We start from the raw sequence: 71446 nt of genomic DNA, 5'->3' as shown, positions 1-71446 counted from the left end.
TTGCACATTCCTGCAATTTTACTAGGGCTTGATTCTTTAAGTTGCTAAATAACTTCAGCTCTCCACAATATCTGTAGAAGTCAACAATACTCAGAACTCTTCAGAGTTAAGACTAGAAAGTTGAATATTTGGACCTGTTGTGTCCTGGTGGTCTTTCTTAAGCCTGCAACTGCTATTTTGAAAGACGAAATTAGAAAATAAAATAAGCAATTACGGCCCCAGTTGTACAAAGTGCTTAAGTATGTGTTTTTAAGCATACAACTATGAAAATTAAACATTTGATTGAGTGCTCCTGTGTACTGGAGCTATGCAGTACAATGGTGTATAGTGCTACAACTTGGAGTTAAAGTGGCATTTGATTGTATATTGCACTTCAGTTTATTGATTTGACATTATCCCCTATTGTATTTGAGTTGTCTTTTGCTAGGTAGTAAGTGGGCTCTAGTACAATAAATAAATGCAACATAGTCACATAGTTCAAGGTGAGTGGAGTTAGCAGTCCTTTAAGTCAACTTCGTCATGTCCCCAGTGTATTGGGTATGTGCCCTTCAGCTGTGCTGGGAGTCTTTTAGAAGCCAGAGTTACTCCAGGGGTCAAATTCTTAAACTGAATTTTCCCATTGACTTTTAATGATATTCATGAATGAATGTGACATCAATGAGCTGTAAGGAACATTTCCAAATATGGAAACAACTAAACCAGACCCTAATATAGGCATTGAGCAGTTTGAAAAATTAAATATCAAAAGCAGATAAAGAGCAAAAGAAGTCAGGATTTGTATAGCATAGAGCACAAACAGTGATATGGAGACTGATTGAAATCTGAGGGGATGGTAAACAAGAGCATCTGTCCTTTCAAAGACCATGTTTGTTAATAAAGAAATAACAAGCATGTTAATTGGCTGCTTTGCATCTAACTGTATAAATAAGACTGGAAAATGCCAGCCAAAGCTACTACAGACAGGAGAGTCAAACACTGAATTGTTTGGCATAAAAGTGAGAGCTTCCACAGCTGGTTCCTTACTTGAGAAAACTGTGACACGGGAAGTGACTTAACTTACTAATTATTGCCTTATTCTTCATGTTTTTACTTCTGTTTCCCTGATTTCTTGCTTCTCTGTGGGGAAGGGCTTTCCCTTCTGATTTTGCTGTGTTCCTCTAAGCAACAGAAACACACAACAGAAAACCATCTGGAAACCAGACTCAGTGCCAGCCCTATTCAGAATAAAAAAGCTGACTTTTGATGCCTGATTTGGAGTACCACATGCTCTGCTCTACATGTCTCACAGCCAAACTGGAAATCTGTCACCATGCCCAGTTTCCAAAAAATGGAGGCTCTTAAAATACAAAGTCCTGCTAGATCAGTTGATAGTTCCCCATCTTTTGCACACCTGTCAGGGTGAGCCGCTCAACCTGAAAACTCTTGGTAACTGTGACCATCTTATCCTGCTTTGTGCATTGCCGGCAACAAGCTAAACATTACTCACCAAGGAAAGCGTAACGACATACTGGGCTGCACTTGTTAGACGATGTATGGAAGACTGTCCAGTTTTGCTCCTGCCTTACCAAAAGGATGTTGATAAACTGGAGCAGGAGACCACCAAGTTGGTCAGGGAAGGAACACTTGCCCTGTGAGGAGAGGCTGAGGGACCGGGGCTTGTTCAGCTTGGAGAAGACTTTGGGGGGGACCTAAGAGCAGCCTTCCCATACCTACAAGGTGTTACTGAGAAGATGAAGCCAGGCTCTTTACAGAGTTTTACAGGAGGAGAACAAGAGACTATGGTCATGAACTAGAAGAGGGCAGATTCGGACTTGAGGTAAAGAAAAGCCTTTTCTTCATGAGGACAGTCGAGCCCTGGCACAGGTTGCCCAGAGAGGTTGTGGCGTCTCCATCCTTGGAGATATTCAAAAGCTGACTGGACAAATCCCTGAGTAGTGTGGTCTGAATTAATTATTGACCCTGCTTTGAGTAGAAGGTTGGAGTAGATGACCTCCTGAGGTCAATTCCAACCTGAATTATTCTATGATTTTATATCATCGAGTTTTCAGCCTGGTTTTATCCTCTACTTCTGGCTCTGTCCCAGACACCCTCTCCTGGCTGCATAGCCTGTCCCACTCTCAGAGGCGTACAAGTAATGCAGGATATCACTGCTGTTCTCCAAGTGAGCCTTGACGTGAGGAAAAGTGTGCTGGTTTTGAGATGTTGACAAACTCCTATTTTGACAAAACCCTGCCTTGTCTTCATAAGGGAGTTGCTTAGCCAGGACTTGTAGGCAACTGTCCCAGCAGGAAAATGTTTGTTTTCCTTTCATGCTGCCACTTACTTTATTTAGAATGATGTTCTGTTGTCTTTAGCATTGCTGCTCATCTGGAAGCTAGTATTTAACTTCTAAAAATGATGGCTAGCAAGAAGCCATAGCAATAATTAGCAGGAAGGCAGAACTGCATTCCAACAAACACTTAGCTGAGGTAGTTTAGTATAACAAAAACAAAGTTTTATTTCTGCTTCAGCAAATGAAGAAATAATACTGTCTAGTGTTCTAGCCTTAAGTAAGTTCAAATAATTTGTATTCAGGGTCCAAAATAAAGTGGAGCAATTTCTGGGAGCAGGAGCAGGAAATGAGACAAAGACAGTGGATACTTGTTCATTTAGACAAAAAGACAGAAAAAAAAAAATTAAGCCCCATACAGCAAAACAGTAGTCATTGGCAAGAGACTGAGTGACTTCCTGCATCAGGGAAGTGTAAAACATGTTTCACACCTAGTCATCACCTTGACTGATTCTGTACTGGAATTCAAACCTATGCCAGTCTGTCCCTGTGGCCTTGTAAATCTGCTTGGTGAGGAAGACGGTTCTGACCAATGCTGGAAGTGTAAGTTACTGATTTCCACCTGACTGCCTCATCCATTTACTCCCATCTGAACAGAAGAACTTTGCTTTGTTGACTTGTTTTCACTGTGAAAGAGGTGATTGCTCCTTTTTTTCAGGAGATAGACATTTTAGAATATCCCTAAATTTATTTGTGTTTGATATTCTGAAGCAAGCATCAGCAGACTGTGGCTTCTGAGAAGCTGCCAGAGTCTGCTTCCCCCCAGACTTTTCTTCATGTCTCATACACCCCAGCTGTTCGTAAAGTATTCAGCAAAGTCAAGTAGGATTCCTTGCTTTGATTTAATTAGGTTTTTTAGTTGTCCCAGAAGCAGTGACCCTAATTCATTTTCATATGCAGAACTCTTTTTTAGAAAACTAAACAGAATAAAGTTGAACTAGTTTGTACCCTTCCTAATTATGTTAGTTGCTCCCTTCCCTTCCTCAGCTGACTTTGAGAAGAACTCAGAAAGCTCGTGCTTTTCTTCAGCAGCAGAGTCAGAATCCATACAGAATGTGCAGATACAAAGACATCATCTAAAATGTGCATATGAATAGTCTGAAATAATGACTTAATAATAAATGTGAAATAAAGTTAGGAAAATTGCAGAGTTTATTTTCTTTCCTAAAATTCAAGGGACTCAAAGGCCAGATTTCTAATGTGGATTAGTGACATGTAAAGTTTCTGAAATTGTGATAAAGTAAAGTATATAACAAGGACACTTTCTTTTTGGGCCATTGTTGAATGTTTGGTATTGCATCTTTTCCCCCAAAATGTTACTTTTGGAGCTGAAATTTGCTCGATTGGCTGACAATAAGGAGAGCAAAGAGTCTCTCCCAGAAAACACAGGGCTTCGGGTTGTCAGCGAGGCAGGATCATCAGTTTGTCTGTCAAAAGTCAGACATCCACTTTTGCCGCCTTCATTTCATCCAGTTATGCTGCCTTGATCATCACTGTTTTCTTAGCAGTTGCTGAGAGTTCACCAACTTCAAATTCAGTGATTAACTTGGGATGTGCCTGAGAACTTCTCTCCAAAAAAGCAATGCGAACAAGCCTTTGCAGAACTTGGGTAAACAGGCTTTCTGTTTGGTGAGAGGAACAAAACAAGGGGCCTTTTCTGATGTATGATGAAGTACGTGTTGGCATCAGTTCAGATTTCACTATGTGATGATCCAGCTCTTGAACTCAGTGCAGCTTGGCAGTGCTAGGGGATTGAGGTAGTAGTAGGAGACACACAGGTGATGTAGAAATGATAAACACAGGAACTGATGCTCAGAGTTTCCAAAATAATTACATAATTGTCTTGTATTTATTTTGGACATTAGTGGTCCGTTTTTCTCAAGTACCATGTGTCTAATAGCTTATACTGACCTTTACTTTTTTCAGGACTCTAACTCCAGTATTCCTGACAAACTAATATATGCCATGCATTTAAACTTCACCAAAGGCTGGCAAGAGGCATAACTTTTTTCCTGAGTGTTAGTTGTATTAAAACTGTCTAAAAACTCTTTACAGAGTAAATAATCACTGTTTGAGTTTGGTACATGCAAATAATACATATAATTGACAACTGACTCTTCAACTTCCTTTTAATCCTGTTCCTTTCTTTGTAGGTGTGGTAACTCCTCACTGTCAAGGACAAATTCAAATAACCATTCCCCTAGGGAGATAAGAAAAGTCAAACTATTAGTTGGGGTGAGTCAACATAGCACGTAGCGACAGAGGCAATTACAACTGTCCTATCATCAGATTAGCAGGTCTGAGTTGTGATTGATCTCATTTACTTTCAGTTACAAGAAGTATGTAAATGTCCTAAGATGTTTTGCAACTGTTGTCTCCAAGAGAACAGCGTTTTGTTGGGGTCCTCTTTAGTGCTTTCTTTATCAGTATTTTGCTAATGTAATATTGGCATTGCAAGGAAAATATTCTTTCAGAGAAATACTCAGCAGTTCCTTGCAGCATGGTCAATGTTTTTAGTGTCAAGTCTTACTTAAATAAACATACAGTGTTTTGGATTGATTTTGTTTTGGTTTTGCTCATGTTTAGTTTAACCCCTTTCTAACAGCTCAGTGCTGTGGCCACTTTTTATCCAGCCAGTTGGGTGCTAATTAAAGAAGAGGACAGGTAAGAATTCATGGTTTATGGGGACAAAATGAGCAGTCATTACAGTACTCAGCTGGAAATGTGGAAGTTGTGAATGCTGGACTGACTCCAAGGCCTCTTTCTTCTTGTATAAGAAATAGTCACTGCATAAATTACAGAAGCAGTCTTTAGGTTTCAAGCATATTTTTCCTCCGTGTTTCAAGTGGTGGCCTGACTAATGCCAGTCCTGACCCCCAACTTCTGTGACATACTTTTTGTCCCCCTCAAAGAAAGCATTGTATTAGAGGTTAAAGTGTAAAGACTAGGGCAAAACTTATGTTGACATCAAAAGAGCAGAATTTCAGTTACAATACTTCTGCACAGTGGAAAGTGCTATTGCTCAACTTAATCTCTTCCCTACGGATCAAAGTATTCATGTAGGAGACAGAAGCTGAAGGCAGTTTTTCTTCAAATCACTAGGTATTCTCCTCTGGGCATGTTTTCAAAAGGAGGAATGAACCTGCCTGGTGATTTGAAGGAGTCGTTGCAGAGGTGATGATTTCTTTGTTAGCAGAAGTGATGCCGGTGCTTCCTGGCAACCCAGAGCAAGGCAAAGTCTGTGATGGGTAGGATCCCTAGGCATGCCTTTCTCCCAGGTATTACCTGTTGGTTAGTTCCAGGTGGCTCTCCTTTCATGTATGAAATTTGTAGGTTGAAGCAGTTTTCTGAAGCATCCAACTTGGTAGAGGAAACTTTGGCATCTAGTTCTGCAATTTGGCTTCTTTCTACTTTACAGGTCTGGTATCTCAAGCAAAGGTTTCGTGGCACCTGTCTTATACAGACACATGCTCTTGGCTGAAGAACGAATCAAAATCCACTCCCAGATGCTATGAAGAATTGTGGTGTGTGGAACAAGAAAAAAGGCAAGATGAGGTCCAGGGACAGTAGTGGGCCTTCATCATGACAGTCCACAAAAAGCTTGACTTTGCATGTGGCTGCTCGCAGTAGGCTTGACTCCACCTTTATTCACTTTAGAGAAAAGTGGGTTTTTATCAGCTGTAGTATGACCCTGAACAGTTCCATATCCAGTGAAATTTAGAGAAGTTTCTTTTCATCCCTAGTCATCTTACCTTAATGGCTATGGCAACAGCATTTAGAGAGAAAAGAATTTGGATGACATATGTCCTCAGCCATCGGTGTAGGAGATGTGGAGGTATCCATACGTAATAATACAAAATAAATGCAAATTACAAATAACCTGAAATGCCTCTATATGCATCGTATAAACCTAAGAGCATTCTGGACATCAATCCAATAATATATCTCATGGTCTAATTTTCATTTCTTTAAAAACTTCATACAAGATAACTTGGTTGGTCTATAAAAGGACTTAACTGAGCTTCTCAAATGCACTAAACTCAAGTTGAGAAGACTTTCTTCATCTGTTAAAAAATGAATAAATAGAACTTCTTGCTGTAGAAAAAGTCAGCAAGTAAAGGTCTCAGCAATATTATTTGGAAACTAAATTTCTTGAAATGAGAAATGCAAAAGTGGTTTCTTCTTAATAAATTATGACATGCCAGAACAGACTTTCCACAACCCAAACATTATGTTGTTTGGGAGATTCTGAATGCTCTCAGTGCTGCAAGACCAACAAAGTTTATCTGAGTTTACAGCAAATAATCTGTCCTTACATATGTAATGGGCCAACTTTCATTAAAGCATCCTGCTGCATATTAGGAAGCTCTTAGATCATTAGTTTATCTGGCACCAAGCCACTTGCCAAACTTCTAAGTGTGAAAGTATGGTTGCCGAGTCACAGTTTTGGAAGCTGCAGTAACAGTTCAGAAAAATCTATCCTTTAGCTGGTAGAAACCCTGGAGCTGCAAAGATGTATAAGATATATGCTTTTGAACTTTAAAATAGAAAAGAGAGAACCCATCAACAGACCTTTTGTATGTGCACGTTGTTTTCTTCCTCTCCTCAGCACTTAGGTAACTACAAAGCAGCTACAATCAACACATAAAATGTCAGGTTTGAAAGGGCATATGTGCAAAGAAAGCATTTTGGGCTAAGGTTGTGGTTCAGAGCACTGACTGTACCAACAGTTTGTCCAGTAATATATCAGCTGAAGTAAAAGCACGGGTTTTGGTCTTCAGGTGAACAACAGATTTGGAACAAGACAGCATTTTAACTTGAGATAACATTCACAATTTTGTGTTTCCCTGCTGATACCAGGCATGATTTATTGAAGGGAGGGGGAATAGAAGGAAAGAAAATTGGTTGGAAAGGGGGCTAATGGAGCTCTAGCCATTGCATTACCCCAGCTGAGTTGTGTGTGTGCATCAGCATGGTGGCAACCACATACTTCCTTTCTGCTACCGCAGCACAGGTAGGTGTGACCCTGATGATAACATTGTCTGTCTCCCTTTATTCACGCTAGTCTCTTCAGATCCTGGTTCTTAATTAGAAACCCATTCTTGCTTTGCCGTGCCAACTATACTTGTAAAATAAATGAAGCATATCTTGTAACCAATGGCCAAGGACAGTTATATCGTTGAAGTTTCTTCTGGGTAGTGTTAATTAAGCAAAACCAATAAAATAGGCATAATTGACAAGCACAAGAAGAAAATTAATTTTACAGAGTGCTAAAAGCTTCAGGGAAGATTGCAGTTTTTCCTGTAAATTTATGCTCTCTTTATTGTATCAGCTACTGTTGCAGAAATGTTGAGGTGGAGGTTGAGAAGTGGTACAATTTATTTTGCAGTATTTTGAAATCCAGTAATCTCTCCATGATGAGCCCCTATCTACTTCAAAATGCTGATCTTTTTATTATTATTCTAATAACCTTCTGGAGCGGCGTTTTTTATAACTAGTACGTGTATAACAGGCAGGGGTTCTCTGAGCCCTTCGCAAAGTTTGCACTGGGTTTCATGAAGTATTATCACTTAATATGAAAGCACAGAGGGGAGAATGTTCCTCCAAGAGAGAATATGGGGAAGAAAAGGTTATACTTGGCAAGTGCTGAATTGTTGAATAGATCGGTGTAGACTTTAGTGTGGTTTCATACTGTACCCAAATAAATACATAAGTGATTTGAAGGCTAATTTGATATAACCATTTAAACAATTTTTTTCCTTTTTTCACTTCTTTTTATGTCTAGGTTAAACATTTGAAATAGAGATGACACCGTACAAAAAAGGAATATGTATCTAGGCACATTAATTTCTATTTCTGCTACCTGACTTTATGATCCCACTGACATCCACTGAAATGTCCCATTTTCACTTTAGTAACTAAGTAATTGGCTGATGTGAACAGTTTGTGGTAAGACCCCTATCTCAATTGCCCCGGTGTACATCCAGGGCAACATAATCCTGTGGGATTGCTCTAGATTTACAGCACTTGAGTTTTACTCAGCTTAGGTCCCCTGTGTTGGAAGAAACCTATCCAGTGGTAAATAAAACCCCACCTTCCCCCCAGTCCCCCACCTGTGGGTGACTGACCCTTGAAAAATGTCGGGTGGAGACTATCTTGACTTTGTACAAAACATTGAGTCATTTCCTCAACTGAGAAGTTAATTTTTCTTCAGTGTTCCTTTCCTTTTTTCCCCTGCTGATGTACTCGGCACACAAGAAGCTTTTTTTATTTGTATAGCTTCAAATTGTTTCAGCCTTTGTGATTTTTAAAAGCAGGGAGGCTTTTCCAGTGCCGATTTGCTTCTCTGGTAGTTGTGTGACGACAGGTTATTTTTGAGGAGACAGTGGAAGCCAGAGCTCCTGGCACCTTCCTGGATGTTCCTCTGTGTGATTGCCCACAGGTCGAGCAGTGGCTTTCTTCTGTAGCTCACACCCAGCCCCTCTTCAAGAAAGACCATGCTGTGGGGCTGAAGGCATGCCTGAACCATGAACTTTAAGGTACTTAGCATTTTGGGGGGCAGAATTGGGCAGATTGCCAAGAAACCATACTAGATGACCCTCTTCCCTGCAGACTGGTCGGTTCTCCATGCAAATCAGCTGACAGCTAATGCAAAATTAAGCAGTATGGTTATTTTCAGGTAGCTTTCTTGTCCGCTGTAAAACTCTGTATGTAGATGCTGAAATATTAACTCTGTTGTAGACATTTGCTGAAAATGCGGTGGGAAAGTAGTATTTATCTTACAACAGTGTGAAAGCAGTTTTTATGCCATAGTTACATACTATCACTTCGGATAGCAGAATGCCATTGAACAGACATGGCTTGCTTTCTTACACAGTGTCCAGGCAGCAGTTGCCACCTACGCCTGGGGTGAATGTAGCAGCACTGCTGGTGCAGAGAGATTTGCCCTCCTTTACAGGAGGATGGAGAATTCGTTTTATGACATGGTTGTTAAGGACTTATTTTTGTACCAGAAATGCCCTGAATGGAAAGTCCAGAAGTCTACCTGTAAGGCATGTGCTCCTGTATGTGAATTTGTAGTCTGTCTATTTATTTTAAATGTATTCAAGTTTTGTTTCCCTCTTGGCAACAGTTCAGCTTTCCCTTGGCGTTTTGCTGTAGTCAGCTGAAAGCCAGACATTGAGATCATGTTCTAGTTGTTTCTGGGTGTCTCTGGTATTCATCAACCCCTTTTTGCTGTCCTGTAAGTAGCTTTTTTCTTACATTCTCATTTGCTGTATTCTACCATTTGTGTTCTCTTCCTCTTTTAGGCTGTTTTTAAAATACTTTAACAGGGTTTCATAAGCATCTACCATTCCTAATGAACTTCAGTTAAAGAGCTGTCCTTGTCTCCATACTGCCTTGAACAAACTAAGCAAACAGAGAAGTTCCCCTTTGTTTGAATGTTCGTAGCCTTGCTGATGTTCTCCTGCTTGCTGGGCTTTACACACTGTGGAAGTCATTTTTGTCTTTCTGGGCTCTCCTTTGAAACACTAGCGTAATCATCTTGTTTGGTATAATAAATGTGGTTAGATTAAAAAACAAAAAGACTTTAGATTATATGTTCAAATTTTGTTCTTTGGCTGTGACTGTTGGTGCTTTAGGGAGTTCCCTGCTGAGAAGTACAGAAATGGGTTCAGTTTCTCTGTGGGTGCATCTCTTCCTTGTTCAGAGGGGAAGAGGGATTCATCAGGCGAAACTGTTCATGTGGCCCTTCAAACACGGATTGTCAAGTCAGTCCCAAAGAGATATCTGTATCACAGCCAGGTTTCTGGAGCTCTCTGTGACCAGGAGGAGTCTGAGACGGAGCACTGGACACGAACAGCTCTGAACTGAGCACAAATAGTTGCTTGTGCTTGGACCTGGCCTCCACACAGTCCTCACAAATTTGAGGGAGTCTTTACAGTTTAGGGAGGAGTGCTAAAACTTCTAAGACAGGAGCAAATCTTGCTCTTTCTTCCCTCCCCCCCATCAGAATAAATGAGCAGGGCTTTTGTGGAGGGATATCTGCAGAGATTTATTTCTGTCAGCTCTCTCCTAAACCTCTGTTTCATTGAACAAATCTGTAGTGGTTTGGTTGATGTTATAAGGTACAGAATGTGACCCATAGTTTCAAAATGAGTGTAGCATACAGCTACAGCTACAACAACATCAGCACAACCCCCCAAAGATCTGCACTTGTCAATTAGTATCATTTCCAGGTTTTTGTTTTGAAAAGCTCAACTCCATACTTCCACAAACAAAACTCCCGTGGAGTTTCATTAAGCAATGCAATTAGGTCTGTGTGTTTCTGGGAAAGATGCATCTTTGTAGAATGTGTCCTCCAAAACAGTCTTGGTGTTGGTTTCAGTCTGTCTAGAAACAGAAGTATCAGTTTGCAAAAAGATTCCCTGAGTGATAATGCCTATCTGTTTTTCTCCTTCTCTCCCTTTTTGTTCTTAATATGACAAAATGGGGAAAAAAATCCACTTCTGAGGAATTTGCATGGAAAAAAAAAAAAAGAAGAGATTAATTTACACTGCCGGGTGTCAGGCTGTAATATGATTATGCTGGCAAAGCTAAAAAAGGAAATATTCAGAGCTCATAGACATTTTAGAAGAGGTCATTAGCTTAGCAGATAGGAAAAATTTGTTTCTGAGCATTCAGCAGTTCCTGAACTCACACAACATGTTACACAGGTATGTATACACACTGGCCAAATGCTGTGGAGGCTGCAGAATCCTAAGAGGAGCTTGCAAGGGTGGTATTTCCAATTAAACATAAAATCCAAAGGCTACAAAATGTCAGCGCTGAACAGTCATCTTTAACCAACTAGAAGTGGGTTCTTTCGGGTGCCTCGTTTCTCGGCATCAGAGTGCCTTCAGCGAGTGAAATGGCAGATGTGATTAACTCCCCCTCTCCGGGCTGCATTGCTCATTCTTCTGTCTTTCCACAGGGAGGTTCATGTGTGGTGCTGCCTGGGGAAGAGCCTCTGCGGGGATGGTGTAGGCTGTTGCTGTAGTCCTCCTGTGGGGCAGGGTGGGAGAGGCTGGATGGGGAGGGGGGGACTGGCACTTTCTGCACGGAGTGAGAGTGTCCTGGGTGGGGATGTGTGCATTTGCTGCTGTAGAAGGGCAGAGAAAGACGAGGGAAGGCGTTTGCTGCCATGGGAGGGTAGGAAGAGGGGAGGCAGGGCTGGTGCTGCATCTTTCAGGGTAAGAGGGAGGAGTTGAGGTGGAGGATGCCCCATGTCCTACATGACTGTGTGGCTGCCAGGGTTTGACCATCTTGGTCCCAGTGCCAGATGAGAGCGCAAAGGAACCACGTGCCTGTGATAAAGCCGAGCAAGATCTGGGCTTTCCTGGCCTCCTAACGTTTCAGGAAATGTCCTGTACCACCAGGGCTGTACACAGGCTCTTTCCAGGGTGAGGAAACCCAGTGAGGTTGTGTTTCGGTGCTTGCGGGGATGAAACCAGCAAGTGAGAACTTCAGAGGTAACAAAGAGCCTAACGATTAAAGCACTCACCTAATCTGTAGGAACTCAAGCTGACTGTCCTCCCACCCTGTGCCAGCCCCTGACTACAGGCGAGCAACTGTTCGGCAGCAGTTGGCGGGCTCTCTCTTGCCTGGACCTAGTAAAAAAGTTTTGTTAAAGTTGATGTGATTCAGGAACGGCATGGTTCCAACAGACCCCTGTGCAGTGGAAGTGCAGATTCCTTTACAATGGAAAACATTTTCAGTAGGAAAATCCTATCCAATTCTGCTCCAAAGGAAAGCAAAGTAAAAACATTTCCTCAGACAGATCTTGCTTGTTGCTTTTGCTACTCCTTGTGGAAGAATGACTCTGGTCTGACATGTCAAAATTAAACCCACCTCTCACTCAGAATATAGCAGACTAAATGTTAAATTAAAAATAATAAAGACGAGGAAAAAGAAAGCTGATGATTGTTGAACTTTTAAAACTGAAAGATTCAGTATGTGGACCTCCCAACTAATGTTGTTTGTATGACAAATAGGAACAAGACTTGATGGCTTTCTTATATTTTGGTTTCCATCCCTCCACTTTTCCTTAAGTGTCAATGGCCCATGTAGATTAAGAAAGTTAAATAAAAGTTCTATGCCTGGTGGCATTCCAGCTAAAATAGCTTAAGGGTCCAGCCATACTTCATTCAAATAATTTATAAAAAGCACACTTTAACTTTCTACTCTGTCATCTTTTAAATGGTCCTATAGGTACTGGTTGTTTTCACAGTCTCGTTGTCATTTGGGATATAAATACACTTTTTTTGGTCCTTATTTGAAGCACTTTATCCAGGTGTTTCGATAGCAGGGCATGTTTACTGAAGGATTATTTACCAAAATGGAAAAGACTCTTTTAAAGCCATCTGCCTTAATTAGAGATAATTTTAATTGAATTAATTTAAAATACATTAATCCAACTGTGTGGAAACTATGTGACTGCCAGCCCACTACATGCCTTGGAAATGACTGGTGTTTGTATTTGGAGGTAGGGATTTGCTTTTAGGGCTTACTTTTTTGAGAGGCAATAATTTTCCTCAATTGCCGAGTAAGCTCAGGGAGACCATAAAATAATTTCCTTAGTATATTTTACTAGAATTTTGATCGAAATATATCTATTTTACCAAACTAGTCTATAACCATGAAGCTCTAAGATAGGAAGGCTGTTTTAATGTCCTAGGCTAAGGGCATTGGAGGGTAATAGAGATGATTCATACTTTCATAAAACAGAAGTATATTGAAAGGCTAAAGAAATTAAACCAAATGAATCCCAGGTGTAATTCTAGTGACTTGTTTAGGCTTATAACTAGTATGAATTTCACCTATTAGGCCTATTCTCATAGGAAAAAGAGATGCTCTGAAATAGCAGGAAAGTTAGGGAGGTTTATAAATTGCTGTGATCAATGGTATTCTTTCAGCAGAGACGTGGAGGAAACAAATGGAGTACTCTAAAAATAGGAAGGCAGGAGCAAGTGTAGGACTGCAGACAAACCCTTCACCTGAAGCGTAAAATTAATCCAAAATAAGTTGCAAGGAAAAAGTTCTTAGTGTGTACTGTGGCTAATCATACAGCCTATTTGTTTCCATCATTAGTCCTCAAGAGATTGTGGGTTCAGGGTTATTTTTTTCATTTATTTGAAATTCTATTTCATCGGTGCTATTCAGTGGGGCATGGTATAGCTGGCTCATTCCCAGAAAACTTAAGGACAAGATGCTTTCAAATATTTGTGCCACCATATTCCCTATTCTGTGGAAAATTTTGGTAAGTTTTTCCCCCAATCTCAAAATTTTCTGGCAGCGGAGTAAATCTGAGCCTTGCCTTGTTCTGATCGATTGTGCCTGTGCATGCATGTAAATACCCTGTGGTCTCTGACCGTTAAGGTGCAGTCACAGACTTTCTGGTGCAGACAAATAACCAGGGACTGTATCAGCAGGTGTCTGATCCACTGGAGACAACTCTTATCTCCAAATCTGAGTGGGACAAATCCGACCCAGTGATCTGCTCCTGAACGTTAAAGAGCGCACTCGTAGTGCTATCTCCTGTCTGTATTATCAAATTTCAATGGAAGCAACAGAAGCCTTGCAATTAGATAACGTTAAGTACATGCATAACTGCAGGATCAAAATGTAAACCTATACTATGAGGATATGTTTCAGCGAATTGTAATTGAATTTATTTTTTTATTTGTAAGTTAAAGTCTATTGTAAATATAATAGGGAAGTCTTGTGAATCAAGGTCATTATTTAACTTAAATTATAAGCCTAAAGGAAGACACATTTCTCAAATCTCAGACTATTTTCTTGGTGAGTCACCATGGGATGGGGCAGATTTTTCTACCTGTAATTTCATTAAAATCAGTAAACAGGACTACTACTGAGGTTGAACAGGTATACTCTAGAGGATATGACCAGGGTGGAATTGTATTAAAGTAAGCATGATGTACGTTGGAGAATGAAATGAAAATGAAAAATTATTCATTTAATATTGAAGAAATATTGTATCTGAAACAAAAGTATATGCTAAAGCACAAATGAAATATAAATGGAATATACAGAGCAGGGAACAGAGGGTCCAGATTTAAAATGCAATTTTAGAAGACAGTGCAGAAAAGTCATATAACATAACTTCAAAATGTAGCCGTATGTCTTATTGATTTTTCATCTTTGTGAATGTTAAAGTCACTGACATGTCGAGCACAGTAGTAGGAAACTTCAGTAACTCATTAAAGGGTGCTTCAGTGCACCAGGGTGACTTGCAGTTGAGGTTAGCTCCATTTTGTTTGTATTAGACTTCACATGCCAAATGGCTATTTTCTGCCCAGGCTCAAAGTCATCAGATTACTATGAAAAGCACAGTGATCTCTGTTGGTTCATCTTCCCCTAGGGCAAACTGAACCAAAATGATTTCGTAGAACTTTCCAGCACCTGTGGTGGCCTAAGGACATGGTCAAGACAAAGTTTTTAGGGAGAGAAAATACCTTCTATTAGTTAGAAGAATGTAATTGGAAAACCTTTTGGGTAGACCAGCTCTCCTTCAAGCTGAGATGGCTTTATAGAATTATCCTACAATAGTTCACTTATATTTGCAAAATCAAAGACCTTTTACTACCCTTGAACTGAGTTGTTAAACTAATATTTTATTAACTAACTAAACATTTATTCAGTTGAGCAAACACGATTTTCTTTCCAACATCCTATCCAGTGAAGAATGCCAAATGAAGTATTTTGGATTGGATTTCCAGAAGCATTCGTGGATGAGCCAGAAGAATAGGAAACCCAGATCATTTGTGGAGTAGAAGAAGCAACTGAAGCGAGAGATGGAATAAATAATTATGGGGGGAAATAGTTATGCAGAGCTTCATGATGAAAGCAAAGACTGCTGAGACCCCGAGAACCATGTTTGAGTGAAGTGTTGGGGTGATGTCTACAAGATATCTTAGCGTCTCTCAGACTGGTATTTGCTCTTTGTGAATAGGGTGGAAGAGATGCTTGCATCAACAAAAAACACTCGTGAAATAGCTGAAGTTGTCAACTGCTTTACCTTTCAGGTTGGTGCTTAAGGAAGCTAGTCAAATAGTAAAAACTTGGAGTGTTAGATTTACAAACTCACGACAAAGACAAGCAGGCTTTGTTGCAGCTTGCTGTCATAAAGAAAATAAAATTAATTTTAGTAGTGCATTAGTACTTGGATTGCTCAATAAAGAGTTGAGGGTTAAGCTGACTTTGCTTTAAATGCTATATCGAGACCTCTGTGAGTAAGTAGCAATTAATGACTAAGTTTCACTTCAGTTTTTGTTCTTTTGGTTTGGTTTGTGTTGCTTTTTGTTGGTTTTTTTTTTTTTTTAATTAGAACAGACTGCGATGAGTAATTCTTGGTCTGGAAATAGTGACTTCTCCTTGTGTGGGTTTGGCACTATGAAACCAGAATGCAGAAATGAAAAATTTAAATAGGACAGTTTTACTCCAACTTAAGGAGAAGAATGGTACTTGGATTTGGTTACACTTTAGCTTTTCCCAAGTGTTCATCAGAAATGAACCGTATCATTACAAGACAGAGAGTATCCTCTCCTGTCTTCAGGTGAAGAAGCACTAAGGGGTGTGACTGCAAAACTGGCTAAACACAAGTATTTCCACATCAGTAAGGTGCAGCTGAAGCTGACCAGGGAAGAAATCCATGCGTGGAGTGGGATGCTCTCCAGGTCTGATCCAAGTCATAAAAAATACAGCTTTTAGGTTTGAAGGAGGAAGAATCATACAAATAAGATATGATTAATCTGTTTTTAGATATAATTATGGAATGTTATCTGGCCATGACAAAGATAATAAAATCAAAAGTCAGCTTTCATTTGCATAACTAAAACAATAAAGTGCTTCTGAGAGCTTGTCCTTGCTTTTTAATGGAAATAGTCCCACGCTTTGAAGGCTTATAGACTTAGCAATGTGCCTGCTGCTGCTCACATGCACTTCCTGCTCACTGCCAGACTGTTACCACCTAACGGCTAGACGGAGAGAAACACTGGCTTGCGTCCTTTCTGAGTTTCATAATGGCAAGATAACCCTTTCACCAAACCCACTTCTGCCTCCCGGGGATCCTCTGGAGGTCTGAATATGAAATAAACAGGGACTTTTCTCCCTGGAAGGGAGCTGCTGGCAGGGCAAAAAAGAGGCACGTCTATGCAGAAGCTCACATTGCAGCTGCTTGTTCTTTTGAGGGCTCCAAACAACATCAGTCTGTAAGGGTTGTCACAAATACTTCATATTCAGTTAACAAGACGTTGCGGCACGTGTCATGTTAACAAAATAATTCATCCCGCTCCAAAAAAAAAAAAAAAAAATTCCTTGGTGTAGTAAACTGTCCATGTATTTCTTGTGCAGACACTTCAGGTTTCCTGCATGTGGGCATATTGGGGTAATTACACACATATTCTTTTAAGCAAAAAAAATGCCTGTTTTACTGCTACCTAGCTAGTTTGCTGCTAATCCATAGATTCTCTGTCATGCCCATCTCTATGCACATCCTCCAGCAGACCTGGTCTCCTGAAACGCTCCCCAAACTTTACTAAGCCTCTCTTCCTCCCTGCCTCTGTCCCACTTACCCTCCAAAGAAGCTTCTCGTTACTGATTTCGTTCCTCTTCCTCAGTAAGGGTCCAGAGCTCTCCTTTCTTCCTGTGTCCCTTTAGCTTGCCGTGTCATTTCTTTATCTCACATAGACCCTCAGTTAATCTCTCCTTCTCTCCATGTACAAGCACAGGTAGAGGCTCCCTATGCCTCTTACTTCTCTGTCATCCTTGTGCTCCTGACTTTCAGCCCTTTGTGCCCACATGTTGCTACCAGGCAACTCCTCCTCTTCTGTAAGTACTTCCACAAGGATCTCCGTTCCTGGGAACCTCCTGTATATACCGGTACCCTCCAATTCACTCTGAACTGGATGGAAGCGTTCCTCATTCATGTCAGTAAGATCTCAAGGAGACTTGGGCCTTCTCCCGTAAGAGAGTTTGGGTACATAGGTGTGTTGGTTATGTGCATAGGATTGTCCCATTCTCATATATCTGCTAAATTGTAAATTCATCTTCTCTCATTTGCATTTTATATTGCACTGTGCTAATTGCTTTGCTAAAGTGCATTGTGTAAGTGGACGCCAGTATGCCACAAGCTGTTTGCTGCTTCAGCCTTTCACAGTGGTTTTGTCAGAGTAGTTTTCTTCCACAGAGCTGGCAAGCAGAGAACCAAATCCCTCACTGCTTCTAATAAAGAATACAGTACTGACATACGCATATGCTGGCATACGTAGCTGTTGACTTGTCTGTGTTGCAGGAAGCGTTCATGGGATGCTGAGGCAGCAGGTATCAAAGTAGAGGGAAAAAGTCCTTTGATTCTTCCCTAAAGAATTCCCAGTTCAAAGGCTGAGGAACAAGGAGATCGGAGAGGCTGGAGGATACTCATTTCCTTGTGTGCCTTTGGCAATGCGAAAAATCATAAATACAAGTTAACTGCAATGTTGCAGTTGCAGGGCCTCTGCAAAATTAGCCTTAAAAATGATTTCTAAACAATTTCTAAATTACTCCTCAGGTATGTTCCCGTGGGTAGGCAAACTTCTTTTGGATTTCAGGCCAGATGCAAATCTTAAGAAAGGATTTGGAATGGTGGAGCTCTGTGGCTGAACTCAGAAAGTGATATGTGGGTATGTGGGACAGGCGATATTTATACATTTCGCAATAGGAAATGAAAACTCTGTGAGGATAAATGGCCAAAATATAAGAGGAAGAATTAGGTGGGTTGGTTTGTTTCCATTGAGCTTCATTTCTTATTCTGTAGTAGGGGATGCATTTGATTTCTTTCCAGCAGAGCAGATGCATTAGAGTTTCTTTCCTGTTGAATTGTGTTTCCCGTGAAGTCGACTAAAGCTTATGTCTATCATTGCTTTTGGTCACTCAGAGACATTTGGAAAGTGACTTGCTCGCTTGCTTGGTATTGACTGCCTTCAGCTAATGTCACTTCATTTATTACTTGCTGCAGATAACTTCTGATTCAGTTGTCAGTATCGTGACCCCTTCTCCTATCTTCCATTTTTTTTCTAAATGGAAAAATTGTACCGTTACTTAGAACTGCTATTAGTTTTGTAATGTGGTCTTCCATCCATCAGAGCACTGTGCATACTCAGGGTCAAACACAGCTCACAGTAAAGCTGTTCGACTCTGTACAGGTTTGTAGAGGGTGAACCGCACCATGGTATCTGCATTCTCCAGAAGCGTAAAAGCAGCATGACTAATAAGTTGCATGGCTTTTTTTCTCTTGTCTTTTCCATGAGTATAATATTGGCTTTATGGAAGTGATCCAAAAATTCAACTGAAAGTTTCAAAGTAGCAGTCTGAGGAAGAAAAAAGTCCATCCCATTTCATTTGTATGGAAAGTGATTTCATGCTGTACATACCTTGTAATGCTGGCATGGCATACTGGCTTACACCAGTCCTTTCAGCTGCAGTATCTATAGAAGTGCACACATATGCTTTTTAGGTACTGTATACAGGAGACAGCAAAAGTTAAGATATATGTTGCATTTGGAGCTGAAGATTGGTGGGGTTTGTGATGGTCCTTAATACTTAAGAAAATTAATTCCCTGTCTTCAACCATTCCTCATGAAAGCATGAACAACATGATCAGGATCTTGGACCTTTATTCAATGCTTCTGAGAGCAATGGAGGAATAGTGTAATCTTGGTATCCCAGGCTGACCAGTTTGGGACTAGGAAAATCATGTATGGAAGCCATTTTTGCACATTATCAGTAAGGATGTTGCCCCTGGTGCAAGAGTGTAGAGTAGGTCACGTACAGCAGAAGAAACACACAAGACGTGTTAAATGTCTGTCCAGCTGTGTACACTGTGAAGAACCAAAAGTGAAAACCTGTTATACAATATACCAAACTTTCAAATATCATCCCAAAAATATCATGTGTTATATGGGCTGTAACATCCAGACTGAGACAGAAGATGTAGGAGGACTCAGACATGCTTCTGCAGTGTAGATTTACTGAGATGGGATATAATTTAGTTTCCCTATATGGAAAAAAACTATTCATGAATTTTTCAGAGAACATGCACTGGAGAGGCCATCTCCGTTGGTACAGGAAACCCAAATCATCTTTCTAACATGAAATAATAAAAGGAACTCTTGTTTCAACTTTAGTGATATATTAAAAAACCTGAAAGCTAACAAATTTACTTTTTTTTCTGAGTGATTCACTTCTAACTTCCATATAGTTAGCTATATTGCCTCTGTGTATTAAGAAATGTGTGGTTTCTTGTCGTAAGCCCCGAACAGAATCGAGACTCCTGTGTTTGATACAGATATGGTAAAGACAGCTTGCTTATCTTTCTGTGTGCTTCCCAGCACTAGGCTTGCGAGTGTGTTACAAATGTTATTGATGTGAAAAAACACATAACAATTTTTTTTCACAAAAATTGTTATGTGAGTGCCCAGGTTACTGTTATTCATCATCATCATCTCTGGACTGTCTTCCTTAAAAGCATGAATGTTCCTAGCTTTCTTCCTTTTCTGTGGTCCAGTAATGCTTCAGGATAAAGCATAAGGATTACATGAGCATGTATAATGAGAATGTTCCTATTCTGAGATCTTTGGGAAGAGGAGGCAAAGCCATCAGGATGCAGCTGCAGCAGAAGAGAATGTGAAAGCATGGCAACTGCATAGCAAGGAGATGTGGTTTTCATCTCAGCTGCACAGTGGGAAGCACTTCATTCAATAAGTTTTCTGTTCTCCTTAGAAATTTTTGAACCTACAGGCTTTTTGGGCAAAGGTGCTTGGACAACACTCATTACTTACAAGTAAATAAAACCCAACTAAACACAACTAAAAGGACTGAAGTTCTTTCTGAATAAAGTAAGATGCTGAAATGCATCTTACAGTAAGAGACCATCAAGACACAAAATCAATCAATCTGGCTCTAAGAGTCCTACTTGGCTATTGTATTTTTCAGGTGTTTGTGAGAGGATTTCATGCTTTCCAGTTTATTTCTACTAAGGGGCATTCAAAAGGAACAGTGTTTGGGAAGCGTAGCTTTCTCTGATAGTGCAGAGAGAGACTATTTGTAAGACCTAAGAGAAAAGTTTTTGAGAGGAGAGAAGTGCCTGAGTGGCAAGGAGTGATGTGTTTGGTCTTTCAGTCTCCTGTGTGGAGCTGCAACAACACCAATGTCAGGAACCTTTTGACATTACCGGAGGAATAGTTTGTCCTTCCAAGCAGAACAAAAGCAGTAGTTTGTCTCTGTGTAAGACAGTAAAAAGATCAGAAGAAAAAAGAGCTTTCACAAATACATGTGGTGGTGATTTATCTACTTCCTAACAGATAGGGTGAGGAAGAGACAGCACTGACATTTAATGTGGACCGTGGCACCTGCTACAACTGAGCGCTGTAAAGCATTTTTTCCCTTGATCCTCAACACAAGTTGTTTCAGGAGACTTATTTGTTCTTTTCCTTTGTCACTTATGTAAATAAATTCTCACCAGCTTCTGTGACTCATTTCCCCCCAAGGGGCTGGCTATGCTGCCAACAAAAGAAGATTCAAAGATTAACAAACTAGCTGTCTCGTTTAGAGAAAATCCCACTGGTAGTTTACCTGCCATTGCTTTGTCTGAGGACACTTACTTGAACGTCTGATAGATACAGTAAGTGAGTTTTACTTTTGGTTGTAGCCAGTTTTCGCAAGCAGAGCATTTCCTTCCCCCTTGCACACCTGAGTGGTCTGTTGTGCATTCTGGGTGGTCCTGCAGGGATTTCAGAGGCGTATATGAGAAGATTAACCTAGTACTCCCAAAAACCCCTTAGCACTATGTCATGGCCCAGTAATGAGCTGCAAAGTTAGTCTGGTGCCATGGAGTACTGATGGAGTACTAGTTGAGATGCCAGTCAAAGCCTTCGGTCTCTAATTTTAGTAGGTGAGCTTTTCTGGGAGGTCCACCTGCCTTCCTACTGTTGACCCTCTGCAAACAGCCTGCATCCCTGCTCAACTCTGTTTTCCACCCAGTCCCCTTCTGCTTTTGGGTGGCCTGGTTTTTGCTATGGAAAAAAGGGAGCCGGGGAAGTACAGAACCTTCTGCTCTGGAAATCTGTCACTATTCTTTTGGAGCTGCGCACCATTAGTCTGGTGAGCAGTGACATGGGAGAAAAATGACAACAGTAATGTGGAAGCTGAGAGAAGCAACTGCATGCAGGCATTGGCAAGATGTATCTTTAACTTGGATAAGGCTACAGCAAAATGAGTTCAGTGAAGCTGAAGGAGATGTTGCCAGCGGGAGGAGGAGTGGAATTGGGAAAATAGATGCTGTGCACACTGTGATTATTATTTACTCTGTGAGGAAGCATGAAAAATACTACACCTAACAGATGCAAGAAGATGTCAAAAAGATAGTTATTTCCTGACGGATATGATAAAAAAATTAAAGGTAGAAACAGATGAAGGGTGGAGAAACCCTACACATCCTTACTAGGCCTTAGAAAATACTATTATAAGAGAGCATCAGAATGAAATTGAAGAAATTCCTTAGAACATTAAAGAACAAAATGTCATTTATCTAAAGTACAGCAGCAAGCTATTTTGAATATGGTCTGTCCTATGTTTGGAGGTGGACTTAAGTTTTGATTTATATGGACCTAAATGGACTTAAGTTTTGATTTGTAATGTCAATTCTAAATCTGCTGCGGTAGTCCTTCGTCTTCAAATATACTTAGAGAACATCCTGTGCTAGTGCAGTGGGTAGCCCTTAACTTTTGAACTTGGTCTTCTCCTCAGCCTCTAATACCTTAAGTGTAGTATAGAAAAAACAAAGGTGAAAACGTAATGGTAACTGCTACATATATAAAGGATGGTGTACTTTTATTATTTTTAGATAGCTATGTTTGAGTTATGGCCACCAGACTGATGGATAAGGATAAGCTGATTTACTGTCTGACAGATGTTCTAGATTTGTCTCTGCATACTTTTTTAATCAAGTGCATAAATCAAAATTCACGTACATGAACGCGTGTCAAACTGTGTCCTTCATCATCTTCCTGGGTTGTCTAGTGTTATGCAATGAAGGGAGATTACATCAGGGGAGAAAGAGATGAGCTGCAGAGGAAAGGGAAGGATTTGAAACAAGTGCACAAGGTGGGTAAGATGAAACTGTACTACAGAAGAGAGTAGTTTCATATAGCATGAGTTGTAGACCAGATTTTCTCCATGTTAAAAGTAACCATTTAAGGACCAAAACATCCATGCAGGAGAGAAAAGAGAACAAAACAAGTCCATAAGGCAGGTTTGAGAAAGTCTTTGGTGTGTTTTGATGTTAATGTCATTCTGTAGATCTTCACGTGAACAGCAGTCAGCTCACAACAGTATTATTGTCTCACCAACTAAATGGCTGAAATGAAATGAGCAGGAGCTGCAGCAACACTGGTATTTTGGCATTGGGAACAAATTTTAACAGCTTTACTAAGCAAAAGGAGATCCTGAGTATTTTCTGTTCTGAAGCGTAGTTTACAGTCTCTTTACTTGCTCTGGTGAGCATGTGGGGAAATATATTTAGGACACCTACAGTTAAGTAAATATGAACAGCCACAAAAAGCCATGAGACTGTGTCTGTAAATATGGTTTCATTCTCCTTATTTTGGTATTTCTTGTCAAGTGCTGACCTCCCCCATTTTAATGAATACATAGTATAATGCTATATCTAACCGAGAATGTTGATACACATACTTTGTATATTTTCTCAAAGTTGCATTCTTGAATGTCTATGTATAGTTTTTATATTTTTGCTACTTATGGACAAGATTCATTTGGACTTGACCTGACTGTTTTCATGTAAGACAGGAACTTTCCGCTAAGTCTCCAGGTCAGAACTTTCACTTACTGACTTTGGTTAAAGAAAATGGTTTATTTGCATGTTCAAGTCATCTTTCAGACTTGCACATTTTACTCACGCCTTCATTTCTTGCCAAGAAGGATTAATTTTTTTTATTACAAAGTATTTAAAGATACAAAGAAGATTAAGAATATTTATTCTTGTTGTTGGAGTGACACAGCTGAAAGGCACTTTGAGGGAGAAAAGGAAAATGTTCTTTGTGGTGGAAACACCAGGTCAGCATCAGTAATCAAATTTCTGTCCCTCCCTTCCTGCACATCAGAGCAAGTTATGTCTGATCTCTATTTGCCTCGGTTTTTCTATCCATGAAATGAGAGCACTGATATTTCCCAACCTTAGCAGAATTTGAGAAAGGAGACCATGATGCTTTGCTTCTCATATGAACAACTCTAAAATGATTGAGACTTTCCTTATCCAATTCTTATTCTAAATACAGCCAGTTGTCAAGCAAAAGCTGACAGCCTTCCATCAGATTGGTCTCCAGCCCCATCTGTATCCCTTCCCACACAAAGCACTGACTGTATTTACACAGAGACAACATTCCTGTTCCCACATTGCACACAGAAATGCATTCATATAGAGCAAGTTAATATTGGTTTTAATTGAACGATTCATGTCTACTTATTAGAAATTACTCTGTTAATTACCAGAAAGTATTGCGTACAATTCTGGTATGATAGTCTTTCGTGATTCTTAATAATACAGTCGCTAATGGCAGTTTTCACACACTATCCCTGTATGCCACTTGCAGCTAAGTATCAGCTCCTTCTGCTCCAGGTGTTCTCACTGAAGCTGGCACCCTGGGGTGTGATCCTCCAAACACCTTTGTGCCTGATCCAAAGCCCATTTTGGTCAGCAGGAGTTTTCCCATTCAATTCAGTGGGCTTTGAGACAGGGATGGAGGGAGCCGAGCACTGGTGGTTCTATTATTTCCAGGATTCAATTATTTATTAGATAAAAATCACATGCACAAGCTGAGGTTAAACCAAGCTAAAAAGGAGCAGAGGAAAACAAATGGTTTGATATCTGCAGGATAAAGAAATTTTATGAAGAGTTTTAGTCTGGTTTTTGAGATGTCTTTTCTGTATAATTTGCTCCTCTGTGAAAGGAGTTTGTTCTAACAAGATTCTAAATAAGAATCTAAACAAGATTCATAATAAAGAAAACATGCTTTGCTTCATAGAGACAGTATGACAAAATAGAGTTTCAGTTCCCTTCCGAGTAGCTGTATGGCAAAACCACTTAAAAGGAGGGATCAGGTCATAAAAAGACATACAAGTGGCTGGCAGAAAGGGCTGTTGCTGACCTTATCGACACGTTTCTTGTAGGTACAGAGCTGTTCATTGTGCTAGTCTGATGTGCAAATGGCAACATAAGGAAATGCACAGAGATTCTCTTATCTTCTTCTGGGGCACAAATAAAGCTTAAGCACTCAGTATTGAAATATATGGCTTTTAATAACAAAAGACCCATTGGGCAAAGCCTATGGCTATTGTATTGTTGAGCAGGTGATTAGCATCCATCTGGGCTACAGCTGTTTTGTTCTTATGTTTGTTCCATATGCAGATGTTGCTATGAGGAAAGGAGTCAGCAATGACTGATGTGGAGCCTGTGGTCACAGATTTTGCAGCATCAGGACGGGCAGGCCGCCGGAACGCCTTACCAGATATTCTGGGCTCTCCTGCTGGTGCTGGGACTTCAGACCTGCCACACAAACTGGCTGAGCTCTCTGTTTCAGAAGGTAATGGCTGCACATTTAAGAAATTGACATTTCTATGCAGTCGTCCTTTGCTTTCTCCTTAAGGCTTCTGCCACCATGCAGTTTTGATGTCAATACTAATATTTCTTTCTCCATTTAGGATTAAATTTAACCTTCCTAAGCAGTTACCACTTGTACCTCCTGATAAGACAAGTTAATTTTAACCCAGACTAAGTCTGCCATATCCACCCACAGATTCAGTGTTCAGCAGCCTGGGGAAAGGTGCTGGGAACTGAATTCCAGTTCCCCTGAGGAAGAGCAAACACAGTTGCATTGCTGGGCAGCTTGGAAAACCATCACCCAGCTATAAATTAGGGTCTACTTCTGCACTGAGATAACTTAGCACAAGACAGCAAGCTGCGCTGTTAATCCAATTACAGCTATCCTAACTCAAGCATATACATTAAGAGTAGCATTTACAGTGATTTACTCCTGCTAGTAGGCTTTCAACTTTGCTATCTGAGACCGGTGTCCTATTTTGCCATGTCCTTTAATTTGATAAGGTGCTCTGTTGATTTAGCACAGGTCTAATTAACACCAGCTTTACATTTGAGTTCTTTTTACTTTCAGGGGGATTTCAGGGGGATTTTCAGATTCAGAAAAATCCAGTTTCTAATGCCTATGAAGTGAGAATTATAGGTTGGCCCTGAGCATGGGTTGCCCCTACTTTTTTAGGTTCTGATTTGGAAGTAATTTTTTCTTCTCATGCCCATCACTGTTGCTGCTGTGACAAATGCCACCGCAACTGGTGGTCCCATATCCCGGAGCAGCAATGGTGTGGATGCAGCATGGCGGGAGGCAGGCCTGTGCTGAGGAGTGGAGGGTCCATGAATCTGAACCGAAGCAGATTATAGGAGGGATTCCCAGGCTCCGAGGATGCATGTCCTGCTTGTACGTTGCCTGAAGCAATTACAGGATGTTGAGTTTACAGCCTCCTAAAGCACCATAAAGGCTGCGGGGGGGGGCAGATTCCTTTGATTACAAGTTGTTCTTGCTTGGTGATTTAATTTATATTCATGTATTTGGGGTTCTGTAATCTAAACCCAACATGGGCCCATCGAAGGACTGCTGGGCAGGTAGAACATTTCCAGGAGGAGTGAGAAGGGACTGAATGACCACATCCTGGCTTGAACCTGGGAAAGAGAGGAAAATAAGAATCTGAATGGGTGCTGGAAGGAGGCATTACTTTTGCAAAAGGAAAGCACAAAGATTTATGAAGGAGAGAGGGTGGACATAAAGAAACAAAGGGAAAGACAACAAGGTCAGATACCCTCAGGCTGCAGGGCAGTAGTGAGGGGAACTGGGAGAATCTGGAAGAGCACGTGGGAAGGACAGCGGGCACAGCATCAGAGTACATTCAAAGAAAAACTGGGAGCCCTGTGAGTCCAGTTAAAACTCCTTTGTTTCAAGGAGAGATTTTTCCCTAGGAATATGAAAAGTATGTCCCTGCAGATTTTCTCCTTCTGGTGTGTGTGACTGGAGCACTGGAAATCCATTCCAAAGTACAGACAGTCACTTAACATTTAATGCTTTGGTTTTCAAATATTATGGTTTTTTTTACTCCAAATAGCTCTTCTGCTTGGCACGGTCAGGCTCCAGCAGGAGAGAACTGTTTCCCTTATCAAAGGGGAGGAAGATGGGAATTTATATTGTTGTTAGTGTCAGGAGCTGTGGAACTGAAGTGACCAGTCCAACCCACTGAAATACTCATAGCTACATTATGTGTAACTAACCTTTGTATTGTTTAGAGCAGCGAACCTTGAGGGAGATGCACCATGTTAACCATGTTAAACAAAGCACAAAAGAATACAACAGCTGTAGATAAGTTCCTCACGCTTGTTTCATTTTGGCCTCTGGAAAGTTTAGTAGTTGGAAAGAATATACTTTTTAAAGCATGCAAAATTTCTCTTTGATCTTTTTTTTTTCCCCGGACAAAAACAAACATGAAAAAGTGAAAGTCTTGTTAAAAGAAATGTTACAGCACAGCATAAAATAAGTACTTAGCCCTCCAGACAGAATATTCCTCCCCTCCTGGTGCCCATCCAATGCATTAAGAAGAAGAAATGAAACACAGCTACATTAGTTTTAGCGAAATATACTGATGCTTTCTTACAAATACAAGGACCAGCACTGCCAGGATTTGAAGAACAATTAAGAGCATGGATTTATCATTTGCTTTTGTCATTGACATATAGATGTGCCAGAGCATGCCTGGAAGGAGCAGTTTCCATTATCAGCAGTTTGCAGTAGTAATAATAGGAAATGAATACAAGATACAGTTAGGTCCACTCTGACTGCTTGGATGCTTTTTGGGGTTGGGAATTCCACAAATATCAGATGGGAATTACAGCCTCATTGTGTTGTAAGTTAAACTTCTGATGAGACAGCAAGCAAAACGAGAAGAATTCATCAAAATGGAAAGAAAGTTTGGAAGTTCAAATGCTGTGACAGGGAAACTGTGTTTGTGAAACATTTGGGGCTCTAACAGGCATCTCTTTTTGCCTGTTTCTGGCTTTAACAGTAAGTTGTTAAAAAAATGAAAGCCATTTCCAGCTCAGAACAAAGAAGTTGGATAAATGAGAAAAGTGGAGAAGATGGAACATGTAACCATATAAAATATGCCCTATTTTTTTTCTACTCTGAAAGAGTTAGTGAAGATTATGGGAAATGGTGAGGACTCTCTCCATCTTGCTTCAAATTTAGCTAACGCTCATCGGATCATGTGTTTCCTCTCTTTCTAAAATACTGTCAGCTGCTGTCATAGTGAAAGGTCAGGAACAGGATGTGCTAATACCTTTTGTCTGGCTTAGAAGAGAAAAGAGACTTTGCTTTATTCTTTATGAATATACAAGGATCATAGCTGTGTGATATAAATTTCCATGTACTCTGCAAGCTGCACCAAATTAACGTTCTCATGAGATGGACAGGAGAGATTTTGGCACCAGCTGTTTATCTCAGAGGCTAACTCTGAAATGAAGACCATCTGTATCCTGTCTGATCATCCTCTGATGGCCCATAAGTTTTGGAGGGCTGAGACATTCCACAGGTGGTCTGGTGGGAGGCCATACTGGAACCATGTTAAACAGTTGATTGGTGTCACTGGTGATCCAAAGGTTGAAGAGGAGTCTGCAAGAAGTCTGAGAGCAAAGAGTCTACACTGGTCTCCCACATTTGGTAATCTGCGTTAGGGCACCATTCTGCCAATAACCTTTATTGTTTGCTGAATTTTTTCTAGGTGACTGTGTATAACTGTCTTGATAACACTCAGCAGCTTAGCACCTGTTGCACACCTAAGTGCTACCAACTATGAGATTAGATTTCCTCTAACAAACTGTCTTCCTCTACTCTGTCTGCAAGACTCCACTAATATTAGACATCCAACCCCACACAGAAACAGCCAATAGAGGAGATTGCTCTGTCTCCCTTTCCTCAGCAGTGCTGTGCTACATAATGCTGAAGGGTGTCAAATAACTCAGTTCTTCATTTACCAGTATAAAACTCCGAAGCCTCCAAACCTCTGAGCAGACTTACAACATCAAGCGGTTTCTGCCAAGAGCTTTAGTTGTTGAATTGTGTACAGCATTATATATTTGCTGTGATATGTAGAGACCAAGATATATAAATCTTTTGGCTGTTCATGATATTTTACAGCAAGTCTCCAGGGCAAATAGCTGAAAATGTACCCCTTAGGTTACAACTATTAAAGTGGAAGACAGTACAGCCAGATGCGCTGAGCAGACCTCTCCTTACCCGCAAAAGCTATGGGCTGTCTTAGATTTGGGTATACAAACTGTTCTGTTAGCACTGGTAATGCCATGTGAAACTTGAAGGTAGCGTGAAAATGATTATGCTTTGCAAAGGAATAGAAGCAAGAGGAGTTCCTGTTTCTCAGAGAATTTAAGCATCAAAAGCGACAGTGTGGAACTCTTCATCTAATGACCACGCATGCTGGGGAGCTTTTACTTATATTAGTCATGTAAGCATTCAACTCTAACCTATGGAAGAGTGAGCTTCCAAATCAGAGTAACAAAAAATCCCCTCATCTTGTGAAGACAGGGTGAATTCTCCTAGGTATTTCTTGGCAGAGAAGGCCAGCCAGGTAACTGGCATATTCATAAACTGTAATGTTATCTACCTGGAACCAAGTAATGCTCAGAGGAATGCAATATTCTAACTTGACTTTGGAAATGACCCAGAAAAAAAGAATAACAATAATAAAAAGTTATCGCCAATCTGTTTCTTACAACCAAATGCACATTGATCAACATGTGCAAGGGGCAGGCAAATCAACACCAATAGGCAATTGCTTTTGGAAGATGCCTCTGCAAGTTCTTTATCTTTCGAGTTAATCTCTCTTTCTAAAGCACCCATGAGTGTGGTAAGAAAGAGCTAATCCAAACAGAGATGATCAGTGAACCCAAATATTTGGCTGCATTAAAAAAGCTCTGAGAATGTGTGTGGTATAAATGTTTAATTCTGTCTTTTTTTAGATGAAGGAGCAGAGGGTGGAGAAGTGCCATCATCCAAAGCCTTGCTGGAAAGTCAAGAGGCAGAAGGAAAAAGCAATGATTCCTAACACCTAAGGACTGCTGGATTAATGAAACCCATCGACAGACTTTCCAGTTTCCCTGTGTCACCCCTTCTGAAGTGTGGTAGCAATTTTAGCAGCACAGACAATATTTTGCAACACACTTGTACCTAGATGACATTAACGTGGAACTACTGTTTTTTTCTACTGTTGTCCTTCAAAACCAATGCTCTACACATCCAAATGGGAAGAGAACTAAAGAATGTATCTCTTGTTTTGGGTTTTCTCATGGTTATAGTATTCATCCTAACTAATCTTCTTTGACAGTTTCAATTAATATACCTAGCAGATGTACCACCAACTAATGATTGATTTAAAATAAAAATCCTGTTTCTTAATTTCCCAAAATAGCTTCTTTCTCTCTGACACAGAGGTGTATTCACTCTCCCCACCTTAAGATGATATTAAGTATATATTAGATTACAGACATTATCTGTAATTTATCTCCTGAGATTTTTGTTCTCATTAGGCATATGTAGATGGGTGTGAGAAATAAAAAAAGAAACAATTTTTTTCTCTCCTCCTCCTGTCTCCAAAAGGTTTTGTAAACTACTTAAACACCAATGTTTGTTTTCAAACTCTCTTTAAACTCTATTTGATTATGGCAGATCATCTCAGTTCTCCCACTCTTAGCAGTCTTGCCACTTCTGTCATTTCTGTTTTCAGGCTGAATATTGTAGCTGTTCATGTGTATCTAAAATAGCCATGTTTGCAAGTGATTAAAATTGTTTAATCTCACTGTGGAAATTAAATAGCTATCACCTTTTCTGTCTGCTGTTGATTCCTTGATGTTTCTCCTGTATGACAAGACTTAAAACCCCATAATACATACTTCTTTTATTTCATCTGGTTTTTGCTTTATTGTTTGCTGACCATGAAGATGTTTCAATCATTGTGATTTTTACAAAGATTTTTAAGCAAAGGTTTTTCTCTGCTGAAAGGAATTGTTTTGTTATGGAGGTCATGCTCCTAAAAATACTTACCATTCATTCCCTTATTGTAGGAGACCAAAGATTCAGGTACAGACATGCACCTTTACTGCAGCCTAGGGCAGCAGCCATTTATGTACTTCTTGAAACCTAACCAACACTGACAATCAAATGCTTTTATTTGCCCACACAATCTCTCTGCTGGGCTGTAGCCAGATGGAGGAAGCATCTCTGATGGGTACATTCTGCATTTGACCGGTATTCCATCTATAAAATATTTGTGTATTTTATAGCTGGCAGAGAGCTTGTAAGAGGCCTCTCTGCACACCTAACGTTCCTACTGCGCCTTTACTCATGCACTGTCTTTTGGTGACCATTCGGTAAAGGATTCAGTTTCATCCAACTGAACTGACAGTTCCCTCCACCTACCTGTATTCATTTAACAAGTGCAACATCCCAAAATTACTTTCAGGTTTGGAAAGGTAGAATAACTTACTCCACTGGAGCAAAACAGGTGGCTTAAGAAAGTCTGAGAGACTGAACTAGTTGACACTGGAGGACCAGAGTTGAAAACCGCAGTGGGGAGGGCCTCGGAGCTAACTGTATTTGTGGTACACACTCTTTTTCTGGGTTGCAGTCCCATTCTCGTATACCAACCTCCTTTATAGCATCACAGTACATAAAATTGTTCAATTTTAAGAAGTTAAAATGATCCCATGGAAATCAAGTAGCTGAGTATTGCTGAAACAGAATTCCTTATATGCTTTAAGTGGAGCATATGCTAAAGTGCTCTTCTGGGTCATGGCCTATATTGAATTCTCTTCTTTCACAGTTGAAGCACTGGATATATTTAGATTCTTCTCTTACAGAATACAGACACTGAAATTTGGGTTACAGGAATAGATACTTAAAGTACGTATTTTGTTAGCCTAAAATGCTTTGAAGTTTTTTTACTATTAAAACATCAATTATGAACCAGCTGAATTTAGCAAATTATTCATGTGCTAAACTCTTTATAAAAACCATTCCACAGCTATATACACACATGGAGTTAACTGCTCACAGACGTACAGCTTAGAATTAGTCAGAGTGCTCAACACTGGAAAATTGGTGCTTACTTTGTACTTGAGCTGTATGAGCCTGTCATTGAGAAAACACTGCACAGAAAGAAGAATTTTAACAGAAAATTAGAAAAACTGCATAAGAAGTAAAGACTAACAGGAAGATTTAAAATGCAACTCAGTTAAAAGCAGGATGAACATTTTTGATCTGTATGTGGGTCACATATTATACAATCCTCATTTGTCTGTCTATTATCTAGTTGTAGATTAACCAAGTTACAGATGCAGAAACACCATACTTTGCCACATGCATGTACAGTTTGTGTCTAAACAATTATTAGTCTAGGCTGCATGAGAGAGCTGTTTTGTAGTTAGTTCAGATATAGAAGAGGAATATCTAGTTATGCCCTGGATTTTGTCAAATAAACCTTTCCAGTTCTGAGCCAGCTGCATATTTCTGACCAGTATAAACAGAACCACAAACACTGGTTGGTGTGGGAGACATTGTGCCATATAAACTTTGGTCCAGAAGAATTTTACGCTTGACTCAGCCAGACAGGAGCTAGCCCCTTAAGAGCTGTCTGGGGGTCTCTATGCCATGCTGTCCAGTAGTCTGGGGTTTAGGCAGGGTTACTATCTTAAGCACAGCTAAAGTTGGGAAAGCTCTGGTTCATTTTCTTGTTAGTATCTTGAAGATAGGTAATAGTCCTACTAAACTTTGGCTGAGCCTGTAAAGAGCAAATTAAGTGCTTCTGAATATGTTTCTCACTGAGCCAGTTTATCCAGTTTCAACCATTATCCAGGCTATACCACCCTCCCATTAGCTCAGCTAATAGGTAATTGATGACAGCACATTCTCTTAATCCACAGAGTAACAAAGTTATGGCCCTGAATCAGCAGAGTATTTTAAAACATGCTTAACTTTAAATGCAGACTACTCTCAGAGAAGTCAATAGAACTACTTAGTGCCTAAGATTAGGTACATACTTAATTACCTTGATAAATTACGGCGGCAAACTTCTATTAAGGCTAATCTAGTATTATAATGCATTAATCCCAATTTCCATTCCAGCAAGTGTGGCACAGGCAATAGCATCTTTTTCATCAGCTTACAGCACTATCCTGGGCTTTTATAGAGCAAAGAAATTCATTTTAGTACCAAGCAAAAAAGGTAACTTTTTTCTCTCCAAATTTTAGAACTTAATGAAGCAATTATTCATTCTTAGCCACTCTGCATATTTAAAAAAAAAAAAAAGGGAGGAAATACCCTTGTAATGTCATTGTACATATATAAAACAATTTGGGTACTTTGAATATACAGAAAATTGGCCTCAATCTTTTCCAGATGTCATTAAGAAGGTAATTTTCTTTGGGTCAGCCTTTCATCAGAGGCTTTATGTAAGAGGTGGATGAACGTGCTGAGGTGCATCTTTTGTTGCTATAAGACAGGAAAGTTCAATTTGTTATCTGGAATGCAATAAAGGACTAAATAGGCTTTGAGGTAGGGGACTGATTATTAGAATGTTCTCATTTAGAGAGATTAAGAGAAGTAATTAAGCATTTTTTAAAATGAAGCTTATTTGCTATGATTCTTCATACAGCTATCTCCACCTGTGCCATATACCATCATTCTGGTATAATACTGCATAGGCTGAGCTTGGACGGATGAAATGAGTGGCAAAGCAGTTCGCAAAGTAAGTGGTATATTTTAAAAGAAGTTTCCAAATAATTGATAGTACAGCAACGTACAGGCCAGATCTAGTTGTCACTGAAGACAAAGATAGGTTTTATACTAACTACAGTGTGAATTGTATCTAACTTTAGTTTTAAGTCATGAGTTACTAATCACACAGAAGATTTCTCCCAACTCAGAAACTCCATGAACACAAATGCTTGGAGGCAAGGAGGCTAGTCAGTGGAAACATCATATATGTTTGCACTATCCAAGACATTGTATTTAATTATATGGACGTACGATCTGACCCACAGTGGCCACTTCTCTGTTGTGCAGCTTTCATACAATGGTGACAATACGAAATAATGTAACTGCACTTGCATTAGTTAGTTAAAAATTACAACAGAGCAGTGGCTAGAAGAGGTTTAAACTACGCTTTACCATCAGTATTCCAAATATCCTTTATGTATCACACATACAAAGAGGAATACTTCAAGATTTAGCAAATTACGTAGGACTAGTTCGTATTCCTCTCTTCTATCTGCTGGCGCTCTACGTGTGATAAAGCCCATGAAAAGGAATTGAACAGAGATTTCTGCATGGATTTCTCCACTGGTTTGGCACAGGCTGTATTTGCTGTGCTCAGCAAGCATAAGCCCCAGACCCACCGTGGTGCGTGTGGGTTCCCCAGGGTCCACATAGCACAGGCCAGTGGGGCTGACCCCACTGGGGTCCCAGGGCACTTGCTCTGAAGTGATTTGGGCAGAAATAGCAAGGGCTTAAACTGTCCTGCCATCTAGTGGGATCTTCAGCCTGCCAGGTAGTTTGTGCAAGTAAGTGGAGGGAGACAGTTTAAGAAGAGACCTCAAAAGCAGCTGGGAGGCAGCTGCTTGAGAGTGAAAGTGCAAAGAGGGTGCGAGCTGGCCTGGTGAGAGATAGACTGTCTCCAGCTAATCTGAGACGTTCAATTCAAGGGTTTTGCTAAGGGTCCAGTACCTTGGTGTCTCTGTGTATTCAGAAAGTTGGGTGATGGCAAACAGGAGATGTCTCGTGTTGCTGAGAACATTGCTCCAATGGCTTACCTAAGCTTGGGAAAACAATGCCAGCTGAAGCTTCCCCACTCCACAGGGCTGCCATCTGGAGATGTGCGGCACTACTTCCCGCTGGCCCTTGTAGCCTACTTCCTCGCCCAGTCAGCAGGAGCGCATTGCCTCTGGTTCGGAGGTCCATACTTCTCAGTGGAAACTCACTCACACTGCCTGGGCAAAGGAAAGATGCCGGGCTTGGGCACTGAGGGGTGAACTAGCCAAAAGCATTTTCAACTTGTAAACTCTGTCATAAAACAGGTGTCTGGCTTGCAGCCTGCTCAGCTTTAGATGCCCGCTCTGCAATTTGGGCTAGGGTGCCAATATCGCCACAGATGACTGGTTTTGACTTTTTTTAGGGAGAACTCAGTTTCATCTTCACCACCTGAAGCTGTTCTACTTCGGATAGTAATTATCAATAAATGCTGAGAGCTGTTATTTTATTTTATTATTTTGGTTTATTTCCCTGTTCAGCCCAGTGGGGACCAGTTCATATCCCAAGACGGCCGGGAACGACAGGAGGCCTGAAGGCCATCACTCTGCCCCATCCTGTGCCATGTCCTAACGCCAGATCTCCGGATTTCGATGCAAGACTTACGGTTGATGGAAAATGGTTTTTTTGGCTGTTCATACAAAGCCTGGGTGCTGTGAGCTTTTCTGGATTAAACATATATTCAGCAATTGCCTGCAATGTAAAGGTCCCTGATGCGAGGATTTAGACAATCCTTACCAGTGCTTTATTCCTGGGACTCTGTTGTGCAGTGACTGATGCTGTAAATCCAGTGCTTATCATACAATGTACAGAAAAGCTAATCTGTGAGAGACTCGTTTAACCTTCCTATATATATTTTACTTTTTTTCCAGATTCCTTGGGCACGTTTATAAATGATGTATCAGCAGGGTAAACAAAAAGAAGCAGCATGTAAACTGCTGTTAACCCCCAGCAGTATTCTACAAGTAGTTTTCTAATAATGCGCATAGTTTCCTAAGGGGACACGAGCACCTTTTCCCCGACGGCTCCCCAGCCGTCAGGCTGACGGGCAGGCAGGCCGTCCCCCGAGCCGTGCCGGCGGCACGCGGCAGCCGGGCGCTTCCCGCCCAGCGGGCACAAGATGGCGCCCGAGCCCGCGCCAGGCACACAGGCGGGCGAGCCTTCGCCTTCCTCACAGCCTCGCCTCTCTCCGCCCCCCCGGCTCGCAGGGGCTCGGAAATGGCAGAGCTTGGGCCCCCCTTCGGTATGAACCGTAACGTGAAAAAGAGGGGGAGCTGTGGCAACGCCCCGGCCGCCCGGCGCCGGGGGGACGGAGGACGGGGCTCCCCGGGCGCGCCGGGGTGCTGCCGGTAGAGGGCGCCCCCGCCCGCTCGCCTGCGCTGCGCAGGCCTCGGCCTCCCCGGCTGCGTCCAACCGCTCCCGCCCGACGCTGCCCTTTGAACGGCCCCGGCGACTCAGCCTCCAAACGGCTCGTAGACGCCAGAAGTCCCCGCGTCTTCAAAAGCATGGGGGATAACGGGTTTGAAATGTGCTGCCCTTTTCCCTCGGGCAGCTCCTGCTGAGCTGCAGCAGCCGGCGGAGGGCAGGTGAACTCCCCGCAGAGGCACCTTCCACACGGACCGCGCCAGTATCCATCTGGTCAGCTAAATAAGCAGTTTATTCACAATAACGTTACTTCTTGCTCTCCAGCACAGCTGTCGCTCCTGCACGTCCTCCTGTTCCCCGGCAGCACCTCCATGGCCCAGCAGCCACCCACAGACAGCTGCCCAGTGCGCCAGGGATCCGGGCTTTCCGCGGCAGCCACCTAGGCCACCTCCAGCTTCCAGCAGAGAGCAGGGGCTGAGCAATGGAATACTGTGCACCACAGAAGAAAAGCGCCCTTTAAGTGACAAACAGGAAAACTGCCACACATGCATTCGTGGGAGAGCTACAGGTTTTGAACCTGCTTGTTCCTCCCACCAGTTTTGTACCCATCTTCTACTTGCTCAACAATCCCATTCCGTTCCTTCCATCCCTCTGAATTTCTCATCTAACTCTGTTCAAAGCTCACATCCATCTACTCACTTCCTTTCTTCAGTGCTCACCCCTTGCTTCGCTAGCTTACACCTCCTTATGCCCAACATCAACTGTTAGTGCTTTAAACACCCAATGTAAGAAACTGATCTCTTCAATTGCCTCCATATTCCGTAAAATGAGATGGTAGAAGGACAAATTGCTATTCCTCCACGCAAGTACCGGGTAGAGATCTTATATATCAGACAGGCTCGTTAAAGAGCCTTGAGCCAGTCCCTGAACAGTCTTTGTCTTGAGCACTGAGAGAGGGAAAGCTTCTCTAGAAAAAAACCAGCATGTGATTATGCAAATAGAGATGGTGTTGCAATATAAGAAAGTGCTGAAATAAGTTTCTTTCAGGCATGTTCTTTCAGACAGCCTTTGAACTCTTGACTTTGCATTTTTTTTTTTCTTTTAATGTGGGCTGTTATGAGTGGAAACATCTAGGTAAATTTATAAAGGATAAAATGAAATGCTGACATGTAAGAAGGAGTACATTTAAGGGCAGGGGAGACAAAGGACAATGAGATGGAGTTAAAGGCGTGAAAGTTGTGCCTTGTTTCCTCTCCGTAGCCCTTCTTTTAGCAGAACAGCTGAGCCAGTCACGGTGAGAGCGAGTCAGCCTGCTCCTGCACTCTCTGCTGGCTCTGGACTCTGGATGTTCTGAGCTCTGTCTGCAGCACTGATCAGCTGCTCAAAGTTTCAAAGGTCTGGAGGAAGATGCTATTAGAAGCCTTGTTTAACTATTACAAGATTAGTTAAGGATTTTGTGATACATAGAGGGTATGGGTTATGTTTACCACCACCACACTGAGGGGGAAATCTGTTGAAATATGCACACATGGATGTACAGAATTAAAGGAATAGTGGATGTATCTATACTTTGCCACTGGCACTTGCTGCAGTACAGTCCAGAAAGTGAGTCCCGTGATAATCCAGGCAGGGACTACACACCTATTTTCCTTTCTATGTATATCTGCATCTTTTCCCGTAGTAGACTCTGGATTTGGCAAAGTACGAACCCACACTCAGCAAGTGGGATGTGTTTCTAGGTTTCCTGGTTTAGACTTGCCCATTGTGACCATCTCATGTGATTTCTTGCATAATCCAGGATATGGAACTTCTCTGAATTACTTCCTGCATCATGTCTAATAGCTGTGGTTGTTAGCATAGTTTACAACTCGCAGGGATGAAAAGTCTAGTAAGGCAGTTTGAAAGTTGGTCAAGGGGTTAAGTCTCCTCACAGCTAATATGCACTTCATTTTTAATATAAATTTCTCTAGGCTTAACTTCCAGTGACTGGAGTTTTGTATACCAGACTGAGGAGACCACTCTTATTTCTGTTTCTCTGGGATTGTCTCCAAACAGCTGGGATGACTGAAGTTTTCCCCAAGTTTGTCTTGGTACTAGTCCCTATTTAAAGCTAGTAATCAGCTATCTTAACCCTGCAATGCTTCAATTTGCTCTAGAATTTTGTGTTCCAGGAAGTTTATGTATTTAGACTCATGAAAACTCAGAAATGACTCAACGCTTGGTCACAAACCAATATGTAAAGCAGGGATATAGTTGCACTCTTGAATGAATCAAGTTAGGTGCGTAATTCTATGTAGGTCACCCAGCATGAGGTTTCATTTCGAAAGCACCTCTGCCTGATCTGTGTCAGGCATTTTTTCATCAACAACAGGCCCATAAATTGGTAACCTAATTAAATTATTTATCAAGACTGTGGAATTCAGACATTTCTCGGGGGTGCATTAACACTCCCTGTAACTCACTGCTAGTTCAGAACTTCAGAGGAAACTGCTTGCTCCAGATGAGAGATTCCTATTTAGAGGAGACAATCCCAGAGGAGTGTGGCTCCAGCTGCATCTGAGGGATTACTTCTGGCTCCAGCAGGCTGTGACTCTGTCCTGTCAGTCCATAGCTGAGTGGAACAGAGGAGGACCCTGGGAATATCCAAATGCAGGTAGTTAATGAGCTGAGTTATTACTTTGCATCTGTTTTCCAAATTCAGTAATTATTTTCTTAAATTTGTAATTCAGTCAAAACTGATTTTACTTTTTGTCTAAATCTCATCTGGTATTGAGAGTGATTTCAGGATATCGCAGCAAATGGAGTGCTTCAGTATGGACAAACAGAACGAAGGTACACTGAGCTATTCCAAAAGTTTGTTAAATCCAGCCCTGCAGACTGCAAAGTTGTCTTTTGTTATGCTGCAAGGATTTAGCTTGAGATCGATTATACTGAATTCCAAATAGTCGCACTTATTAAGTGTTAGACAGCCTCCATGGTGTATACTAGGGCTACAGAAAGAGAATACGACATTTAGAGATCACCTGTACATTCAATACTGTGAAATTTATATTGATGATTATAAAAATCATTCTCCACCTCTGTTATAATACAGAATCCTTGGACCTTAATACAGAGTGTGTTTCTGCTTCACTAATATTCTCACTGGGCTGCTCTGAACACCAAATCTACACAAGTCTTCCAGAATCAGTTGCAGCAAGTCAAATGCAAGTCATCTAATCTCCTTAAACCTATGTGCTATTTTTCTGTTTATGCACATAAGGATTATTCTAACTTAGTGTGCTCAGCTTATTCATATGCCTTCTAAATTTCTCTGAGTCATTATTACCCCTGAAATAGTCAGTTGCTTATTTATAAGACTGTATTTCTTTCTTCCTTCCTCAGTGTATGACCTTACATTTGGCCATGCTGAAATTGTAAGTCTGGAAAGCTGATTTCTTGTATTGATTTTACAATAACTAGACAGCTATTGTAAGTGACACCCAGTATCAGACATTTCTGTTACATTTTAGAGGCTTTTAAATAGTTTTTCTACTCTTAAACACAAAAGAAAGCAAAGAAAGACAAATATAAAATAACCAAAGGCCTAATGGTACACAGTTAAAATAACTGCATCTTCAATAAATAGAACTGGGAGCCAGGAAGGTGGCTGGCTTTAGCACAGGCCAATTCTTTGAGGAGAGCGTCTGATTTGAGTCCTCTAAATGGTAGATATAGTAATATTAGACAACAGATAACAACCCCCCAAATGCCTTTTAGAAGCAGAGAAGACCCTGGAGATATTTAGTAGTATTTGCTTTCTTCTTTAAACCGTTGTAGACCAGCTGTCCTCTCAGCATAAACCAATCCGAATAAATGTCTAACAGTTGGTAATGAGGTATAAGCGGGTATTTACTTTCCAGGACTTTCCTAATCTCATGTCACACGAATTTGTAACCTAAGAGAGAATCTACAAGAATGAAATGCATGATCACAGACCACTTCATTTCACCAATTAGCAAGAGACACCAGAATTAGACCTTAACATGACTTGTGCTCTAATGCTAGCCTGTCCTGGCATTATTTTGGTTGAGCTTTTACAGTGGCAGGAAGCCTGCTGAACATGCTCCTAAACTTTGCCTAAGGTACGCCATGCTCTTAGAAGGGATACAGTATAAACACGTCTTCCCTGCTCCTGCCTGCATTACCTTGCACCTTGCCTATCGTCTGGTCCGCAGTTCCAGCAAAGCCCTTCCCGTGGCATTTACGCAGCACAAGACTGGATTCATACAGCTGCTTTGTACCTGGGGCCATTCTGAGACCACTTGCTTGTGCAGCTGCATAATTGGGTGTCTTCTCCATAAGGCATTTATCTCTTTTGTTTAAACTGGGATTTCTAAAGAGCTGCCATCAATAGAGTAAATCTAGTGATTTTCTGTGACTCACCGACAGCACTGAAATAGTTTATTTTTATTAGGGGGATCAGTAAATCTCTTAGACAGCTAGAGGACACTAGTTAAGGACATTCTACTGCCCTGTTTGACATTAGGTTTTTCTGCAGCACCAAAAATCAAATCACACTCAGCCCTGAGGCAACATCATCCCATCTGACACAATAGATACTAAAATCTGGTCATTTCTGTATTACACTGAGAGCAAAGCTGCACAGAGATTCACAGCAGGGCTTCAAACAAGGTTAAAGTGTGCTGAGAATACCCTAGTCTGCTGTCCACAAATGGAGGAAATCTCTTCTGCTTTCAGCTACATATTATTTTCGATTTCCTTAATTCAAAAGTAGCCCCCTATATGTTTCAGAATGCTAAGAGATTACCAAAACGCCTGAGTTATGAATCATGTTGGCTTTCAATGGGATTCAATACCTAAAAGGCCTTTGAGCGCTGACAGCTGGTTTCGTACCAGGGGAGTTAGGCCCTGGTGTCACTGCTACCCATTGTTGCACACATGGGTACAAGATGCTCTGCAGTTGCAGGCGCTTCGTTGCCCCAAACACAGAAATGTTTGAATAATGCAGTCATCACTAAATTATCTGAAGGTCTTACAACATAGTATCCGCTTAACTACTGATCAAACTCTACAGAGTAATACATTATTCCTGGCTATTGTACTGCAAGGATGGTGAAAGGATAGGTTTAACTGAATTGGTGTAGCAAGAGTGCCCCTCCTGTGTTAGATCCACAGAGGGACACGGCAGAAGGATAGATAAACCTGACTTCAAACATTAGCCACACCAATTTCACTACATTTCCATAACCAGAGTACTAAGCCCTTAGTGACTGGCTGTAGTGATTACATGCTCAGCAGTTCCTGACATTGATTATGAGGAATCCACACATGAGAGAACCTGTTGGTCAGACTGTTCTGCCACAGGAGCCTGGTGGCCATCCTGTGGTGCTCTTTTTTTTTTTTTTTTTCTGAACAAGTGAATTGGTTTTTTTCAAAGACTGAACGAAGGCTGAAGGAGGCTGAGCGCCTCATTCTCTGAATGCCTGAGGGCATGGGAAGCAGGGATATAACGGGGGGGAAAGGTAGCCAAAAGCAGTTTTTGTGTCCTGTATTCAAAGGCTGAAGGTTAGAGCAGTCCCACATTCACCCTGGATGGCCTTTGGAAGCAAGGATTACTTATTACCCAGGGATGTCTTGCCACAGCATTTTCATCTTTCAAGCAGGCCTTGCACAGAGAATGCAAATGTGCCTACTTACACTGCTCTGTGGTGGTGTACAGAGTTTAGTGTAAATGAGAATGAGTCCCTGTGTGTTCAGAGAGGAATCTCCAGAGACATCTTTCATCACACAGGCTTTTTACAGGGGAGTACGCAGTCTGTTAAAACCTTCAAACTCTGCTGACAGCATAAAAGAAACTCCAAGCTGGTCTCTTGTGCAGCAACCTAAAAGGCACACCAGGTCAGTGTATTTCACACTGCTATCTCCGTTCCAGCCGTAGCAAAGCATTTATATAGATCAGGATGACTTGTACTAGCTGTTGACGTTAACACAACTCTCACATAAGGATCCACAAGCAAATATAGGGCATAAGATGCCATGGAAAACATTTTTGGCTGTGGCTTGTCACCCCACAAGGTGTCAATAATGTAACATTTCCTACTGTTGATTTATCCTGCTCCCAAATCATCACTAACACAGACAGGTGGGATCTCACCATCATAAAACCTGGTGTGATGACTTTGGCAATCTATCTAAGCAGCAGAAGGAATGTGAACATTTTAGCAGACCCTGTTTTACATCTGAAGCATGGTGCAAAGTGTTAAAGAATATATTTCTCTTAAGACTAGGTACTTGGCTTAGCTAAGTATGTTGCAAAATCCTGGTAGAACTGAGCCATCAGTGTGGGTATGATTGCTTAAATTATGAACGATCCTGGAGTCCAGCTACCAGCAGTGGCACTGAATCACTTTCAGGAGTTTTATATCACAGAAAGTCCTTGAGGCTGGTTCTACACAGCAAGCCCTGGTGAGCACAGAGAGCAAGGAGCTCTCCCAGGGCTCTGTGCGCACATCTGCACCAGAAGGATCAGCAGAGGCTCCAGGGCTTCTGCAAACAGAGTCTATATGAGCAGATAACTCTGTCTTGTCAGTACTGGGAGAGGAGACACTGTCAGCTCATAAGGATATTGGTAAAATCATTTAGGATTTAATATGATGCATCTCGGATGAAGTAGGTGAGCAGCGAGGTCAGCTTGCATGTACTTGCATGTCAGCTGCCTGGGTGCCAGTGGGACCGTGGCTGCAGAGTTTGGCTTTGGGTGGTGAACACTACTAAATACTTGATACTGTTACTGTATTGAGGAAACACAATTCCCAAACTGAACTGGAGTCACGGATGATACCCGTGCACAATATCAACCCCGTGTGCCCCATGCCATGACAGTGTCAATCGCAAAGCATATTCCTCATTCATTGTAGGGGGTTTGACTGACTACAGACCTTAGGTTAGTGGACATCCGTATGAGACGCACCGTACCAGTAAGGCTGGTATTCTGTGCAAACTTGGAGACACAGCATTATTCAACTTTGACAAAAAAAAGGGACTTGATTCCTTTCAGCCTCAGGAACAACAATTGGCAGTCTGTTATTTCAAGTGATGCTCTTGCTCTCCCTGGCTTTCTGAGCACTAGCTGAAAAGTCTCAGAAGTGCAGGTCAGAAGAAGTCAGACATAAACTGAGCTGCTGCAGGAGGGCGCTTTGTGTCTCTCTCTCTACTTCAAAGTGAGGAGACGGAAGGTTAAAGAGAAATAGATGCACTAGTTCATACCCTTGGGTTATCAAGACTAATGAAAATTGTGTTGTGTGGTAAAAGGAATTAGGATTATATTCCTGCGGTTAATTCAGAGAGAGGTTAATTCTTTCTGAGGACAAGTGAAAAAGTGGCAAATTAAATTAAAAACCCATCAGAAGCATCACTTGCCCTCCACCCAAAGAATGTGCCATACTACAAGAGCCTGAAAGAAATGCAAATGACAAATGCAAAAACTAATTGAAAAATATTAGGAAAATATTCATAATTATTTATATTTTGTATGGCTGGACCAGGTAGAAAATTGTTGAAGTTTTGTTCCTAAATCACAGAAAGTCTCTTTCACTTAGTCCCCAAGTTTTGTTACGAGAGCTGAGGAGCTAGATTCACGAGTCTGGAATCCATCCAAGCCGTAGGTCTGGAAAAGCCGACACCGTGGCTTGTCCCACGGAGACAGGCTGCTTTCTGAAAAACACTCAGGAGACAAGATGACTACCTAGCGCCTTCAATGAATTTCAAAGAACGACTGGAAGAAGGAAAACATTCCCTCTCCAGCAGAAGAAAAATCGTATTAGACGAAACAGGTTTAAGCTCTTTTCCTTCTTTCTTCATTTTTAGTTTCCAAATGCTTCCAGTTGTGGAGGCAAGATCCTGCTTCCAGCCAGCAATAGCAAATGCCAGCTTCAGACAGCATCCGTACAGATGCCATGTGATGGTGGGGGAAAGGGATCTGTACTTGGCCAATACCAAACCGGGCTTGAAAATCTTCACGGGAAAGCTTTTAGAGCCGGTGTTCTGCAGTAGCGTTACGATCCTGTATTTTTATTCAGCAGAGTATTTCACGTTTGGTGCCCGCTTCTCTTTTTGCCCGTGTGACTTTAACAGGGACAACAACGCGGGCGGACGGCGGGAGCCCCCGGGGCGGCTCCGGTGAGGAGAGGTGCCCCACACGCTGCCGTCCCGTCGCCGGAGGCAGCCCCTCTCCCTTCCCCCCTCGATGTTCCGCTGCGTGACCCGGCCGGGACCCCCCGCGCCCCTTCTCCGGCGGGGGCGGGGCGGCGCCGTCCCGCCGGCGGCGGCCCGGCCGGCGGGGGCGGACCGCGGCTGCCCCCCGCCTCCCGGCCCCCCGCCGGGCGCCGGCTTTAAATGCGGAGCGGCGCGGCAGCAGCGGTGCTCCCCGCCAGCCTCCGCCACCGCTATCGGCACCCGCAGCCGGCCGCCATGGTCGAGGCTTTCTGCGCCACCTGGAAGCTGGTGGACAGCCACAACTTCGACGAGTACATGAAGGCGCTGGGTAGGTACGGCCGGGCGGCAGCGGCACGTTCAGGGGATCCGGAATTTTGCACCATCCCCCCCTCCAAAAAGATTAAAAATTTTAAAAGCCCCCCACTTTTTAGGTGTAGGTAAGGCATTCGCAGAGGCGGGGGAGGTTTGGGCGGCTGTGCCTTTGTCAATAGAGTTAATTTAGTGGGGGTCGTTCAGCCGGGGGAGGCCAGGGGGTGTTTGCGTGAGAGCCGTCCTGCTGGGGAGAGGCTCCGGGAGATGCCCCCGGCTTAGGGAAAGCGTATGAAAGAAGGGCAAATGCTGCCTGCAGATAAACTGGAAACAAACAAAAAATAAATCATTACGCTGGAATGATAAGGAAGTGAAACCCAGAGAAGCAGAAGCGATTGCCACCTGTTCCGCGGCGCTGCTTGGGCATGCCGTGCTGCTGAATTAGGTTCCCTGTCACGGTGCTCGGAGGTAAGGGAGGATGCAGAGCTACATCTGTGGGAGGGGAGTACCTATGGATACTTTAGGTATAAGGGCACAAGTGAAGCAGAAAGTAGCATTTCACTGTGATAGGTTAAACCTGTGGAGCGGGGGAAGAGATTTCTGCACCTCGATGTGTGGCAAAAAAGATGTAAAAAGCCGAATGTCTGATGGATTTCTCTGTTCCCTTGATGGTCTAGGAGTGGGGTTTGCAACACGCCAGGTGGGGAATGTGACTAAACCCACTGTGATTATCAGCAGCGAGGGGGACAAAGTAGTGATCAGGACTCAAAGCACTTTCAAAAACACAGAAATCAGCTTTAAACTTGGAGAGGAATTTGATGAAACTACCCCCGATGATAGAAACTGCAAAGTAAGTGAACTCTTGGGCTGCAGTGGCTTATTTTTTCCTCTTTTTCCTCCCCACCCCCGAGGCTGTATCTTTGGTAGGGTCAAAGAAAAAAAAATGTAACTTCTGCTACTGACAGTTGTAGCACTGTGAAGGACAGGGAAAAAAGACAAGGCTGCATCTTACTTGCCCGCTTACGCCATGTCTTGTCTGAAGCAACGTGTTACGTTGCCAGCCCCCTGTCTGCCTTCCAGTGTTGAGGAATTATGTTAGCTGCCCACTTTTCTTTCAATCCAAATATCATTTGGCATAACTTTTTCCAGTCGAAATGGGGAAAAGCCTTCTTCCCTGCATCTTTGGGGGCTTAACATAAGCGTTATCCCAAAGCACATCTGAAACAGTGTTTCTTGTGAGACTGGAACTCAAAGGAAACAACTTTTTTCATCCTTTGACACAAACAAGAATTGTATGGAGCTCATGCTTAAAACGAGGATGATTCATGGGCTTGGCTTTAAAGTGGCTGGGACTACTTTATCATTCTAGATCCACATCCATCTATTGAAGAGAATTCAATAGAATAGTGCATGCTGCATGTGTGAGCAGAATCCCAAATACCCCAAATAAATGAATGTCTTTGTGTTTCTTGGTATCTCACAGTCAGTTGTGACCCTGGATGGAGACAAGCTAGTGCATGTACAGAAGTGGGACGGCAAAGAGACAAACTTTGTGAGAGAAATAAAGGATGGCAAAATGGTAATGGTAAGTATAAAGCTCACTGAGCACTCACATCACACACCACTAACACTCCTCACTTACATTTATCTCAAGCTTTATGAACAGATAGTGTTACTCATACACAAACCCTTAAACTAATTGGTGGGGAGAGCTAACAGAGATTTTTCAAGTATTTTTGTTTTGTGTCTTGTTTTACTGACAACTGAAAAATTGCTAGTGGTTTTAGTCAGGCCAGCTTGTGGATTTCCAGAGTGTATATGTTCTTTCTAGAGTTTGTGTAAATGCTCAAGCAAAAAAAAAAAAATCCTGGTGAGCTGAAAAAGATACAAAGTTCTTGATTATATAGGCAATGATCTGTTGCCAGTGCTAATTTAGATTTCTTTAAAAACTTGTTTTATATATGCCCACATAAATAATATTTAATTACACAGAACAAGTATTTCCCAAGGAAAATAAAATTACAATATTGCAGGAGGTAATAGCATTTTCGTATTTAATAATAAAGGGTTTATTCCTCCTATCTTGTTAAAAACTACAATAAACAGCAATTATGTGAAGAAAAGTCTTGTCTTAAATTCACATTCTTTTCCTGACTTTTCAGGAACAGGAGTATGTGGTGAATAAATGGTGTATGTTACTATATCTAATGTCCAGGGTGGCACTTCTCATGCTTATTTTTGGCACAGAGTGGTAACTTTCAAAAATAAAACCTCTTCAGCTATACTAATCTATGTGACTTGGTTGTTGGAGAAAACCGCTTAGCTTGTTTTCTAAATACTTCAGAGAGTATCTGTATAGATGGAGACTTCCAAATAATTAAAACCTTAAAGCATACAGTCAGTGCAACACAATGTGACAAGCAATTCAAGGGAAAATACATGCTTTGATTTTTGGAAACAGGTACCCACATACACAGAAAACCTTTTCCTTTGGAATTTGAACACAGTGAGATGCCCTGTTCCACTGCAGGAAATACCTCCAAAACTCTCACACTGTAGTTAGTGTTCTGCACAACTGCAGCGACTAAAATATTTGGTAGTTCTAGCTACATAAGTGCACAGAATGCATTTATTTTAATACAAGTATATGCCTATGCATAATAGTATAGAATATGGGTATAGAGGACTTGGATTTTTAGATTGTGCATCTTGCAGTGTGATCAGCTTTGGGAAAAGAAGTGTTAAATCTGTATTAAAACAAAGCTATATTTAAGAAATTACATCCATGAAAATTAGAAAAACAGTCATTTCTAGCCTAACTTTAGTTGCCTTGTAAATGTGCATTATGTGCTTCTTGGGTTTGAAAGTAGCAAGGAGAAAGTTACATTTATTATGGGAACCATAACTAAGGTTTTGCTTCTTGTTCATTTAAAATATCAATAATCTAGACCAGTTTGTTTTTCTATAAATTACATAATGTAAACCAGCCTTGCTCTAGCATGGACTTCTTAATATGTGTTGAGTCATTACAGAAAATGGTCCAGCATCTAACGTGCCTGTCTTTTCCTTGGACTTGCAGACTCTCACCTTTGGTGATGTGGTTGCTGTTCGCCACTATGAGAAAGCGTAGAGTTTACCTGACCTCTGTCCAGATGTTACTTCTGCTGGATGGATTAATGTAGCGTCCATAATTGAACGTAGCTAAAATGCACATTTCTGGCATGAAAGGTTAATAAAGAGTTTTGGGGGGTGTTTTTAAAAAAAAAAACTTTATGCCATCAAATTGGCAAGCTTGTGCTGTATAGTGAAACAGGTTAAACTTGGCATTAAATTTCTGAAACACTTGCCTCTTTTTTTTTACAGTAAATGGAACATATTTGAATTGTTTTGGAATGCAGATCAAACTGAAATTAAAAAGTTTTTTAAACCTGTGCTCATTTTGCATTTAATCAGCTAATATTCCAGTGTTCTGGAGGGAGTTGTTGAAAGTTCCTTTTTCTGAGTTAAACAACAGAAAAGCATGTGGTGCACAACGCTGCAGCAGCCTCTCTATGTGGTGTAGAGTACATGGGGAAACAAAAAATTGCCTCCGCTCTATGTCAGTGGCTTCTTTTTGCTGGAGAAATCTAAAGCCCCTGTCTTTATATATGTAGGCAGAGAAGTGAGAGGCTCAAGCCGGTTTCAGCTCCTCTCTTCACTGGGAACTTGTTATCCAGTGCATGCTAAGGTCAATAGACAGCCTTTGATGTCGCGGGGATCCTGTAGTTTTGATTTTAATAGTTATGAGAGTTTTTTCAGTTGTTTTGGTGGGGTTTTTTGCTAATATGCGAAAGATTGAAGTGTTTCATAGGGCAGGAGGAAAGGACCAACATGACAAAGGGCAGGAGGAAAGGACCAACATGACAAAGGGCAGGACTGGGGGAACCTGAAGTACAAAGCTTATCTCTTCATCAGTCTCCACAAGGGTGGGAGGAAAGCAAAGGGAAAACAGTACAAGACAAACCTTCTGAGATTCCCCTCCCTGAGCTGTGTTTCATTGCTAATAGGTACAGGAGATAACAATTTGCACTGTGTGCAATTTAAAATAAAATGCTGCTTAAAAGAGATAAATTAAAACCTTATTCCTGAAGAATATTTCCCTAAAAGACCAGGGTGGGAAAAACTGCCTTACACTTCAGATTATTAGCAAAATTGAAACAGGTTGCTGGCAGCAAGGAGGAGGTTGTTTGGAGAGTCCAGGTTTTCTGACGTGCTGACTCAGTGGACCACATGGAGGTGTAGCTACCTACAACCTTTCCAACAAAGGCTGAGCTGAGCTGTGGCTTTAGCTGGTCGGTACTCTGTGTGGCTGCAGAGGGAGGTGCAGGAGGGGCATCCTGCCCAGCTTCCCAGGCCTAATACTGCACTGTGCCATCCTTCAGATCTGCTATGTGGTGTCATGGGAAGTGGCTTCTTGCTTCCCTGGATAGCTAGGATAACATGGGTAGCTCATCTCACTCATCTGATAAAAGTTCAGACATAACTATAGCACCTAACCAACACAAAAACAAAATTTAATGTTACTAGCTTTACTTTTTCACAAAGCAGCTGCCTGAAAGGAACATCCAAGTCTGTTTTCTCTTGTGGGGAATGCTATACATCTAGAGGACAGAGTCCTTAATTATGAACCATTATAAATATGTTTTATTTGGTGGATCTTGATAGTTTTTAAAATCTAGGAGCTAACTTTTTTCATCAGAGAAATGAAAACTAGAACTTGTTCCAGTGGTACAGGGAGCTGCAGTCTCTATGTTTTGGGCTGCTTCAGCTGCTATAGTGCAAGTTATGTTTAAACAGCATCTTCTGCCCTTTGGTTTTATTAGCTCATGCAATCCTCAGCTTCAGTACCTAATACAGGTTTCATCTGCCTCCCCTCCATTGCTGCCTGTTTGCCCATGGGTGCATTTGCCACATGACTGTCCTTCCCAGCCAGCCCTTCTCAGTAAGGTGGGAGCAGCTGGTTTTCCTTCATCACTGGGAAAAACACACTTGGGTCCCCAGTACTGGCATTCATCTTCAGAACAAGTGATTCGTGGGGTCATGGATTAAAAAAATAAGGTTTTTATTAAATATGAGGAAAGGAATGCAGGCACAGATTGTTAAGACTTGGTTTACAAATAAACCCTGAACGGTGATTATTTTACATTACAGTCACTTTTAAACAAAGGCTACTTTTCCCTACGTGCATATGTTCTATAAGTCACATGAAACCATTATGAAGCTTATTGGTGAAGTCTTATGCTATTCTAAAGATAAACAATATTAAGGTCAAATAAGGGAGAGAAAAGTGGAGAAGTGGTGCCTGTGAAGTGCCAGCGGCACTGCTCAGAGGAGTGGAAAAGTGAGGCAAATACTGACACACGGGACTTCCAGCTGCTGGTAAAATGGCTTTGCAAAGCCCTGGAAAGCAGATCTGAACAGAACAGCACAGTGAGCAGCGGAACATTTGGGGGCAGCTATGGGACCCATGACATCATCATTTCAGTCTGCTCCTATAAGTAACACCAAGTACTCCTCCTCACCAGAAACTACTCTGACTTCAGCAATAAAGAGCAGCTCCGCCACTATAAAGCCAATGGAGACTCATATTTACAACACACCTCAGCATTTTCCTCAAACTGTGTTAAAGGTGCACTTGATGGCGTATTTCACCGGCTTTTTTAATTTTAAAGCACATTAAGTAACTAGGATCCCTTTTTACATGTATGCTGTGAGAAACCTTCCTTCCAAAAGATGCTTGAGACTCCTGTACGGCATCTGAGCACTGCCTGTGCAGGGCAGGGTTAGGCTGCGCGCCAGAGCTGCTGGCACCGCACAGCACCGCAGGCAGCAGCGCTGGCCCTCGGAGGCATTTCACACCCCAGCTCTGCCACTCGGTAGCACCGGCGAGGCCACGGCTGGCTCTGGGGGGAAGGATTTTCAGCCGCAGGTCCCAGCCGCTTCGGAGAGCCGTAACCCCTTGCTGGGAGTCCAGGGCTCGAAGGGACAGGCCCGCCGTGCGCCACAGGCCACCGCCCGAGCGGGGAAGGGACTCCCGCCTTCCCGCCGCACACCTCATCTTCCTTCGAGGCCGCCTCAAATCTGCCGGTGCCGTGAATTTAGCCCTGCCCGCGGCCGGGCTAGCTCCTACGAGGTCCCCAGCGTCTCAGTGCCGACTCGGGGGTGGCACCTCCTGAAGGTCACCCCGACCCCCGGCACGGCCAGCTCAGGGGACAGCAGCTGCCCCCCTCAGGCGCCGCCGCCCGGCAGCGAGCGGGGGGCCCCGGCCAGGGGCGGCTTTTGGCCCCCGGTCGTGCGGGCGGGGCGCGGTGGCGGCTTCCGGCAGCCCCGGGGAGGCAGCGAAATACCGGGGCTTGCACAAGCCGCCCCGGCCTCGCCCCTTTCCTCCGCGCCGGGGCGGTCACAGGAGCAGCCGTCGGCGGGCAGGGCGCTCCCGTCACGGCCAATATGGAGCTGCGGGGGGGACGCGCCGCTCGCTTGGCCCTCGGCCTGGCGCTGCTCTGCTCCGCGCTGGAGGCGGCGCCGGCCGGCCCGCAGCCCCGCTCCGCGGTGGGTGAGTCCGCCGGGGGCAGCGGCTGAGGGGGGCCGCCCCCGCGCAGGGTGACGGCAGGCAGGGGCCCGGCTGGGGCCGCCCGTGGAGGACGGGGGAGGCGGGTGAGGGACAGCCCGGCAGCGGGAGGCAGCCGCGGCCCGCGGTGCCTCCCCGGCTGAGGGAGTGAGGGAGGCCCGGCCGGGGGGCGCCCCCCGCCCTTCCGTGCTACCAGTGCGGGGGCCTGGCGGCCGGGGGGTCCGGGGTAGGTGCTCCCCTCTTGCGCCTCCTTTCCCTCCGCTTTTCACTGTTGCCTGCACATAGACTGCTGCAGTGGTATTCCCTGTCCCAGCTGGCTTCAACTTCATGTGACTTTTAGATAAGTAAATACATCGCTATTCAGGTTGGGGGGGGTGGGGTGGGGTTAAATGGGGTATATATTTATTTAGCCAGCGTAGGCTGGCACTCCAGATGGTGGCAGGTAAGGTGAGCCCTGCCCTGCCTTTGGCACGGTGTCCTGAGGCACGCACTGCAAACAATAAATTTGGTTTCTGTGCTGTCAGCAAACACACACATGCTCTGCCTGGCATGAGCTGCGGTACCGTAGCGTACGCAGGTGAGTGCTCTGAAATGACTTCCAAAGCGTTTTCATTTCCTGTAACTCACATGTGCCTCTGACAAAACACGTAGCAGTGTCCAGGCATTTCTGTGTCTCCGGTTGGTAGGAGTCACGGGTTTGCAGATTTCGAAGATCGCTGCTGGTCTTTGCTTCCTGAAATAAAACTCCGTGAGGTCCAGTCGCGTGGTGCCTGCTCTGCCACAGAGTAAGCATGTGACCTTGGGAAAAATCAATTTATATCTGTCCCAGTTTCACAACCACTGCCCCACATACACTGTGCCTTTCCCAAGTGCTTTGAAACTGACAGAAAGAAATAACTCTTATTTTACATGAAACTTGAAGGCTGGTAGTCTAATACAAGTTTAATTCATCTTGTTCATCATGTTCCTATACTTCTCGGCTCCTTTTTCCATGCAATGCTAAGTAGCAGTGGCTGAGAATGTGTCAGCCTGGAAAGTAGTGAGTAGGTATGGTTGACACACCTCTCTCTCTGGTGAGAAGCCCGATCTCTTTGGCTGCTGGGGAGAAGAAGAGTTTTGAAATTTTTGCACATATGCTGTTTCTTGCCTTTCTTTCTAGACTGGGATCTTTTATGGTAGCTTCCAGCCAGGGAAGGTCTGGAAAAATAATTAAAATGCAACTCCCTCTCTTTCAGGTGGAGTGGAGAAGTCCTTCTATCACCTCCTCTACTCTCCAGTTTCCAGATTACTATTAATGAAAAGGAGCTGATTTTCCAGTCCCTACCAACCTCCTTCTTTTTTTCTGCTGAATAGCTTAAACCTATGCCTCTGCTTCTGTTTTCAGTTTTTCTAAGCAGACTATGTGAAGGACTTTTGTCAGGAATGCAGAACTCGCCCACACTTATCAGACGGGCTAATCAACAATTTGTTAAATTTATTCTCCTTTTCAAAACTTGAAAGAGGAATAGCAGTAGACAAACTGGAGCAAACTTGGCATTACCCATGTATATCCAGTTCACATGCAAATAACGCATTTTCTTTAATCTTTGTTTTCTGAAAACAGGGCAGTTCTGGCATGTATCTGACCTACATTTAGATCCGACTTATCACATTACCCCTGATCGTACCAAAGTTTGTTCTTCTTCCAAAGGAGCCAATGCCTCCAACCCAGGCCCTTTTGGAGACTTTTTGTGTGATTCTCCATATCAACTTATTTTGTCAGCATTTGCATTCATGAAGGATTCAAAACAGCAGGTTTCATTCATGATTTGGACGGGGTAAGTGTTCAGGTCACTCTGCAGTTAAAGCTTTTAACAGCTCTATAACTGTATAGTGCAGTAATTCACAAGTTTATATTTGCACCAACAGATCTGAGTTTAGTATGTCACAAATCCTACTTTTAAATAGTCCCTTTAGTTGTCCAAACGGCTAGTAAGTGGAAGACTGAGTGAGAATATAAGGCCTCAGGAACATATTTTGATCTCTGTAATCGTTTCTGGATATTGTTGGACTGTTCATTGGGACATTTACCACATGACTGTATTAGTGTAAGTTAGCAGAAATGGTGCAGGGAGGGTGGGAAGTGGAAAAAGCAAAAAGAAAGGTCAGAGAAATAACTGACTGGAACGAATTATTATGGGAGGTGTTGGATTTTGTAGGTCTTAAGGTCATTAAATCTGAAGTGCATCCCTTTTTAGAAGATACCCTTTAACTATATTTTATTTGGTTCTGTAAGAGGTAACTAGAATCAAGCAATGCTAAAGCTTATGGTTTGGTTTTTTTTTTAAAGTGTATAAAGTTACCATTCAGGTTCAGTCCCTGTATGAGTTCTGGATCAGGGGTTAGCGGGGGGGGAGGATAACAGTGTCATAGATGCTGTCCCTCTCTTCATTACTATCGCTCATGGCTGCATGTGCTTCTAAAGTGTGGTTTCACAGTCCCTTATTGCAGTATTTTGGATGTGTACAGTCCCCTGCTGAGTAAAATGTTTGCCTTTTCTGTGCCGATCTTCCTTATTAGAAAATGGGCATAATACTACACTCTCTCTCACACAGGTGTTATCTGTGAGGCTTTTTGTGCCTTAGCAGTGGGTCTGGAGAAGTGTGAAAGGGAGGCATAGGAGTAGCTCGATAGTACCATGCCCTGTTACTTTCTAGGTATTCATAAAAGGTAGCATTAATTTACCCTTCTGCCATAGCGAAATTCTCCATTCTGCTATCACATAATTTTTTATGGTATACATCAATGGATAATTTATCAAAGAGATTAGTATCTTTGAGTGTTTGTGAGAACTAGTTTGTTTATCAATGACAGGGTCTTTGTTGCTGGAAAGGTTATATATGTTATGTCACTTAATTTTGCTGGGGGAAGGGTGTTAAGAAATACAAGTATGTAAAGACAAATGATTAATTTATTTCACTTAGCTTATTGTACTTCATTTTCAACAGGATGTTGTTAAAAGGGGAAAAATAAACTTATCAGGTTGTGCAGATGATGGAAGATATATAACCCAAACTGCACAGTAGCTGAAAATGATGGAGTTGAATTAATTTAATTTCTAAGAAATCTTAGTTATGGTAAATGTGAATCACAGGATAAACATTAGTCTACTTGTTTGGTTTTTTAAAAAAAAAAGCCTTTGCAGAGAGCCTTTCAGGCAATTCTATGATTTTAATTAAAGAGTCTGTAGTAGTATTACATGCTAGAATGTAGATGTGTTTGCAGAATATTTTGCCTTATGTTGCTAATAAACCTTTGTTAATAAAGCCTTTTCCTTTTTCAGAGATAGCCCTCCTCATGTTCCTGTAAAAGAACTCTCCACAAAGTTGGTCATTACCATCATTGGCAATATGAGTTCTACAATTCGTAATTTCTTTCCAGATCTTCAGGTTTTCCCTGCCTTGGGCAATCATGACTACTGGCCACAGGTAAAACAAGTTACAGATTTGTTTATGTATCATATTGAGTGTGTTCCTAACCTCTCAGAAAGCAGATGTGAAAAATAAGAGTTAAATTTGTGTAACTTATTCTGGAAACAGTATTCTACAGTTCTCCAGTTAGCATTTAAAATTATAAATAGTTCCAATCAAGAACAGAAAGTACATCTCTCTCTCTGTGTTAAGTTACCCAAGCAAACACTGATGCCAGGTAAAATCTGTACGTTGCCTGAGTTCATGCAAATTTACTGCTAGTTGTTCCTCATGGCTGAGAACCATGAAGTCTCATCATAGTTAATACACACTTATTTTTTTCTTGCTGTGTAAGTCATGCATGTGTGTACAACAGCTTAATCTAACAGAAATGACATCCTTAATGGATCTGTGAGCCCGTGGTAAGATTCAAGGCCTACTGAAAGGCCTACTGGAAATCTGTCTGCTGACATCACTGGGTGTTTTTTTATCAGACTAATGGCAGAATTTTTATAATGTTCCCATAGTTTTGCCACTATTATTAAAAATATGTCATTTTTTCTTTCCTTATTGGACACTTAGAAATATTCGCATTGATGATTTACTGGATATGTGGGCCATTGCAGCTGAGGACAGTGCTTTTCTACTTTGAGTGTTCTGCGAATATTGTTCTTGGCATAGCTCAAAAGTAAACAGTTGCTTCATGTGTCCTTTAAAGCGTATTGTGGGTTGATCTGGCAGCACACAGGACTGAGAAGCAAATTCTGTTACTGGATCTGAGGGGATCAGAAGGGATGTGGAGCAGGTCAACAAAAATATTTTGTTTGAAATGCTTAATGGGAATTCAGTAACAGCCCTTCACACCCCCAAAGACTTTTATTCCAGCTTTCTGTGTTATTCATTAGGCCTGTCAGGGTATATCTTGGTGTAGTAGGTGATTGTATCATTGCCTGTATCACTGCTGGAGTTAGTGATTCCCAAATCAGGGAGTAACAGGTGCTCGGAGAGGGGAAAGGGAAATGTGAGAGACAAAGTAAGAGCTAAACAGATCTTGGAAATGTGAGTGCACAAACCAAGCTGGGACTTCAGTCTCTTATGTTCTTTCTCTGGTAGTATAGCTTCAGCTTGTCACATGCACTGACAGGGGGCCAGGTTGGTTCACCAGAAACCGCTGGTAAAGTATTTTGATAAATAACACCTTAACTGAAGTCTCACTCTGTTTTGTTTTCATTTTGTTTTGTTTTTTAAAAAATCTTAACAGAGAATAGTTGTCATTCAGCAGTCTGCTTTGATATAGAAGAAGAAACTGTATATGATAACCTTGTAGACAAAGAATGTAGTGACTTTTCCAACAAATATGGGTTTTGTTTGTGAAATTAAATCTGAAGATAGAAAAAAGATGGTCAGGAGGGGCAGACAGGCAGCAAATAGTATTTTGAAGCAGACTGCTGATCGGAGTAACTGTTGTAGTTCTCTCTGCACAAAACCACACAGGAGTGCTTCTGTGATACTTTGCTTTGAAACAGCAGGCTTCACCAATGTGCAGAACTGACATACTTTTCTGTTACTGTTTGAAAAAGACCATGGGATCAGAAATTCGCCACTATGGGGTCATTTCAGGTTGTTGGATTTTTTTTTTTGCTGTTGGTGACATTCCTGTTTTTCATATGGACATGCTTGGTAAATGTCCTGTAGACTGGAAGCGATGTGGAGCAAGCCACACACTGTAGGCTGTTACAGAGCAAGTGTGAAAGCTGCGCACTCACCATGCACCGAAGAATTTTATTGCGCTCTGTTGTGTTCTGACCTGTCCGTCTTAATTTAACGGTCTGGGGTGATTTTTCTTGCAGAGCCTATTAAAAATACTACTCAGGTTAATCAAGCATTGGGGTACCTTTCAGATCATATATTGTGACCTCAGTCTTTCTGCATAGTCTTATTTGTTTCACATCCTTGCCCCTGCTTAAAACAAATTCCCGAACTGCTGTCTAATCCACAGGTTCACAGAGCACTGACTTGCCTGGATCCAAACCACCTTCAGTCCATAACATGGCCTCTTATCTGAGATCAGGTTTTGCTATGTCTGTTAGTGACTGTTAGCTCTGGCTGAACTGGTACGGCTCAAAGCTTTCTTAATAACTGGTATCTGTGCACTGCAAGCAACAAATGTCTGAACAGGCTTCTGATTGCACTACTCTTAGACAGAGACTTAGTGCCTAAGCCTCTAAAGCCTCTAATAACGTAGGTTTAGTTTCAAAGATCTTAGAAAGGTCAAATTTTATGTTTAAGAAAACACGCACTGTAATACTGTTCCTATTTTTGGACCTCTGTTTTTTCCTTCTAGCACCAAGAATCCAAGCAGATATTTTAGGAAAGGCAAGGACAGGCTGGGATCTTCCTGTCAGGGTTAGATGAGAGCATGGCTCTTAGCAGGCTGTGGCGCTTGGGCATTGCTTGGCTCAGACTGAAGAGTGCTACAGTCCTAATTAGAGCCAGTGGGAGAAGACATTGACAAAACTTTTCTTTTACATTTTAAATGCTTTGTTACTAGAACTACAGGATGTCATGGAAATATTTGTGCATTTCACCAGAATGTTTCTGAGGGCTGTAGTCGAGTTTTGGGGAGCTGCTATGAACCTCAAGTTGCTTGAAAAATTCACCTGCTATAAAAGAAGCTTATGTTCAAGCTTTTCCTCCAAGAGACTTTATTTTTAGACTTTGAATCTTCAGTTTATATATTTATTAATTTTGCAGAATGTATGGTTTTCCACTCTGCTGTGCTCCTAAGGCTTGAAATATTTATTGCATTAGTTTATCAATGCATTAACAAGGCCATGCAGTCAGTTCTGACTAAGTTCAGGCATTTGTTCCTGATCAGCAATACTGGATGTTCAGAAGTTTTTTTTTTCCTTTGAGTTCCTCCTGGTGATGACTGGATACACTTATGTGTTATGCAAGAGGGCAGGTGGGATAATTTAGTGATTCTTTTGTCTGTGCGTCTGAATGCTAAGACTTAGGCAGGTTCTGCTCTCTCACAGGATCAGCTTCCTGTAACTACCAGTGAAGTTTACAATGCTGTAGCAGATTTCTGGAAGCCTTGGCTAACTGATGAAGCAATCAATACCTTCAGAAAAGGTAAAATATGCCAGTAATGCATTGTAAAGCTAGGGCTTAGAGAACTAATGTTTCTATAGATTTGTCCCGTTTGTTTAGCTAAGTCTTGTAGGATGAATCAGCACAATGGATTATCTGTAATGCTTCTCCTGGAAGAAGTTACTTGTCTTTTTGAATAGCAGCGCTTATCTTCAGGGTACATTTATTCTCTTCTGATGCAATAATTAGTGCTTCTTGTAACATGTACAGTATTATTGGCTTTGTACCAATGCATGTGAAATATCTTATTGGCTTCAAGACCTCATAATACTTTTTAGATAAAGGTGTATGATGCACAAGAAGATTTAAATTTGGTTGTAAAAAAATTGATGAGATGATGTTTCTGTTTTGATACTATATGTATTTCAGAGCATATTGAATGGGCATATATTTGTTCAAGTTATGATAGCACGTAGACTTGGTGATTACACTGTTAATTGCATCATATTTACGTCCAACTTACTAAACTGGGAGAATATTGATATCCTAATTATGATTTTTCTTTTTAGCAAAGGACTGAAAAGTTCAACCCAAATTCCAATCCACTCAAACATTAGGGATTTGGAAGTTTAATTTGTGTTTTTGTGTCCTGAATGAGAAGGAACGCTGGGTAAGAGTGGAAGTAGAAACTCTAATAGGAAAAATAAAACTCAAAGGGGCAGACCTTAAGTTAAGGTATATTGTTATAGCTCTGTTGCCATGGCTCCACTGAAGTCCATGAACTATGAAATTGCACCCATTGAAGAAGCTCTGTATGCCATGGAGAGTTTTAGGAGCTTGGATTGAACAACGTGATCTTTACTTTTCATCATATTCCAGTCTGAAGTTAAATGACTTTCAAAGTACAAGACTACTAAACTCAAACAGTTCTTCCGGGAGGAACCTACATGTTTGCAGTATTTCAAGAAATGTGGACTTTTTAACAATTACTGCATCTCTCAGTGTAGAAGAAATGTTACAGGGCACTTCTTGCATGTCAGTTGGATAATTGCATCTAAAAACTGTGAAATAAACACAAAGGCAATTACAGGCAAGAATTCATAAAAATTCAGTGTCAACTTCTCCTACTAAAACGTTGCTAAAAACAGATTCTTAACATGTTCTGTTGTGATAAGATGATGCATGGCTTGAATAAACATACCGTATTCTATTTTATTAGAAAGAGTAAGGCTGGGTATTTTGTCAGTGCTGTACTTTCATTCTGAAGTTGTGCTTTGAAGCCTTTTATTTTTCAGATGATGTTGGTCTTATTTTCACAGGTGGGTTCTACACACAGCTGTTTGAATCCAGTGATAGCTCTCAAACACTCAGGATAATCAGTCTGAACACGAATTTATATTACAGCCCCAACAGTGTAACTGTGAATATCACTGACCCAGCCAACCAGTTTGCCTGGCTGGAGGGAATACTAGAAAACTCTTCACAAAAGAAGGAAAAGGTAGGGGCTGTGAACAGAACCCATCAGCATTATTTGTTTAAGCTTTGAAAAGAAAAAAAAAAGAAGTAGGAAGTAGAGACAATGAAAATACAAACGTGATTCTAGAAGAATATTAATGCTGCCAAAGATACTGCAAAATCAAAATGTCATTTTTTTTGTAATTCTTCCTTGACTATGCACATTATACTACATTATACTACAACAATTAATAAAATAGTTGAATGCAGTTCCTCAAATTGTACAGTAAAATACCTTTTCTTTCCTACTATGTAAAATACTGTAGAAGCCAGGATGAGAATACTTAATACTTTCACTTTTGTTTCTGATGCTTTTTACTCATAGCCTTTAATTTTAAAATGTGCACCCTTGGCCTGAGACAAAAACTAGCATATTTCATTTACTTTTTTATGTAATTACAAGTATCAAAAATAGAAATTAGAAACTAGTTTGTCAACCACAAAACTTAGCCAAGCTGCAGCAATTGCTATGATTTGAGTGTTATAATAAATGGTCTCATAATACTCAGGTTTTGAAGTGAAGTTATAAATTGTTGGCTTGTGTTTGATTGATTGGTGTGGGAATTGGATCATCATCTGACCAGAAAAAGTGTTTAATTTGAAACATCTTTACATTTTGCTACGGTGTTGTAATTTTAAAAATATTATATTACAGTCAGGAGAAAGGAGAGATTTCCCTTCCTCATAAAACCCTGCAGCATATTAGTTGATGTGTGCAGTTGGAACAAAGTCTTGACCTCAGACAGAGGGGTTTTAACCAGTTCTTCCATGTTTCTGGTGACTCTCTGACCATGTAGGCTCTGTAATATTCTAACATAAGTTTTTCTTACTATCCCCTTGAGATGCCAAATCATAAGTCTTGCCCTAGTAACTTACTTTTTAATTTGAAATAATTGATCAAATTTTCCTTTGGCCTAAAATCACACATAGATTTATTGGAACTTTTCCCCCAAGAATATACTGAATTCACTAAAAAAAATCTATTTATTTTTTCTCATTATGAATTTAAACATTCCTACTGTTTGTATTTTGTATAACAAGACTGTCATGATTTATAGCTTTCAGAATGCCGTTTCTAAGATAGCATTATTATGAAATTGTGGTAACCATTTCTAAGTTACAGCTAAGAGTATAAGTTTCAAATGAAGGTGCTAATTGTGCTTTCTGTATCTAATTCCTTAGGTATATATAATAGGACATGTACCAATAGGATACTTGCCATATGCAAGGAATACTACAGCTATCAGGGAGTATTATAATGAGAGACTGGTAAAGATTTTTCGCAAATACAGTAGTGTTATTGCGGGGCAGTTTTTTGGACATACACATAGAGATAGTATCATGGTCCTCCTGGATGAAGAAGGTAATGATGCTTGTTGAATCCTTCATCTTTTTCTTCTTGATTAAAAGCAAATTAATACTTTCTTGCATGTTCTTACTAGTCAGCCTCTGTTATAAATAATTGAAAAAGCAAATTGGGAAATACTGCTATTTATCGACAAGAGTTCAAGCCTCACACACTCCGAATTTTTTTCCAAAGAGAACCTTGCAAGGCAGACTGTCTTTTTCTGTTGAAGTCAGAAGAGACTCCCCAAGCTTCCTATTTTTTTTTTTTAATGAATGCTTATGCCTAGGCAAGAATTTCTAGTCTTTCCTCTCCGCTCTCTCAGTGACACGGGCAAATTATACTAGCCAGTTGCTATTGTGTAATGTGTCAAAGGGAATGTTCTCAGGCCAACCAGACATGCTCTATGTTCTTGTGTTTCCTGCATCATTACTGTGCCTCTCTGCTGAGCTCCCTGCTGCTTCAAAGTTAATTAAGATAAGGGTAAGCAGGAGGCAGGGGAAAGAAAGTCTCTGCCTGTTGCATCTCTGAGATCAGCTAATTTCCCTTCAAGAAAAGCACCCAGGTTTGAAAATTTTGTTTATTGCTTTGAAATCCCTTAGTTTTAAGCATGGGCATGGCCATATGGAGCACTCCAACAACTGGTTAAATATTTGTGCCTGTACCATAGAACAGTGAGAGTTCCATTGCTTTGTTTTATGTAAAATACCCAAATATTAATTGGCTCTTAATCTATGCTTTATATGAACTCATAGAAGCAATGCCCAAAATGCTGACTGGGGTAACAGTATTCTAAATCATTTACCTTTTTACATGGCATTATCATGGAATTAATCTCCAGTAAAAAGGAATCCAGCCCTAGTGAAAGAATTGGCTTTTTATATATATTTTTTTAAATGGTATTCAAGGCAGTCTTATACCTACGTAGTTTTGTGCCATGTCCCATTTGTGCATGAAATCTTCACCTCTACTGCAAATTTCACTGAGGACAGACTGATCTTGGTGCCTTGTCATTACAGTTTGCATGTGCAAGTAACTGCTTCCAAATTGTTTTAATAATTTTGCATCTTTTGACAAAATTTAAACAATGAAATTACATGTAGCTAAATACAGTTTGTGTTTATCTGTACAGTTTTAGGCTGTCTTCTATTCATGTTATTTTCCTTTTGACAAAATTCCAGAGAATTCAAGATAAATGTAATATTGTAACCAACATCAGTGTACTGAGATACAGAGCTCATTTTATCTTCTCCGGAAGAATCTACTGATTTCCAAGCTTTCAAAGCTTCTGCTCATATGTGGAGACTGACCTTGTGATTTCACTGCTGTGATGTTGTTAGAGAAAGGAATAGTTAGGGCTTCTTTTTTGTTCCACAGAGAACTTCTCAATATACTTACCTGCATATTCTGTCTAATTAAAACCTGTGTACATCCTCATGTTTCAGTTGCTGTGAAGATCGGCATTCACATACTAGGTGCTGGACTAATCTAGATGAGTGAAGTCAGGGTCAGGTGACGATACCCTGGTGTTTCTAATAACATCGTAAATACATAAAGCAAAAAAGACATAAAGCAACATGTAAAATATAGCATGGAGACAGCAACTAAAAGTTTTGAATATTTCTTCAGTAGAAATACGCAAAATACAGAGACCTTACATGTAGGCAAGACCATTTTGCACAGGTAGTTGAATTGGTGGGAAGCCTCTAGTATAGACAAACTTAACTGGTACACACTGGAATGTGTACTGTGGTATTTTACACAGATTTTGGTCTATCCAGTGGAAGTATAGAAGGAGTTCACAGTGTTATAGCTAATCCAGGGGAAAAAAAAGCTAATGTACCTAAGCCAGTCACTCTGGTTCTTGCTGTGTTGGTTCTCTACAAAAACTTTTGTTTGAAAAGGAAATGATTGAAAGGAAACTGTTTCCTCACCTTCCCGCTTCCTGCAGAAAAGCCAGTAAATTCCTTGTTTGTGGCACCTGCTGTAACCCCAGTGAAGAATGTATGGCAAATGGAGTCCAATAATCCTGGTGTCAGATTGTATCAATATGATCTTCTTGATTATAGCTTGCTGGTAAGTGAAGATTTTAAAGCATTAAGACGTTAAATATAGTGTCATTAAAAATTACAGCGAGATGTCAGCCTTTGTAGTATTATGGCTATTGGTGGAACTTTGGTACTTACTCTTATTTTTCTTCCTGGGCAAAGTAAAGGAAATCTTAAAGAGAACTTGGTCAGTCTTTCTGTGCCTGCAGGACTACCCAGTACTTCCTGTTCTCTGTGGAATGTTCTTATGACATACAATCAAAGACAGTCAGAAATTTTCTGGACAGAATCCTGAAACTATTTGCAGGCAGCTCTGCAACGGTGAAAAAGGTTCGCCTAAATCCTGGGATTGTTTATGTACCAATGTTGTTTGCTGGTGATAGCCTGCAAAATAGCCAGTGATAGCCTGCTAGGCAGTGATAGCCTGCAGTGCCAGCCAAAATACCTCATGATAGCCTGCTGGTGATAGCCAGTTCCTATATAGATTTTATACTTTTTATAGGAAATTATAGATAAATTTAGAAGGAAAACAGTAGAATACTTCTATTCTGTAGTCTCATGTGATTTTTGGAGATAAACTGAATACTGTATAATTATTTTGGCTCTGAATGACTGGGATATTCTCTCTGTAATTCAGGGTAAAATCTTGACCTCACTGAGTTAGTGACAACGCATCGTGCAGCTTGAGTGGGACTGGGCTTTCTCTCTGGAGACCTGTGCTAACACAGGCTGCTCCTTTCTTGTGCAGATTCCACTCCTGCATCTCCATCTCTCCCTTTCCCTTAAATTCTCCCTGGGCCGTTCTTTTTCTGTCTGTTCTGCCCCTCAAGCAGTGCCTGCAGAAAAGAAACTTCTGGCTCTCACCCTTTTGCCCCACTCCTAAAGCAGACATGATTATAGTGGAGTTTGGTTTACAGTTTGGACAGGAAAGACCTCTAACGCTGCCACTGCTGCCTTTTGTGGCTCCTTTTTCTTCTCCTCCCCATCCCCCCACCATTACCGCACTGCAAGTACCAGCTTTGGGTGTAAGCCCGGCTCTTGGGGTGGGACGTGACCTTCTATTCAGTTGTGAATAATGAGGAGCGACAGCTTCCTAATCAATGTATCACTCTAGGGACTTAATGAAGCAGGGAAGAAAGCAATACAGCCATGCCTATTTTTTCTTTCTTTTTTTTTAACTGTAGGATCTTTGGCAGTTTTACTTGGACCTCAGAGACGCCAACAAGAAAAATGAATCGAACTGGAAATTAGAGTACATCCTGACTAAAGCTTACGGCATTGAAGACTTGAAGCCAGAAAGCCTATATGAAATGGCCAAGCAGTTGTCTGTGCCACACAGCACACTGTTTGAGCAGTATTACAATAACTTCATTGTGAGTTATGACAAAACCATTGTCTGTGAAGAGGGGTGCAAGACCTGCCAAATATGTGCAATCCAATATTTGGATTACTCCTCATACACGGATTGTATCAATCGGGAAGTAACGTGGAGATGAAGTCTCCGTGCAATTTATGCTGATAATGACTTTAGCCTGTGATTTAAAGAACCTGCTCATCCTTTCGCTGAAGTGCCGACATGCTGACAGGGAGCCTGTGGGACTTCTCTGAATTTCAGGGGAGCAATATATCTCTGTAGATCTTTCTTATTCTAAACATGTTTTCCTTCCACATCTAGATAAAAGTTTATTGGCTATGTAATAGTGGCCAGATACTTTGCTGTTGTTTCAAGTGTCCTGTACCCTCTGTAACAGGCATCCCAGTATGTGGGAATAGAAGTTACTCACTCAGGTCTTTGGAAATCCAAGTCTCTCTTCTCAGGGTGTGTAAATGTAGGCAATGCCATTTCAGGCATGGGGTTTGTATGGGGGCAGGTTTCAACCATCTGCTCTCACAATTTGCAAACTGAAATCTGCAAAACCCACATTTGCTGAAACTGGAGTGCAGTTACATTGTTGATGCGATGCCAGTATTAGGTATCTGCCTGTGCCAAGTTTCCTTTTCCTTCTTAACCCCTTAAACCCACCTCTGCTTAGGGGCATATTCTAATGACAGCATGAAAGTGACTTAATGGAACACAAACCTCTATCCTGTAAATACGTAATGCATTTTTTCAGAATGTCTGTGTTTGCCCAGCACAAATAGAGCTATGTACATTGGTACTGCTATCAAGCAGTCTCCTGGTATGAGATTTTGCAGCAGACCATAAATCAGGTTTAAATTAGTCAACATCACTAATTAGACATAGCATATACATTCTCTGTGCAGGACAGGTAAACATGCACTTGTCATGGTGTTTCTCAGGTTTCTTTTTTTATAGAGCAGCGTAGAACTTAATGTGAAAATTATCGCATGTATGAATTTACAATTGCACAGACCGCTTCTTCCTCTTCTTGTGATTAAATGTGTGCACATAATGATAATATTAAGAAGGCTGTTTATCTAGTGTGTATAACCAAGAAGGACCTTTACCCATTTTTCTGTCGCATCAAGAGCTATACTTTTGGAACCTTTGGTCAATGTAATACCATACAGACCCTACTCTAGATAATATTATTCCAGAGGAACTGGAGCTGTAGAAGTGGTTATGAGACAAATCCAATTGCTAACTGTTGATTTTCATGAGATTAAAGCCTTTGCTGTAGCTGTTGAGGACTTTCTGGTTTTGTTTCCACCCAAGCTTGAAATATTTAGCAGAATATTTCTGGACAAATTTTCTGTCTGTAGTATTCACAACTGTAGATGCAGATACCTCAGATTTGCCATGCATCAATCATCCACAGAAATGGTTGGTTTGTTAAATTTGCATTCAGAAACAAATCCTCCAGTGGCACTGATGTTTAGAAATGCCATTAATAATGCACAGTAGGCAGTCCTGTATTTTGAATTCTGTGCTTGGAGAGGGTATGGTGGGCATGTAAACTCTGTAGAGCTATCTGCTCTGGCTGATCTTGAATTTACCTGGATATGTAAATAACCTGAATTAACGTGGGTTCTGTACAGACTGTGACTGCGAGGAAGTACCAGGAAGTTTCAGCGCTGAAAGCTGATGATTCCCTCTGTGTTGGATGTGTTTCTTGGTTGTGTTTCTCATAGGTTTGTTCATTAAAAAATGCCTACATTACCAGTATCTCTTCTCCAAGGGCAAGTAAACAAAGTTGTGGGTGGATAGCATAAGGGCAATTGCAGCTGATAGGATAGCTGAGCTTCCTCCAATTTGCCGGATGGGTTTTGTTCAATTCAGTCTTGTGCTTTCAACAGCTGTCTCTTTTCTCATACTGGTTTGTTTCTGTGAGTTCTGTGACTTCTATTTAAGCTTAATACCTACAAGACATCCTGGAAACACTATAAAAATTATCTAGTTGTATTCTTCCATTAAGGACTTCTTTCTTGCTGAACTTTAGGGAGAGCTGAACCATGTGGCAGATTAGTACCTACAGAACTCTAGGAAGAGTGGTATGCTGCTGATGGGTTGTTGGGCATCTTGCTTCCTAGATTTTTTTTTTTTGTATGTGTGTCAGTAGATGTTATTTAGTGAGCATGAACAAATAAATGCCTACAAATGTCTAAATAGGAAGCTATGGTCCAGACATACTTTTTTTTAGTCTGGACTTCAGTTGAAGCCAAGAGTTGGATGGCATCAGCTGAGGAGGTTGTTTTTGTTTCAAGCCAGGGGTATATATCCACCAGGGTTACATTTAGCCAGGGTATATTCTCCAAGATACACCCTGTTATGCAGGCTAGCATTCTCTGTTTCCCCTGTATGTAACTAGACTATGCAAGTGCAAGCATAACTGCCCAAGAAAGATCCAGGAGTATGTTTGACTGCATCATCTTGTAACTCAGACATAAATCAAGGAGAGAGCTGCTAGGAATGTTACACTGTAAAAAAACATGAGATAAATTACATGAACAGCTTAGATGGCACCTGAGTGTAAGGGGAGATAGAGGGTGACCATGATATTTTTGTTTCAGGTTCCTACTTTATTCCTTCATGGATCTAGGAGTGTTCCAAAGGTAAGTTATCCTTTCCTGACAAAAGCTTTTTTAAGGAATCATAGAAATGATTGAATGCCTGATAAAGAGGCATGACCTGATAAAATTGCTGACTCCTGTAGACCAGATTCCCATTTCACTTTTCATGTGATATTTTGTGGCCCCATCTTTAATGAAGGATTAGGGGGAATATTTGTAAGGCCACATTTGACAGAAAGACAAATTCCACCACCTAGTGGAGTAAAAAGCTTTTCATTTATCTATAATTAAACTTGAGGCATATAAACAAGGAGAGTAATTTCTCAAATATTCTAGGATTTAACTTCTAGTTTTTGAAGGTAAGTAGTTTTTGAAGGAAGTACTGCTACTTCTTTGTAGCAGTACTGCCATGTAGCACACTTTCTCTGGATATTAAATGGTTGCTGGCTCCTAAAGGCCATGTCACTTGATGGATCCTGAATGCTGTGGTAGGTACAGGTCTCAGCCCACATCCAGGGAAGAACTGGAGCCTATGGAAGGGATCCTCGGAGTGCAGCTCAGCTAGCCAGCAGAAAAGGGATGCGAGGGAAACCAAAGATCTATGCCTAAGCAGGCTGGTGGCTCCTTCCAGTTAGTTTCTGTGCTTTAATTCTCTCCTGGAGTTAACTGTCTGAGCTTACGTCTACATTAACAGGTACTGCAGGCTAATAGGAGTGCCTTCTTTAACAGGAGAGTTGGTGCTGAGGAGCTGATGTGACTGCTGCACATTTCATTAGCAGTTGGAGGACGTTAGATGTACCCTTGAAGTGCAGCTGCCAACTGCATTGCATCTGAAAGAGCACTCTCCAAGAGCACTCTGCAACATGAATAAAAGCACAGTAAGTGGGGGTGATCAGTAAACTCTGTTCAAAGGCGTGCTCCTGATCCAAACTAAAGTGAAGGTGCACCCAGAGGCCAACGTTAATTGCTTCAGATTGGGGCACTCAGTAGTGTCTGGATGTGATCTCACCATTTCTATTGTTTTTCACTTGCCAGCCTAAAGAAATTGAAATGACTGGAGGAGAAGGGCAGTGAGTGAACATATTGTTAGTAAAATTGAAGTGATGAACTTAAGTTGTCTAAAGACAGAAATAGGTAACTAAGTACATGTAGTCCCCTGTGGTCCATTTCCTGTGTGGACAAATGACGAGCGCATAGCATCTTCAAGGATAAGTAGCTAGTTTAACACTGTCATGTAAGTTCCCTCTGTGGAAACAGCAATCTGAAGAAGGTGAGTTGTCACATCGGTCTAAGAACAAAACCTCTTGGAAATCCCTCTCATGCCCAGTCAAGAGGAACTATGACAATGTCAATGAAGAAAGGGACTGTAACTGTTTAAACAAGATGAGTTGCTTTCCTTCCTTATTTTCCAAAAGCTGAAGACTAGCTTTTATCTGCTTACCACTACGGCTTTCAACAAGAAAATACTGCTTTAGATAATTCACTTGTCATCTGTCAGCCCCAGATTTCTTGTTCTGCTGGAGGAACATCCTACCTAGGAATTCTACCAGTTTTGTTATTTGCTGGTCGGCAAAGAAGTTTTGTGTAACATGAATGTTGTTTTCATACTTTGTGTGAAATATCACAACTGTAGAAATTCAAAGAAAACACATAGAGAAAAAACCAAAAATGTTAACCATCATATGTATGCTTAATTAGTTTCTGATGATTGTGGGAATGGCAAAGGCACAGTACTGAATGAGCATTGCCAGTGCGCTACTGAACACCGTACATAGATTCCTGCGAAAGTAGCTATCAGGAGAGTGTTCACAAATAGAATGGAATGTGCAGTAGGTGAATGACTGAAATCATAACAAGGGAATCACTCAAAACCAAAAATATTGAAAGCAAAACCACTGGAAATGTGGCAAACCTCAGCCCTAAGCACTTAGTGAAGCAGTGGAAAGAGCACTGATGTGCTTACAGATGTGGCCAAATCACAGCTTTTCAAGTGCAACTTCTGTTGCCTTCAGTGGTAGAGCTATATTGAAAGACTGTCTGGAAAATTATTATCTGCATTTCTATCAAGTTGTAATCTGAATCTACCTGTCAAATGTGTTACAGCTAATTACTGAAATACTCCTCCATCATGTCTTCCAGCTTACATTGGGTAAGAAAATTGGACACTGTTCTCGTACCCTAGAAACGCTTTATTGGATTTTGAAGCAACCGCTCAGACATCAGGCATAATTAAGCTGGAGAAGTTTCAAATGTAGTGCTGGGCAAAAAAAGTTTTTCCCATCCTGAAAAGCATCCTGAGATTTCAATGTTTCCCACTGGAATAAAACCAAGACCTTGTTGAGGTTTTAGGCAGGGAGATATGCAAAGTGGGGATTTGCACCTGCGACTGCCACCTTCCCCCTCAAGCACTTGCTGTGCATCTGTCATGGTGTTCACTATGCTTTCTCCTTCTACCCTGGAACTGAACAACTTTCTAAATTAAAATTTTCATTGGAACTGTTACATTTATATAAAAAACCCTGATATTGACACAGCATTTTCCACTGAAAACTTAAGCAATTCTCAAGAACTTCTCCCACATGCTATAAAGTTTGACACCTTGCCTGTCCAACACAGTACATGCCAATGGATACACTGCAGCAGCTTTTTTGGTCCTATATAATCTATGATTTTTAATAGTTTGTGTGGGCTAGATGATCAGCTGGTAAAAACTGACTTCGGAGCACTGAAATTAGTGAAGCGATGAATTAATTAATAAAGTAATGAATAATCCTACTTGAGATTCAGGAATGAATTTTCAAAAATACCTAAAAAATATTTCTGTGTGACATAATGCAGTCCCACCTGGAACTGAACAAGCAGACTCAGGTAGCAGTAGTAGAGTAGCTGTATCAGTATAGTGCTTTTCCTGGTATAATTCCCCCTGTAGCCCAGAGTGACGTGATAACGCGGCTGTCCTGCTTCCCCTTCCAAGCTACCCTGGATGGTTGCCTATATAGCATTGATTTATGGGATGTAAATACATACCGACTGACTTAAGCATACAAACCCAAATGAGTTGTGCTCCCAGGTCTTCTGGTTTGATGTTTGTTGACTATAGATGGACAAGCCTTATACAGTGTTTCTAAGGAGGTGGGGCACTCTGCGTCTTGCAGATTTTGGAGTATACAAGACAATTTAGAAATGCCCGAGGCTGCTAAAGGATGGCAATTTCTCTAGGCTCTTGTATAAGCATTGAACGTCCCAAAATCGCCAGTGTTCAGTCTAGCAGGATCTTCCTTCCAGTGGGAGTGGTGATAAAAGCCTGTAGTTTGTCGCTCAAAATACATGCAGAAGGACTCTTCTTCCAGATGGGTAGGGTACCTTAAAACCCTTGCATGCTGCTCTGGCTTTTTTATGCCCTATAAAATGGGAAGCATCCATTTTTAGACACTTAGAAAAGCCTTCCCTGGCCAACTTCTCTTTCCTATTTTGTTGGATGTTTCAGGCGGAACTTGTCCCATATATTGGAATATTTTACACCTATGAAAACTGCCATCTGCCACAAAGCATTTTTAAACCAGTCTAAACTTGAGACTTTGGTAAAATATCCCACTAAAAGATTCTGATGTTGTTGCAGCTGATTGCAATGAAGCGTGCATTTTACCTAGCCTTAATTGAGTCACTGCAAAGAACATTTAACTTAGTCTCACAGGAGGGGATATTTGATGTTGTTTTTACATCAACCTAGCTGAAACCTTCCAACATTTCTAACAGACTTTGTTGATAGCTAACAAGACATGTTTCAAGCTGTCTGTTCTTAACAAAGTCTCCTCATTTGTTTTTTTTTTTTTTAAATCTAATTGAAAGTATTTATACAGAGCTTGAAATTCTAGACAGGCACAGGATTTTGCTCAGAATAATTGCCAGTGTACAATGGAGGACTTTTCTATACTATTTTTTGTGTTTCTCCCCTCCTCCAATCCTCCTGGCCAAAGCAAATTTCTGCTAAGCGGTGTCAAAAAACCATAGCAACTATCTTGTGACAGAGCTGAGGAGGTTTTGTTCTGCAGAGGACCCATTAATCACTTATATTGCCCCCGCCCCCAGCCCCATCCAATGTGATTCTGGGAATTTTCTGCTGAAAACTGTTGCTAAATGTTTGTATGGGTGAAGCAGTCCCCTCAGAGTGACCCACAGGGGAAGCAGAGTGTGTTATTTGTAGCGTGTGTGGCCGTGTGAGGATCTAGGGATGGATGGAGGGATTCCTATTACCAGGAGATGGGAGTTTTCTCTTCAGTCAGGGGAAGGAGGAGCAGGAGCAGGGAGTTTGCGTGGGGAGCGGGTCGGAGGCAGGCTGGCGGAGCAGCAGGGGAGAGCGGAACACGTTTCGCAGGCTCATTGGGGCATGCATCCGGGCGGCTTTCCATCGGGTGTGGGCGCTGGTGCTGGAGACCTGCTGGTTGCTCAGCAGGTGCCTCTGCTCATTGCAGGCACACAAGCTCGCCGCTCTCAGCAGCTAGCTGGGTGGCCACCACCCCTCTCCTCCGCCCATCTCTCGTCTCAGGATTTTTAAGTTACCCCTCTAAGGCCCAATGTTTTTTCCCTGTCACCGAGTCATATTTTCCTCTTTTATTTAATTGCTAAATGTCAGCTATTACTTGTTGGTTTTTGCATAGTATCAGTTCAAATCAAGTTGTCAGTGGAGTCCATCGTTCACAATATGCCAGCAATTAAGCTTTGACCCATCAAAACAGTCAAAAAGTTCCCACTCACTCACTGCATTTACTCTTTGTCCATAAGACCTCCCAGCTGCAGCAGAAATCCAGCCCAATGGAGTTTGTATTCTTTAATATATTAGCTGCCTGCAACACAAACAGCGCCTCAAATAATTTTGGGAACTTAGAGGCCAGAAAAATGAATAATTAGGAAATCTGAACATGGCTCTTCCTGTATCCTGATTGTCAGTGTTTACCCCAGATACACAAAAAATAAACGCCTTAGAAAGTATTTCTATACCCTAATAATATTTGCTACTTTCATACAATTATATAGAAAAGCAATTGCTGTGTGATCAGCTGTGTAGAGGCAGAAGTGGTTGGTTGTGCATGGAAGGGGGTGGCCTTCAGCTCCCCCTGTCTTCTGGAGTGCTGTTTGGATGGAAAACAGGATCCCG

At 41.5% G+C, this 71446-nt stretch overlaps 3 protein-coding genes across 3 annotated transcripts; all 3 read left to right on the top strand.

Moving 5' to 3' along the window:
* Window positions 1-24857: 24857 nt before the first annotated feature.
* Window positions 24858-30384, top strand: PKIB (cAMP-dependent protein kinase inhibitor beta). Its single transcript, XM_050894683.1, has 2 exons — window positions 24858-25023; window positions 29532-30384. Exons 1-2 carry the CDS (start codon window positions 24876-24878, stop codon window positions 29615-29617), a joined length of 234 nt encoding a protein of 77 aa, XP_050750640.1. The 5' UTR covers window positions 24858-24875; the 3' UTR covers window positions 29618-30384.
* A 13808-nt stretch (window positions 30385-44192) lies between these two features.
* On the top strand, window positions 44193-47695 carry FABP7 (fatty acid binding protein 7). Its single transcript, XM_050893866.1, has 4 exons — window positions 44193-44281; window positions 44940-45112; window positions 45746-45847; window positions 47342-47695. Exons 1-4 carry the CDS (start codon window positions 44209-44211, stop codon window positions 47390-47392), a joined length of 399 nt encoding a protein of 132 aa, XP_050749823.1. The 5' UTR covers window positions 44193-44208; the 3' UTR covers window positions 47393-47695.
* A 3053-nt stretch (window positions 47696-50748) lies between these two features.
* SMPDL3A (sphingomyelin phosphodiesterase acid like 3A) lies at window positions 50749-64980 on the top strand. The gene is made up of 8 exons (XM_050895016.1): window positions 50749-50854; window positions 52473-52686; window positions 54192-54336; window positions 57357-57453; window positions 58731-58909; window positions 60109-60289; window positions 62223-62347; window positions 63504-64980. The coding sequence occupies exons 1-8, from the start codon at window positions 50749-50751 to the stop codon at window positions 63813-63815; spliced, it is 1359 nt and encodes a 452-aa protein (XP_050750973.1). The 3' UTR covers window positions 63816-64980.
* The last annotated feature ends 6466 nt before the right edge of the window (window positions 64981-71446 follow it).

Source organism: Gymnogyps californianus, chromosome 3 (assembly GCF_018139145.2).
Source record: "Gymnogyps californianus isolate 813 chromosome 3, ASM1813914v2, whole genome shotgun sequence".
Lineage (NCBI taxonomy): Eukaryota > Metazoa > Chordata > Aves > Accipitriformes > Cathartidae > Gymnogyps > Gymnogyps californianus.
This window is presented reverse-complemented; position numbering and strand designations above follow the sequence as displayed.

Excerpts from the sequence above, each read along its gene's own strand:
- FABP7 (XM_050893866.1), top strand. The coding sequence starts at position 44,209 with ATGGTCGAGGCTTTCTGCGCCACCTGGAAGCTGGTGGACAGCCACAAC. Across the intron at positions 45,113-45,745 it reads CCGATGATAGAAACTGCAAA|TCAGTTGTGACCCTGGATGG; the intron begins GTAAGTGAACTC and ends GGTATCTCACAG. Across the intron at positions 45,848-47,341 it reads AGGATGGCAAAATGGTAATG|ACTCTCACCTTTGGTGATGT; the intron begins GTAAGTATAAAG and ends TTGGACTTGCAG.
- SMPDL3A (XM_050895016.1), top strand. The coding sequence starts at position 50,749 with ATGGAGCTGCGGGGGGGACGCGCCGCTCGCTTGGCCCTCGGCCTGGCG. Across the intron at positions 57,454-58,730 it reads AATCAATACCTTCAGAAAAG|GTGGGTTCTACACACAGCTG; the intron begins GTAAAATATGCC and ends TTATTTTCACAG. Across the intron at positions 58,910-60,108 it reads CTTCACAAAAGAAGGAAAAG|GTATATATAATAGGACATGT; the intron begins GTAGGGGCTGTG and ends CTAATTCCTTAG.
- PKIB (XM_050894683.1), top strand. The coding sequence starts at position 24,876 with ATGACTGATGTGGAGCCTGTGGTCACAGATTTTGCAGCATCAGGACGG. Across the intron at positions 25,024-29,531 it reads TGAGCTCTCTGTTTCAGAAG|ATGAAGGAGCAGAGGGTGGA; the intron begins GTAATGGCTGCA and ends GTCTTTTTTTAG.